Here is a 60,948-nt window from a genome sequence, read left to right as displayed (position 1 = left end):
CCTAAACACGTAATTTCCATATTCTGAAAATGCGAACAAGTATTGGCGTATGAAACCCTACCTTTAACAAGTATTCGAAACAAAACGATACTCATGGCAAATATTACCTGAAATGAACCCCTAAACAAGTACAGGAATGTTTTATTGTTACGGGTCCTTCGGTCGTCGGCTTTACCTTATTTGGTGTAGTACGGCGACCCCACCTTCTACGTCTCGCGCAAATCTGACTCTAAACACGAAGTGTTGGGGCAAAAAGGACATCCTTTGTAAAACATTTTAATTTTGTTTTATCATCCCCGAAAATTAGACCCTAAACACGTAATTTTCCTAGCCAAATAGATACCCTTTTTTCCTTATTTTTTTTGTTTTTGACACCCTTATCACGTTACGTACGTAACGTGCCCTATCGTGAAAAGGACATCCTTTTATGTGTTTTTTTGGTCGCGCATAGTATCCACTCGTCAATGTAATAAAGTGGCCCCCCGGGAATGCTCCACACTAACTTTTTCCTTGATGGCCTGTCCCGTTCACCCAAATCATCAATTTCATATTTTTTGTGGCTCGCAAAGCAAATCTAGTGGCCCTAACACAATAGAAAACATTACAATTTATCAAAAATTTGGTAGCCCAACAGGGCTACCAAGTGTTGGCATTTACAGAATTTTGGTGGCCCGACTCTCATTTTTGGTTGCCCTGGGCCACTGCTACAAATGTCGAGCCCTGGAATGGCAATGAGAATGTCTGATGCAGAAATTAAGGAATAGGAGAAACATGTGGAATGATGGCATAAAAAATGAAAACTGAATAGAAGTAGACCCAGTTGTTGTGTGTCCAGACAATCAATTTTAAACTGCCATTTGCAGTTGGAAAAGCTAACAAGCAATGTTTCATCAGTTTTTAGTGCAAAGTGTAACATGCAACATTGTAGAGAAAAAGATTACAAGTACTGGATTAAAAGGAAGGCTTCAAAGTTTTAAAGTGTCCGGACACCCCAACCCCATCCTACAGAAAGTAAAAAGTAAAATAGACGGATAGATCTAAATGAAACATGAGATAGTTTGAAGGCTTTCTGGTAGTTTGCAAATTTTACGTGGTATTGTGGTAAAGTCTAGCCAATTTTAAAGAGGAGTAGTACATAGGGGTAAACATTACAGAAATTTTTGTTTTTCTATTTCTGTGAAGGAAGAACTTCTGTTTCGAAAGGTATAATAAAATTCTGGCAGTAACATGCAACATGTCACTATTAGTATTTACTGCATTTAAAATGCTTATCAATAAAATGCACAGTGGAAAAATGGAGAGAGTCTGTAATTCTGAATAAGGACATAACTACTGTAGAATAGGCATAATGTTTCTTGGGATTGGGCATGATATTTCTTTGGAATAGTAGTAAGCTTGTTCTACAAGGTTGTTCAAAGTTGCCTGTTCAAAGTATGTGTGGAGAATTATGTTAGTTCTTGGAAGCTTGAACATACAGTATTTCTTACTCTCCTTCATTTTCATAGTCAAAGAAAAATATGTATGAATATTTTATTCTTATTTATTATTAAATTGATTAATCAACATATATTTCTTTAGAAGAAGAAGATTTGAAAGTGCCATGGCATCTGGACCATCAGACGGCCAAATCAGAGACACCATAAGGAAGCGACTGAATGCTGAAAAGATAAAACTATGGCTGCCACCTTACACATTGGAAAATGGACAGAGAGGGGAAATGCCAGGGGTAAGTAGTCAACATTTTTTATTATTATTATTTGTTTGGGTCACCTGTGCCTGGGAGGCGAAAAGCGACCTGAATCACTTTGACCTGCAGGTCTCTCCTCCCGATGTAACTGATTGGGTGGCGTGCAGGTGGACCACTACACCGGGGTTTCCCCCTACTCCTATACGAATAGTGCAGTGGGTTCTTAAAGTGCAAAGGTGGTGACTCTCCTCTACACAGGGCCTCCATTTAACGTCCTATCCGAGGGATGGGATGTTTTCCATTGTAACATAGCCTGCATCTATGAAACATGGGAGAGACGTTTACACACAATGCACTGGCTTCAGTCGTCTGCCCATGGTGGACTCAGACCCACGATCTTTGGTTGGACGAGCTAACAACGCTCTCTGTTTTATTTGCCATACTGGATAAAAATTGAAATGGGACAGGTTATACCATCCAGGCCACACCCATGGTCAGAGGGTTCCATGACATTTGCTCTGGCGACAATTGCTCTGCTGTAAATTGAACACACTAATCGAATGACCAACTTCAACCTGAGATTTAATACTATCACCTATCCTAAACCTAATTGTAAACCTAACGTAAAACCCTATTGCAACCCTATATTTTAGATGATAGCCTATAAAGCTTGGAGCAATTGATGCCGCAGCGAATGTTGAGTCACCGCTCATGAATAGATCTATGATATTTATAAAGGGGGGCACAACAGAAGGTTGATTAAATTTATTTTCCCATCATTTTAACCCCCCCCTGGGAAATAATAAATTTTAGATAAATAAATAAATATATGAATAAATAAATAAATAGATAGATAAATAGATAAATAAATAAATGTTCTATCTGACTGCAAAAAAAGGGGGAAAAGATAGATAGATATAAATAAATAAAACTTGAGGCAAACAGAAGGGGCTCCTATCTGCCCCTGGCTTGAACTGTGCTTGCGACCATCAAATTCTTGTAGCTATTGCTAATAATCTTCAAATAATAGGTCTTACTCTTAACGTGTACATTTTTCTCCCTGGGCAAAAATGGGAGCTTATGAAGCCCACAATCTTTTGTAAGATTAGTAAGAAGATTTTCGAGCTATTCTAAGTTTGAGTCATAATTCTTATTCCAAACAGATATGAATGAATTCGATACCTATAATACAACCTTTCCAAAAGTCAAAGCATTGGTAGATTATGCAAGAAGTATTATTTACCTCTTATTTCTCCTTAGTCAAGAAAAACAAAGACTTCACTTGAACACATTAACTTGTAAATATTCATGATATCCATTATCTTATGCCCAGTAGTAATGATAGGCTCAATTGCTACTCTGTTCCATTATCCTCCATATATAATTTATTTTATTTCTTTATTACAAATCTGAAATCTTTCCTCAAACAAGGACTTTGAAAATATCAAATTCTTTTTTTTCCCTTTAGGACTTTAATTGTTGCTACAAATTTAATCATGTTTAAAATTTCCAAAGGAAATTTTTTTAAAACTCTGAACTAACTCAGAGGACATTTTTGTAGCATATCTTAAATCTTTACTCAATATAAGTTCAGAAATTCTTTTCATTTCTGATGTTTTTTCTAGGACCTTGTTACAAAAATCTCATCGGATTTGAACTTCCCTAATGAAATAGTTTGTGCAACCCTGGAAGAACTCAGACAGCATGCAGTGGACAAGCTTGCAGCTCGTAAGAAGTTCCAAGAAGATGGCATTGCCAATTTGAAGATCAAGTTGACTGGAAGTATCCCTACCAGTGTCAGTAAGACATGTTTCAGTGTAGAGTCAAAGCTTGATATCAGCAGCACGACCCTCAAGCAAATGTAAGTATCTGGACTACCCTGAGGTTTTAGCCTACATATAGGCTGTTTAGGGTGGATATTAGATTATGTTTTTAATTTAGCCCTTGTCAATTGAACTTTTGTGAGCTCTTTACATAAGAACTTGTTGGAAAACTCATGGAATAGAGAATGTGCAAATATTTCATCCTGGCATGACTGAGTGAATATGTTGACCGATGTTTGATATTCTTCAAGCTCTTAAATAGTGTACTCTGTCTTTATAAGCGCCTTATGAATATCTTTAACTATTACTACTGAATATTCTCTATACAGGATAAGTGATCAAACATCTCTTGGTGTGGAGTATATAAAGCTGATCAGCTGCGGTCAAGTTTTAGACGATACCAAAACCCTCCAGGAATTGGGGTTAGGACAGCATTCACAGGTAAAGATATTATACAAATGATGCACGTAAGCATTGTATGCCTTATACAACCCCCCTCCCCCATGTTACTGAGTTGCTCCAAATGCTATATTCGATCTAAATTCTAGATGATTCTTGATGACTCCAGACCTCGCACTATCCTGCACTCTGACGTCAGAGTGCAGGATAGTGCATTTTGGATGCAATAGTGCAATTTGCTGAATATCATGTGATCTGATTTGGACCAATCAGATTACAGAACATTCTTGGGAGTTGTATGGTATCTAATTGACTGTTTAACTACGGCTAAAATCAATTTTATTGAGATGAATTTAATTTCAGAAGATGTGATTGATATAATAATAGTAATATAGGTATATTTACCCAGGGATGCAACTTCAGTTCTGAAAACTGTTTTCCCAGCAGGCCCTGCTATTATTATTAGGCACTCAAAATATTCAAGGAATTTCTTCCTACCGGGTACCCATTCACCTCACTTGGGTTGAGTGCAGCACTGTTTCAAAGTCAGAAGACTAATCCTCTGGGCCACAATGCTCCACTACATTGTTATGTGGAGTTTTAAAAAATTACTTAATCTGTGGATGAGTCATCCAAGGGCCTAGTTCATATCTTTCAGCAATTGATTGGAAGGTTGTTTTTATGATTGATCACATTAGTTCAATCGATCGTAGAAATCAGGCTTGTGATTAATTGCTTGGCTTTGTGCTATGTGACCCAGGTCAGGCACTTAAGAATGACTGTCATTGTATGTAAGAGGAAGTGAATTTTACAATGACCTTGAGCCCCAAATTGTTATAAATGCAGTACATACATTCTCTGTGGCTATCCTGTTACAGTCAGATATAATTTCTCCCCATTGTTTCTAATTTACTCATTTTTGTGAACATAATTATTCTCATGAGGGGTTTCTTTTTGTCTCACCTGCGAAGCAAAGTGAGACTATATGCGCCGCTTTTCCGACGGCGGCGGCGGTGTCAACATCAAATCTTAACCTGAGGTCAAGTTTTTGAAATGACGCCATAACTTATAAAGTATATGGACCTAGTTAATAAAACTTGGCCATAAGGTTAATCAAGTATTACTGAACATCCTATTAGAGTTTCATGTCACATGACCAAGGTCAAAGGTCATTTAGGGTCAATGAACTTAGACCATGTTGGAGGAATCAACATCGAAATCTTAACCTGAGGTTAAGTTTTTGAAATGTCATCATAACTTAAAAATTTATGGACCTAGTTCATGAAACTTGGACATAAGGTTAATCAAGTATCACTGAACATCCTGCATGATTTTCAGGTCTCATGATTAAGGTCAAAGGTCATTTAGGGTCAATGAACTTTTGCCGAATCGGGGGTATCTGTTGAATTACCATCATAACTTTGAAAGTTTATTGGTCTAGTTCATTAAACTTGGACATTAGAGTTATCAAGTATCACTGAACATCCTGTGCGCGTTTCAGGTCACATGACCAAGGTCAAAGGTCAATGAACTTTGGCCGAATTGGGTGTATCTGTTGAATTACCATCATAACTTTGAAAGTTTATGGATCTGATTCATGAAACTTGTACATAAGAGTAATCAAGTATCACTGAACATCCTGTGCGAGTTTCAGGTCACATGATCAAGGTCAGAGGTCATGTAAGGTGGTCAATGAACTTTGGCCATGTTTGGGTTTTTTGTTGAATAACCATTATATCTCTGTAAGTTTATTGGTCTAGTTCATTAAAAGTGGACATAAGAGTAACCATGTATCACTGAACATCTTGTGCGAGTTAGCGTAGTATTCAAAGTCAGCACTGCTGCTATTTTGAACCGCGTGATGCAGGTGAGACGGCCAGAGGCATTCCACTTGTTTTATATAAAATTGACATTTAAAAATTGGAAGAGGTTTCACAAATTAAGCATGATTGTCATTCTTGGCCATCTTGATAATCATTGGAGATTAGGATGGATTCATATTTAAATGATACAATTCAATTCTAACTAAGACACATTTTTTTGCAAATTATCTCAGTTTCGAAGAATTCAGAGGAAAATTAAGTTCAAGGTCTACCCATGAATCCTACATGTAGTTTCAGAATAGGGCTTTTGCTGAAATTTCTTTACTAGAAAAAAAACGAAGAAAGGAAAAATTTTACTGTGTTATGTTCTAAATCATCATCATACAAGTAGTAGAATAAAAGTGAATTGAATATATAGTTGCAATGACATCAAAGCAATAGTACGATTGGCTGCAACTGAACCCATTTGCCCTTTACTCTGAAATAAAGGCCTTCAATTATCCAACATTGTTATATTAGTAATATTACATCTAGTTTTAAACTCAAATATGAAGGTGCTCATACTTTGCATTTTCAGAAAATAAGAAAAAAGGCAATTTGTTACGAAATCAGATTGTGGACCTTTCTTCAGATGCTTGGAGGCCTTAAGCAAGACCCCCAAATGAGATATACAAATAATAATGATCATTATAGTAATGATAATACTACTACTGCTAATAATAATAACAACAACACCAACAACGATCCAGGGTAACAGTTCCGAAAACTTGTCTCCCAGCGGGCCCTGCTTATTATGCTATGAATATGACCATTTGTTCTTGGTAGGTAATGGTGATTTGCTTATCAGAGAGTGAAGTTGAAGCCAGGAAACATGACGAACAGAGACACCGTCTGGAAAGGACCAAGGAAGCAGCTAAGATTCTTGCCACTAGAAACTCAGGTGAACGTTGCAAACTTTGTTGCTCTTTTCAACTCATTATTCAGATTGAATATACTGGATGCAAGCCAGAATTGTAATTATTCAACTTCCCCCAGCAAGCCTTTAAAATTCCATTCCATTTCTTTGTCCATGGTGGACTGTGAATAATTACCCTTGCTTTAGCAGAGCAGCAATAGTTTTAACTGGAAGAAATCTAAGTCCCAATAATAATAACAGTATATTTACCAAGGGTAGCCACTTCAGTTCCAAAAACTGTTTTCCCAGCGGGCCCTGCTATTATATCGAAATATGCTGAAATATTATCAAGAGAGGCTTTCTAAGTAGTTTCTTTCTAAGAAGAAAGAAATCCTTTCAATAATAATGGTAAGTGTTTGTATTGTAATATGAATTATTTCAAATTTGCAATTTAATTATTCTTAGGGGAGTGTTCAATTAATTCCTTTATTTAATACGTGATATTACAAATCTAGACATTGGCTCTGCTTTCAGGATTTTGAATAAATTTGCTAAATTTTGATGTAAGAAATCATTTTCAGATACGGCATTCAAGTATCACCTTCAAAGTCTACATACTGACCCGTTTATTCTTTCTGATTTACAGAAGACCGCATAGGTCAAGAAGATGATCGGTACTTCCTACAGATCGCTGACCACACTGGACGAGCAATAAAGCTGCCCGATGAAGAAAGGCAAGCGCTCTCCGTTGCATTGACCCTGAACGAGAAGGGACGGGCTTGTTTGAAGAGGAAACAACATGGAGAAGCTCTGCTCATTCTCTTAGAAGCTGACCATGCTTTTAGGTAGGACAACCCCTTTGCTTCATTTGTCGTCAGGGGAATTCTTGCAAGCTTTCTTTTTAGCAACCCCCACCATATTGTACATGGATATTCATAAAATTTATTTTATTTTGAACTTATCGATTTGACTTGTGTGAAACTTAAATGCTGAAAATCTTTTATCATTTTCCAACGTTTAGATCATTATCCTAGACCTAAGAAATATATCTGTTCAGAATGATAGTTTTGTTTACATTGTTGACGATGTTCCCATGTGAGATTCACTTTTTGTTTTAATAGAAAACCCATGAACTGGATACTTCTTCCATAAACTAAAATTGTTCCTTTATAGATGATGAATTCTTTAGGGGCCAGGGAAAATATTTCACAGGTGCTCAGGCAATTTTGCCACAGAAATGTTCAAAAGAGCCCTGGAAAATCCCAATTATTTCAATTTTAAAGCTTCTCCGATGTTGCGAATTTAAGCACTAGGTTGTGAAAAGTAGCTCTGAAAATGACAAATTACCAGGGGGGGTTTCCTGATGGGAGCCTGAGAACAATTCCATCTGAACCGATGCCAATGCACTCATTAGTTCAGAAATGATGGTATGATGTTTTATATATGTAGGGTCAAGTCCACACAAAGAATAGGTTTATTTGAATATATAAAGACAAATCAAACAAGTTTAATGAAAATTTCATTGAAATGGGATTTAATATAAAAAGTCTCGCTAATTTACACTAGATAGTGATCACGGGTAGTTTGTATGCAAATGAGGGAACTTATCATGTCGCAAAATCATTATTTATTTGTATTTCATGAAATATGATTTCATTTTTCCTTTAACGAAGTAAAACTTGGACAATTTCTCATGGAAAATGTGAAATCATTATTTTGATTGATCACACTTTAGTAAAAGTCCTCTAATATCTACAAATATTTAAAAATTAATGTTTCATCCAATAAAATGCAAAAGAAATACAGGTAGTGAATTTGTGGCATCATCAGCTCCCCTTTAAAAATATTTTGTTTTGTTGTAGTTAATCACATCTCTTATCTTTGTGCGTTCAGGCAGTGTCGATCAGAGATCCTGCAGGCCGTGGATAACTATGCCGTGTTGTGTTTGGATATCGTCTGGTGTTATCTGACTCTTCAAAATGTTGAACAGCTTCCAGATGCAGGTAATTATAATCCACGAAAGGTGATGGAATCACTGACTTGATTACAGTAGAACAGGCCGGGTCTTACAAAGAGTTATGATCGATTCAATCAATCGTAACTATTGAAATCCATCAGTGTCTTAATTTTTCTACAAGAAATTGTGCAAAATGTCCTTTGTAAACAAAGGAGAACACACCAAACTGTCAAGAAATCAATGAATTTATGTATATACATGTACATTCATATCAAAATTTATTTTAAGCAAACATGCATGTTATATGTTGACTTTGCTGGCCTTCCATAGTTGCGATTGATCAGATTAATCCCAACTCTTTGTAAGACAGGGCCTCCGCAGAATTAAAGTTATCATTATTTAGAGTTATTGCACTTGATGTTCCACTACCTAGCCGGCTAGAATGAAATACCCACATATGGTCAAACCTGTGTCAGTGGACGCCTCTCTATAGCACCAAACTGCCTATAGTGACCACTAAAACTAATTCCCATGGAGGTAAATCATGTTCATATGTACTCATTGATTGCAGTCACCTGTCTATAAAGGTCATATTTTAGAAGCTCCATATTGGCTGTACAACATCTCTTTCCTCTCTGTAACCATTAACTGCTGATGGACATTATTTATGCAGCACCCTGCTGTTGATCTCCGATATAAGCGGAGGAAGAAGAAAGAAGAAGGTGGTCACTATAAACAGGTTTCGCTGTATGATGTAACCACGTGAATTGCAAATATAGTGGAATTTTTTGTTTAAGAGATATTGTTTGGGAAATGGCTGAAACATGTAAAATATTAAACACTGAGTCATGTGCACAGGTGTGGTACAAAGAGCCACCTCTGCAGAACCAATAATAATTTAGGCTTGTGCTGCAATTTCAGTGTTTAGAAATTATATTACTGTAAGTAAATATAAGTGAATTCTGAGTGATAATGTGTAAAGTTTATACTTAAAAGAGGTTTATGTGGTGCAATAGATGGAAGTTTTCTCTGCAGTAAAATATGATATTAATAATTACAGTATTAATAAGTATCATTTAAGGTGCTACATTTTCAAGAAACAGAACAAAAAGAAAACAAAGGAAGTAAAGGACGTAAAATTTTATAATCATAATGATAAAGATATTGAGATAATAGAGAAAATGGAAATTATGACTTTTAATATTCCTGTGTTTTAAGATTCCGTTTACTGCTAAGATGTCTGTTTTATGACTTTTCAAAGCCATATCTTTCATTACATTGTCAATTATTTTGCTATGGTCCGTCAATATTAAACTAGAAATTCTATAGCAAGTTAGTAACTTTCAACCACTTGGGAAAAAGGCACATTCATATCCTATTTCCAATCTTAACTTTGTTTTTGCCTCTACCATACTAGAGTCAAGATTGAAGATGTGCGAGGATTGCTTCAACCGTAGCTATGGTGAAAATATGGAGAGATTGATGGCATTGAAAGGAGATAATAGCAGAGAACTGGCTCTCTATGTGAGGCTCTACCTATTACAGGTAAGCTAAGTGTCGAGGATAAAAATACAGTCAACTCTGCGTGAATCAAAATCACAGTTATCACCAATGTTGAAGGTCTTTGCTAGGTCCCATTCCTTTATTTCCTATTTTTCTGTCTTCTCATAATGTGCCCAGGAAATGAACTCTGGCAGAGCTCTTTATTACATGCCTTTTTGCTTAAGTGTCTGTCGGATTCATGTTGTTAATATATTGATGCATTGTGGAACGTTGTGGCCCAGTGGATAACCCTTCTGACTTTGAAACAGAGGGTCGTGGGTTCGAATCCCAGCCATAGCGTAATTTCCTTCAGCAAGAAATTTATCCACATTGTGCTGCACTCAACTCAGGTGAGGTGAATGGGTACCCGGCAGTATTAATTCCTTGAATGCACTGAGCGCTGAAAGGCAGCTCAAGCTAAAGCCGGGGTAATAATAATACTAAACAATGCGCCTCGGAATAGAATATTTCTAGATAGATGGTGCTATATAAATGCCTATTATTATTATTATTATTCTGACTCTTGCCAGAGGGTTCCGTTTTCAGATCACACTTCAGCACAAATGTCTTTTGGCTTTACATAAGTCTATACACTTGAATCCAATCAATCCAATCCAAAGGTCATTTGATGTACCGCCTTTTCCTTTTCGATGGCAAAGCGCTGCGCACACACTACTCAAAGTTTGGCCCGATAAAACAATCCAACACCTCAGAATGGTCATCATCATCTATAAAAGATGATGATAGGTCTTCCAAAACTTTACAATGGGACTATTTTTTATTTAGATTATGAAATTGGAGTGGGATTGGGTAAAGAATAATTCATTGCTTGAGACTGGAGTATTTGGATGTTTCTTAGATTTAATGATTATGAGAATGTAGTTGTAAGTTCTGAAAGGATGTAAAATCTGAAAGATGTAATATTTGAAAGATTTGAAATGGGAAAGATTAAAAATATAAAAGATGTGAAATCTGTTCAAATAATTTTATTTATATTTATTCATATTTTGGGGGTAACAGTTCTAACAATAAATGAATCAAACAACTCCTCCCAAGAACAAGCAACATTACGACTTAATACCCTTATGCAAAAATTAATGAAACTGATTATGCTGTGCATAACCGGGCATGTACACTTATTTTGATTTTGGTGATTATTTGGATTTTTGAAGATAGAGGCTCCACTATATTCCAATCAAAAGAAAAATATTTTTAACTTTTGTAGATGTAGATTTTTATATTTCAAATCATCAAATTAATTTTTATTACTTTCGTCCTCAGGGCATTGTTGCTGTTCTAAAGAACAACTTACAGCATGGCAAGCATCTTCTTGAAAAAGTAAGTTACAGGTCCTTGGTGTTTCACAAAGATCAATAATGTCTGAAATTGATCTCAACTATGGCAGGCCAACAGTGTCGCTATTTAAAGCATTGGTATATAAAGGGATCTTGGGAGCGTTTCATCAACATTTTTGTTTGAAAATTTGTGAAATCTGATAACTTTCAATGATGTTGATTGGCTAAGAAGCAATGTTACTATGGTAACCAGAGCTACCAAGTCTCACGCATTATGCGTGAGACTCGAGCAATTTGGACTCTTGTTCATCTCCTCAAATCTCTGTCTCACGCAACTATCATAGCCTATCCCCATATACATTGTACACAATGTCTGTGATCTCACTCAGATTCACAGAAAATCTCACGCATAGCTGGTCTTTGAATTTGGCATCTCTGCGGTAACTCGGATGAAATGTCTGACAACTCCTTTCATTAAAAGCCCTGCTGGGGAGCTTTTCATGAAAGGACTTGTCGAACGTTTAATCCGACAACTCCAGTTTTATCTTACCATAGTAGCAGTTCTCAGCCATTCAAATTCAGGGGGAGTTGTCAGATCTGACTGACAACTTGTCGGACGAAAATGTTGATGAAACACTTACCAGGGTAGGTTTAATGAAGTGAGCTGTCCGGTGATAGCTATTGCCAAGTTTGCTCTCAGATAATCAGATGCCAGGATATCAGTAGTTCAAGGTTGTCAATGAAAATCACAAGGAGTCACTATGTAAAGTGCTCCCATGTGCAAATCATGTTTAAAGGAAAATGAAACCCAAAATTTAATACCACATGATATTATTGAAAAATGCAAGATAATCAAAACTTAATCCATTAACACCCGATCGGATATTCCTTGTGTCGAGTATGCCTGGATTGGGGTATAAATGGATTTACTTAGATTATCCTGTATTTATGATATTATGATGTATTAGATTCTTGGTTTCATTTTCCTTTGATATAAACAGAATGTTTATGATCAAAGGAATTTATTTTTTAAAATTACAGTATAATAAGAATTATTGTATGTGTGACATCATCGACTCATTTGCATCACTATTAGTGACAATAGTATACAATCCGCAGTTTTATGAAATATAAAAATGTCATAAAATTTCTTATCAATTCATTTACATTGATTATAGGCAGAGCGGATACTCAATTCCCTTCAAGTGGATGAGACTAAACTAATGCAGCTGATGTCGATGGGTTACGAGATGTCCGAGGCTCGGCTCGGACTAAGAGCAGCGGCAGGAAATGTGTCACATGCCATCACAAAAATCCTTGAACGGAGAGATAGAAGGAAAGAGATAGCAGAGAAGGAGAAGGAAGAACGGAGGCAGAAGAAAGCGCAGAGGAATCTAGGAAAAACTGCCGATGGAAGCTGGTGAGTTGATTTCATGCTTTATTTTTTTTAGTTTTCTGATTTAAAAAAAAAAGTGATGGAGGGCTTAATTGTCCTCAGCCTATGTATTTTGGGGTTTTGTACACACAAAAAAAACTGGGTGATTTTTCTGCTGTTCAGATTATGAATCCCTTTTTTTCAATTTGTAGAAGAAAATGTCACTGACAATTATTCAGGGCTCAAACGAATGGAAACCGACAACTCTACAAAAGGATTGATGTGATTTCTTTTTTTGCCTGTTATTGGGCATTAATTGTGAGGAAAAGTTGTTGCAGAATTGGAAAGTTGTGCTAAATATGCAGGAAATAAAATATGGCAAAGTGTAGTGCACTGCTGCAGATTTTATCAAGTTATGATTGCATGCGAATGATATCTTTATGTGATAGAAGTGAAGCAAATAAAGTAATCTGAAAAGCAGAAAAATCACCCCATTTTTCTCTGTACATACCTGTGGAATAACGTCATGGTCTTGAGGCTGGTGACAACGCACAAAAAGTCTGTTTTTCACAGCCTAATAATTAGAGTTATTCTTGCAGCAAAAATGCCTAAAGCTTGCATTTCTGTGTCAAGTAGTGTATAAGCTTTGGTTTGGTTTATGATTTTTCTTTCACTCGTAGGTCCAGTCTGGGTCTTAACTGAAAATTTAGTATTTCTTTTTTTTTTCAATCTATTCAAATCAACTTTTTGTTGGGGTTAACCCTGGGAGGCTACTGTCACTAAAAGGTGGAAAACGTGCTCGGACATGGACTTTCAAAAAGGACCCTAATCAAGTACTATCCTTTGATCTCCGAGTTCCCTTATTTTTTTTATTTTGTCACTTTCTCACTACCCTAAATAGTGCCTCAATATTTAATTCTTATGATAGGGTTGAAAAATACCCCCCTGATTTTGGCAATTTCGATACCATATTTACTGTTCCCTTTCACATCGCCTGGCCATAAAAAAACAAGCCCTTTTATATGCTTTCATGTATGAGCATATTGTCTACCTTGTAATGGCATGTCTCCCCCCCCCCCCACCTTTTAAATGCCCACACATCTGTTTTTCCTTTCATGCAGTGGTGTTTAGCACAGTGAGTTGGGATTAATATTTGAACATTTGGAAGCCATTATGCAATTATGGACAACTGTTTTTCCAAAAACCTATTTTGATTGTATCTTGCAATGTTCAATATTCATGCTGATAAACTTATCGTTTAAGTCAAAAATTTGCTCTTGAAATTTATGACATTTTTTTGACTGAATTATGCAAAATGTCAAAATGTGTTATATAATTAAGCCTTTTCAGAGTCAATTATATCCTACTGTAGTACGGAAAGATTGACTTAGGCAAAGTTACTTTTCATACTGAAATGAGAATGCCTATGTCATTGATGATGATGTTGTAATGTTTTTTGTCTCATACACCAATATTTTTGCATGTGACTATTCAAAATGGCACGCACCTTATTAATTGCAAAATGTCAGTTGGAAAGTGAATGAATAAAATTAAAAAAAACAAGGATATGACAATCTGTGTCGTCTCTATACTCTGCTTCTATTAAAAATGCTTTAACAAGTGTGTTGGATGCAACTTGGATGATATTTAGTGGTGATTAATGTCGACTTCAAAATGTGGGATGTATGCAATGAAAGGTTGTGTACAAGACAAGGAAGTTGTTGCAGGCATTGACAGGTCTAGTGTCAGTCCATTATTTAAAGAAAACCCCCCACAAAGTAATGTTAGAGATGCCTTTTCACAATATTAACATCCATAAGCACGGCCACCACCACACACATTTCGGTAACATAAGAAAAAATAATTGCCACTTTATCTTTCAATTATTTTATTATGTTAAACAAACAGATGAGAAATGCAAAAATTTTTTCTCTGTCAAATTATACGTCTCGGTGGAACCTCATACATGGACCGTTTATTCAGAATCCTAATTTACAGTGTGCCTGTTAAAAACCAACGTAGTGGTAAAGATGCCTTTTCACAATATTAACAGCCATCAGCACAGCCAACAAACACATTTTAATAACATAAGAAAAAACAGCTGCCACTTTATCTTTCAATCATTTTATTCTGTTAAACAGATGAAAAATGCATTTTTTTTCTGTCAAATTATACGTCTCGATGGAGCCTCATACATGGACTGTTTATTTAGAACCCTATTTAGAAGCATATTGTGCACAAGCTTTCTCTGCCTCAGCACCTTCTCTCTGGAATAATTTGCCGTTAAATTAAGGAATTATACAATCACTGGAGACCTTCAAATCTAAACTGAAATCTTATCTTTTCTAACAGTATTAGTTATTGGCACTTTGACACTCATCCAAACTTTCTCATTCTTTCTTTACTTGTGCACCTCTTAATAGAATATTTCTAGATAGATGGCGCTATATAAATGCCTTATTATTATTAATCCTAATTTATAGTGTGCCTGTTAAGTAATGAAATACCAACTCTGTTAAAGGGGGTACCCCACTATTTGTAGACTGCTTCAAGCAGGAAAATTATAAAATGTTCATTTTTATTTGAATGGTAATTTGGTTACCATCATCGGTGAATCAAAAGTAACTTCAGTGACAACTTCTTGCAACCGTTTGCAAGAAAAACTGTTTGCGACAATGAAAAATGTTCACAAACTCTTGCAACCTTTTAAAAACCTTGGCAAAATGTCTTTAAGATACCCCCTAAAATCCAGTACCTCTTATGTCTCTCTCAAATTATCTTGAACTTGGTCCAACACTCTTGTTTCCCTTCTCACATCATTCCTATTTATACAGGCACTGAACTTAGTTTTTCTCGAGCTGAAATCATATATTAGACTTGGAGTTCCAGTAGTTTTTAGAGCAGGTCCTTTTTTCCATCAGGCACATTTCTATATCAAACAATAAAAATGTACCACAAATATCCAAAGCCAATGGAAGGGTCATCCATTGAATCTCTGCATATTGACGCATCAGTATTTGTGATGAAGGGGTATTTTGTCTTAGTTTGTTGCGTCATACTGAACTTGCAACAAAAGCACACAAGCTTGTGTTAATCTGATTCTTTTTAATTATGTGTTATTTATTACAAAGGCAAGCATGAAGCTTGTAAGCACTCATAACCAAGTTCTCATTCTCTGACAGTTCTCACAGTAATAGAGATTTTTTTATGCTCCTGAGCTAACATCGAAACCAAGGATTTCATTTCAACTTTTGAGAAATGTGATAAAAGAAGAAAAATATGAACATATTTACAGGCAACAAGACAAAAAAAAATGCTTGATTCGATAACTCTTGAATAAGTTCAGATGAATCCATTTGTGCACCAGTTTGCAAATGTCCTATGTTTTTCCTAAGTGAATACAGGACATGTTTTGAATAATTTGTGCATTTAGAGTCATTTAACCCCAGGCAATCATCATTGGATTTAAAGACAGCTCAAATATTCATACCTGAATTAACCACACTGTATAAATTAAAACAACATTATTTTGAAGGGTGGGTTATATTAAACATTAAAACTGTGTTTGGAGTCTGTGGCATGTAGGATAGTAGAGACATCCTACCTACATGTACCACCAATGACAGCCAAGAAATAGGAACAAATTACCGGGGGTACTAAGAAATTTCCAAAAATAGGAACACACGGGTCATAACTCAAAGTGGAAATTTTCTTTTCCCCAAAACAGAAATGTTCCTGTTTAAAAGGAACACTTGGCAAGTATGAAATATGAAAGAGTAATGAATGGTTTGCAAACAGAGCTGAAATTGACAAAATGGTGCGTGAATGGTCGTACATTTGTCACTTCAGAAAATAGAAATAAGGTGCAGAACAAGAGAGTTAATAGACATGCATTATATGAAAGTGAAATAGGCGAGAGGAACTGAGGAAGGAGTTGAAATATCAAGCACAAAACCTGTCTCAAAAAAAAAGAACAATGGGAAGAGGGCTCGGAATGCAGAAGGACAGCAAGACAATGATGCCCTGGAATTAATACATCATTGCAATTACACTGTGGTTGCATTCTTTCCCAAATTTCTGAAGATTGAATTTTCCCCAAGTGAATGTTGAGTAATTTGTTAATGAAGGAATATAAAATTGCAATTCATAAAATTTAAAGGTCAAGTCCACCCCAGAAAAAATGTTGATTTGAATAAATAGAGAAAACTCAAACTAGCAAAACGCTGAAAATTTCAGCATAATAAGAAAGTTTTGACATTTCAATGTTTTGCTTATTTTCACAAAACAGTGATATGCATAATTCAAATGAGAAAGTCGATGATATCCCTTACTCACCTTTTCTTTTTGTTTTTTATTGTTTGAATTATACAATATATATTTCATTTTTTTATAGATTTGACAATAAGTACCAACTTGACTGAATCATGGTATCAAACAATGCTCATTCCACATGTTCAGGGAGGAATTAACCGTTTCACTTGACAATGAGGAGAAAAATAGAATATTCCGTTTCATATAATAAAATACAAAAAATTGAGTGGATAACGTCATCAGTCTCCTCATTTGCATACACACCAGGATGTGCATATAACTGTTTTGTGAAATTAAGCAAAACTTTAAAATGTCATTTTCTTATTTTACATCCGATTTTGATGAAAATTTTAGTGTTATTCTTGTTGGATCTTTCTCTTTTTATTCAAACCAACTTTTTGTTGGGTTGGACTTGTCCTTTCAAAGAAATGATTCCAAGGGTGTAAAATGATTAATAAGATAAAGAATTCAATAGCAACACTTGGCCATTTAATATTTTAAGGAATAATCCCAATAAATACAATTCAAAAGAAATGAATTCAAGAGAAAAGAAATACTATCAATAGCAATGGTGCATTTAAAGTAAATTGATTAAGGAATATATAATTGCATATTTTTTTTGCAATTAATAAATCCAAGAGTAACAGAAATAATAAGATTCAGAATTCAATAGCAGCTCTTAATCATTAAGACATGCAGGCTACCCAATTCAAAAGCATTTCAATTTTTTTCTGATGTATATCACATATATAGTGTACAAAAAGTGTATCACTAGGTAACTGAATGCGAAACAATTTCATTTAAGGTGAACAGTGAAAACATGTTGGAGGCCCGAATACAATGCTTACCAATAAACGCACAGAATTGAAATCTCATCACTAAAGTCCTCTGAGTATTTCAAAATGTAAATCTAGTCAAATAATTCTGTGTTCTTGTGAAGAAAAAGCTGTGCATCAATATGCATGTGATCAAGACGTTTACGGTTCTCGAGAGATCTCATGGTCTCTGCACTCATACACAACGGAGTAGCAGCTATTGGCACACACAGGATACCCTTGGCAAGCTTAGAGAGCCCAGGGAATCGCTTCTCATTTAATCGCCACCAGTTGAGGGCATCTGTTTCTCTGGAAACGGGACGTTCCAACCTGAACAGGTCAATCTCATCCTCTGGCTTGGTAATCTTCTTGTTGAACTCGTCTTCTCCAAGTAGTGCAAAGAATGGCGAGTCTTTCTCATCTTCGGCATGCTCATGCTGGTCTTCTCTGTGGTTGTCTGCCAGTTTCTCCTTTAACCCCTCGATCACTGGGACCCGATCCTCATCGGACAGGAAGCGCAGGTGGTGAAATCTTGGGTCAATAGCTGCAGCTTGCATCATCAAGGAGCTGGGAAGGATTTCATTCAGCTCACACCGTGCTTTCAGCTCCGCACTAAGGATGTTCCTGAAGACTTGCCCATCTTCGGAAATGTCCTCGGCATTTGGAACATCAATGTGCTGAAGCACTCCATGCATGACTGGTAACCAGCAGGAACCGGACTTGTTCTTGTCATCACCCATTACTGCCACTGCTGCTTTCACACCTTGGAGGGCATGGATGATCTCATGGAGTACCTTCCACTGAGACTCTGTCAGGTTTACTTCCAGGTCTACACCAAGAACTTGCCCAATCACATCCTGTAACTCTGCCAGTTGACAGAACATATCTGATATCACTTGCCATCCACTGGAATTGTCACATATGGTCAGAGTGAGAGATGACTTCTTGTTTTTTAGTGCGTCTCTCAGTCGCCTTTGGCAGATTCGATCTGTGGACAGGTGAGTGATGAGCTGCCCAGCATCTTGTATAAGTTTGGTAATAGATGGAATGCCAAGAGCATTCTGGACAGCGATTCCAAGGAGTTCCCCGGCACAAGGTCTGCTCTCCACATTCAGAAAGGCACAAATAGACTTTAATACTTTCAGTCTTTCAGAAGTGTCGGCGACAGACTGCTTACCATCTGTGCCGTACACCATAGCTGGAACATCAGAGATCGTCACACCACAGCTTTGGCACACTTCACTTATTTGCTGAGCCACATCTACATCTGTAGCATTGGCCTTCACCTGAAAATATACAAATAATAATATATACTTCAATTTGTTGTTAAAAAAATATAAAACAGAGACCTTGATTGAAGCACAATTTTTTTTTTTTTTTTTGGGGGGGGGGGAATGCTGAGAGGTACAAGCAGTAACAACTATTTGTGTGAGACTATATAGGATTGGTCAAGTCCAGCTCAACAAATATGTGGTTTGAATAAAAGAGAAAATTTAAACAAGCATAATTGCATAACACTGAAAATTTCTTCAAAATCGATGTAAGATAGCGTTATTTTAAGTTTCGCTTAATTTCACACAAGTGGAATGCCTCTGGCCGTCTCACCTGCATCACACAGTTCAATATAGCATCAGTGCTGACTTTGAAAACTACTCTAACTCGCACAAGATATTCAGTGATACATGGTTACTTTTATGTCCACTTTTTACGAACTAGACCAATAAACTTACAGAGATATGGTTATTCAACAAAAAAACCCAACATGGCCAAAGTTCATTGACCTTACATGACCTTTGACCTTGATCATGTGACTTGAAACTCGCACAGGATGTTCAGTGATACTTGATTACTCTTATGTCCAAGTTTCATGAATCAGATCCATAAACTTTCAGTTATGATGGTAATTCAACAGATACACCCAATTCGGCCAAAGTTCATTGACCTTTGACCTTGGTCATGTCACATGAAATGCGCACAGGATGTTCAGTGATGCTTTATTACTATTATGTCCATGTTTCATGAATCAAATCCAAAAAAGTTATGATGGGAATTCAACAGATACCCCCTATTCGGCCAAAGTTCATTGACCCTAAATGACCTTTGACCTTGGTCATGTGACATAAAACTCACGCAGGATGTTCAGTGATAATTGATTAACCTTATGTCCAAGTTTCATGAACTAGGTCCATATATTTTCTAAGTTATGATGACATTTCAAAATCTTAACCTCAGGTTACGATTTCGATGCTGATTCCTCCAACATGGTCTAAGTTCATTGACCCTAAAATGCCTAAATGACCTTTGACCTTGGTCATGTGACATGAAACTCTGATAGGATGTTCAGTAATACTTGATTAACCTTATGGCCAAGTTTCATAAACTAGGTCCATATACTTTCTAAGTTATGAATGATGTCATTTCAAAAACTTAACCTCAGGTTAAGATTTGATGTTGATGGCGCCTATAGTCTCACTCTGCTATGCAGGTGAGACAAAAACAGATTCACATCCTAGTCAGTATGTAAAATTTAATGAGACGGATGACATCATCCACTCACTATTTTGTATTTCATTACATGGAATAAGAATAACGTGGAATAAGAAATATTCTTATTTTCTCATCACATTCATGTGAAACAAGTCTTATTCCTCCTTGAGCTTGTGGAATTATCAACATTTGTTGGTTCAAACATGTGGGTCCTTAATGTAAAATCTGAAGAACAAAAATGAAATATTTTAATTCAAACAATAAAAGAAATAGCGAGAGATATGGTCGACTCTCCCTTTCACATTTCACTGAGTTGTACTTTTTAAAAAATGTCATAACTTTCTTATTTTACATCCGATTTTGATGAAATTTTCAGAGTAATGCTTCTTTCATCAGACAACTCAAATCAACTTTTTTTTCATCTTGATCTAGCGGTTCTACACAAATACTACCCTTTACTGATAAAGCAGTCGTGATAAACAATTCTTTTTTTTCTAGCGTTGATCCTTTCTTTTGCTTCATTCTATTTTTCTCCGGGGGAGGGATGACAAATATTGGAATGAAAATATTTTTTCGCTTGTCAAACAAATTGCCCCCCAAATAAGTACTTTGACTACTGTGCTCCCCTATTCTAAAATTCTATCTGTCCTTGCCATATCAAGCACCTCCACTGGGGAGCTTGTCTTGTAGGCCCATATAACAATTTTTCACATACATACTTACCTTAACCGTACCAAGGACCCAGCTCTCATTTTTCCACTCTGCACTGATAACATGTGAGGTTACCGTAATGAAGTTCCTGTTGTAGTAGTCGGTCCATAGATCGCAGGTGAGACCTATTTTGAGAGCACTTGATAACCGTTCAGAGAGTTTAGTCCTTCCCACACCTAATCGAGCCAGAAGGCGCTCCTCAATACTAAACTGTGTGGATAAGCAAATGTCAAAGAATTTCAATCAACACTTACTTTAGATTATGTAGAGACTTAATGTGACTTCAGTGATATTCATTGTTAATGAAAAACCAGGGGCCTGTTATATAAAAGAGTTATGTTCGTGACTTCGTGGTAATTTTCTGTATAAATCAAGATTTCTTAACTGTGTGAATAAGCAAATACACTGTACATGTCAAAGAATTTTAAACTATACATAGTACACATTTACTGATGATTATGTTTAGTTGATCTGACTTCAGAATGATGTTCAATTGTTAATGAAAAATCAACCACGGCCCTGTTTTGCCATTATGGTAATGAGTAATTAGCATAGTGTATGTGTATACCTTGACAGCCAATCAAGATTGATGTGGTAACTTAGTTACCACAATAATAGCAAAGTAGCCATTCTGTTTCATGTTTTTAGAAAAGGCTTTAGGTCCATGATGTCCATCCATCCTTAACATAAATAGGAGTAAAATTTTGGAGGGGTACTCATAAATAATTCAAAGTGAAAGTCCATTTTGAAATTTGAATGGTTTAAAAACAGTGAATGGGACTGTATCCAAAATGAGAGAAAGTATTCAAAGAGAAAATTCTGGTTCTTAAAAATCATTTGTTCTTGGCCTAGTGAATTGACATTAAACTTTTATTCAAAATGAATTAAAACTAAAAATGAAAATGTAGACTGTAGAAATCATTTTGTGTTAAAAGTGTTTTATTTGAATCATCAAACACAGAAAGGGATCCATAAAAATTGTCATTTTTGTGTTTACTTTTGATGCATTATTTCATTTGGTGATTTACATCGTTTTACATTGCTTCCATCCATTCTACAAGACTATCCCCCCCTTTTTTTGGCTGTTCCTTCATTACATTTCAAATTCCAAATCATGGTTTTAACACATGTATGAATATCTCTGGCAACAGCATCACATGGGGAGCATTTCAAAATGATGTTAAAAGTTACTGTAAGTGTGACACCTTGCATTTGATTGGCTGCTAACAAATTAGTCAGTGAAACTCACTGAAAAAAAAACTCTCCATGAAAATGCTCCTCAGGTTTATTTCTCCCAAGAGTCCCACTACAATACTATCCCACCGCTGCCACCAGAGTATAATTCCATCAAAATACATCTTCTGGAATCAGTTTATTAGTCAACTTATCCAATCAGAAATAGGGTACATTACAAAACAAGTGGAATGCCTCTGGCAGTCTCACCTGCATCACGCGATTCAATATAGCAGCAGTGCTGATTTTGAAAACTACTATAACTCGCACAAGATGTTCAGTGATACTTGGTTACTTTTATTTCCACGTTTTATGAACTACATGAAGACCTATACACTTACAGAGATATGATGGTAATTCAACAAATTCCCCCAACATGGCCAAAGTTCATTGATCTTACATGACCTTTGACCTTGATCATGTGACCTGAAACTCGCACAGGATGTTCAGTGATACTTGATTACTCTTATGTCCAAGTTTCACGAGTCAGATCCATAAACTTTCAAAGTTATGATGGTAATTCAACAGATACCCTCATTATGGCCAAAGTTCATTGACCTTTGACCTTGGTCATGTGACTTAAAATGCACACAGGATGTTCAGTGATACTTGATTACTCTTATGTCCAAGTTTTATGAACTAGACCAACACACTTTCAAAGTTAATGGTAATTCAACAAATACCCCCAATTTGGCCAAAGTTCATTGACCCTAAATGACTTTGACCTTGGTCATGTGACGTGAAACTCATGCAGGATGTTCAGTGATACTTGATTAACCTATGTATAAGTTTCATGAACTAGGTCCATATATTTTCTAAGTTATGATGACGTTTCAAAAACTTAACCTTAGGTTAAGATTTTGATGTTGATTCCCCCAACATGGACCGTCTAAGTTCATTGACCCTAAATAACCTTTGACCTTTATCATGTGACATGAAACTCAGGCAGTGTGTTCAGTAATACTTGAATAACCTTATGGCCAAGTTTTATGAACTAGGTCCATATACTTTCTAAGTTATGCTGTCATTTCAAAAACTTAACCTCGGGTTAAGATTTGGTGTTGACGCCGCCGCCTCCACCATCGCCGCCACCGTCGGAAAAGCGGCGCCTACAATGTATAGTCTCACTCTGCTATGCAGGTGAGACAAAAAAGGAATTGTGACATAACTAAAATCAAGAAGCAATCATAAACTACCAGACAAAAAATATGGAAATATGAATAGATGATTCTTCAAGTCTGTACTCTTATTCTTAGCCATTGTGTAGTATGAGTAACAATGTTCGACCATGGAGCTATTCTGTAATAGCTCCATGGTAAAACCTTGAGAAACTACATGTTAGGGATACTCATTCTAAAACAGTGATTTTTATTGAAATAGTATAACTTATTAAAGTATTGTTTGACTTTGTGAGCAGCCGATTTAAAAAATTCTCAAACCAAGATGAAACATGTGTACAAGTGCATGTATTAGAACTAATAAACCCTGAAAACAACCATTATTGAGAATAAAAAGCTAAAACTACAAGGCAAACCCCGATTTTGTAATTGGGCATCTTATAGACATCTAAATAGTACACATAAGTGTATGGGATGAAATTAAGATGGTGTTTCTGGTCACTTTATATTTCAATTTTTGAAGCACTTTATAATCATTTACAAACACGATTTTTTTCTGGGCTTCATTTTTGGAACATATCACAGACACAGGTGATAAGTGTGACCTTCTAGCTCAGATTTTTTTAAAGTCAAGCCAATGTTAACCAACCACTTTAATAAGTATATAAAAAAGTAACATTTTTTAGCTTCAGTGAGCAAATAACAATAAATTTTGTGAAGTGCCTTAGAGTAGTTGCAGATTGATATTGAGCTATTTAAAAGCCAATTATTATTGGCTGAGGGCAAATTATTAAAAAAAAAATCACAAAACTGAGAATGTGATGATCCTGTGGATTGACTCAGGAATATACTAAGTTACTGATCAGATGGATTTAGGGATGCATAAAAAATAATTTGGAAAGTAAATTAAACAATAGGAACCTATGGATAAGAATATACCAGCAGAATGATAAGATTTAACTTTAAGCAAAATGTAAAAAAACGATATATTTGAACAAAAATCATTGCAGGTAATTCCAAAAAGTTGGGTTGATGATTAATGATTAATCTCAGTCTGAAATTGGAAGAGGAAAAAAAAAAGAGCACCATCATAAATCTCCACTGTCTCATCTCATGTACTATTAATGTTAATTTTTAAAACTTAAAGAATGTGCAAACAGGCAACAAACATGACAAAGCTGCTTAAATAAAACTTACAACTGTTGGAAATGTGTATCCCCCTTGGAAAGCCTCTATGAGCCCCCTGAATCCAACTCCTTCAATGACATTCACTGGCAATAAATCGTTAATCAGCATTTGAAATATTGCGTTGTTGATGCCCTGGGCACGGAACTTAGAACACCCAAGCTTCTTCAAATTAGAATGCATAGCACTTTTCATCTTTGATTGCTGTAGTCTGATGAGGGCTTTATTCTTTGCAGCTTGACTGAATGCAATGTTCCTTGTTTTTGTGATAGCATCCATGGCATCCGCGCCATTGGCATTAGTCCCGTTTGCTGCGTTGGTAGTGGTACTGGTGTCAGCACCCCCATCGACAACCATCTCGCTGGCTTCACCCGGCTTTGTTTCTGACACTTTTCCTCCCTCTTCATCTTTCACTTTGCTTTGACTATCACTCGAAGAGAATGGGCCCTCTGCAAACTTCTGGATATGGCCGTGTTTTAGACGATGTCGATCTGGAATGGTATCTGGATGATATTGGTCTGCATGCCGATTTAACAGATGGTTCCTCAAATTCGAGGTACCGCTCCGAGACGAGGCGGTTAGATGCAAACCGCATAGTTTGCATTCAATGTACTTCATCCTATTCGTTTTCGAAACGCGGTACTCCATGAAGTCCCACACATCCGAACGGCGACGAATCTGCCTCACCGGCTTGTTTACGTACTCACTCGAGATTGGTTCTTCAGCTTCTTGAATCAGGTTGACTTCCATGATAATTTTATTGCTTTATATACTAGATGAACTTCTTGCCCCAAATATGGAATTGCAGGGTTAAAATCAAGCTTTAAAAAGCCGGATACTAATTAGAGAAAGCGAGTTCACGTTCAGTTTATCAGATAGATATCCGACGCATGACTGAATGATACGGTATACGGTGCGGCGGGAAACTGCATTGTTCGCATCCGGGTTTTCGGGTTGCATTATGCAGATAGACTAGAAACTAGGCGTTTGTATGAATATGTTAGATAAATCTCATTGGATTTCGTCCCGGTGAAAGTACAGACAGGAAGACTGCATTCGTGTAGCCTGGGATATTTCATGAATGAGAACGTGGGGGAACATATTCTGTGACTGTTTCGTGGGGTAGACCAGGTTGGTTACTACTGTAGACTTGGACTAAGGAAGCTCTGGTAGCCTTCTTCAGTTATAATTATTTTTAGTTTGCAAATTAATCGATAGTTAGAGTTTCCTAACGGTGAACATCGATCGCTTTGCGTCCCTACTTTTCATTGGCGGAAAGTTTAGTGAAGTAACCATAGTTAACATGCCACTGTGTTGGTTGACAGGTGAATTACTGACGATTGTTACCGACAGAATTCACTTCAGAGTGCAAGACCACCTCGTATAACCCCACCCCTCCCATTGTTTCAGAGGCCCAAACTCAACGAGATAATAACCAAATACAGTTCTTGGAATTGAATTAACACTACGATAAGATTAATACTAAGTTTTTGATTTACACATCGTTATGGTTGAATCAATTGAGATATATCAAATAAGACCACCCACGTTTAATTTTTTTGTTAATTTTTCCTTTTACATATAAACAGTAAATGAGAACAAAGTTCATACGTTGGAAGACGTCCGTAATATTTTAGTGTTACCTTATGACAGCAGCCCAAATTTGGGGGGGGGGGTGTTACAAGCAAATAAGGACTGTCATGTCTATTTTTTGGGGGGTGGGGTTGGGTAACTAGCAAAGAAGTACTTTCCGTCTTTTTTTTTGGGGGGGGGGAGGGTGATGATTAGCAAAGTAGGTCATTTTTGTCATGGGGGATGACTAGCAAAGAATGGCCTCCTGTCCTTTTTTTTTGGGGGGGGATGGCAAGATGGAATTGGCAAAGAAGTACCTTCCTGTCTAAATATATTTTTCTTTTTGAGGGTTTGTAATTGGCAAGGGGCTTTCTTTTTTTTGGGGGGGGGGGTAGACGAGCGAAGGGGTGACTCACAAAAAAGGACTTTCCTGATCATTTTTTGTTTACAGCAATGAAGTTAAAGGTTACATTTTCGGCTTTCTTGTATTTTTTTTTTTCATTCATTTATTTATATTATTTTTTGGGAGGGGGGGGGCGGCAAACATGTTTTGGCAAGTTTGCATACTTTCATGTTGTCACCATCCCCCCCCCCCCTCTCTCTCTTTCCTATGGTAGTGATATTTCTCACTCCAATCACCTTTAGAACAATCTTTAATCATTTGTTGGAAATTGAATATCAGGTTAAAGAAACATAACAGACATGTTTTCTTTTTTTAATTTGCAACATGTTTATTTGGAAAACATTAATTGAATGACTTACAAAGTGAATTTGATTTGTACAGGTACTTTGATCATAGTTTTTTGATCATTCACATAACTAGAAATGTCAAAATCTATATATTCCCAAGGAGACTAGGCATGTTTTTATATTTTTCCCCAACTCGTTCCTACAACACTGGCTTGCTACCTCAACTTGCAAAGTCATTCCCTCAACTTAAAAACTTGTTTCCTCTGCTAACAAGACAATTGAATGCAAATGAAAAAATATGTAATTTCTGCAATATTTGTAAAGTTCCAGAAACCACTTTTAATATTTTTACCTGTCAAGTGTTAACACTTTTTTTTAATTGTTTCTAAATTTATAGATGCATTGTTCTATGTAAAGATTGTTTCAAACGAAAAGAATTTCTGATAGATCATGAAATAGAAAAAAAGAAATAAATGTTGTTAATCTTACTATGAATTTTTCAGTTTTGTAATTTATAGGAATTAAAAATAAGAAAATGTTTTAGAAACAAAAAACATCAGACTTATGCTCTTTATTTTATGAAAGACCTAAAGGTAGAAATTCGAAGTTATTTAAAAAGAATCTTGATTTAAAACAGATCTCAAAGGTTCTGTTTCATGTCTTGTTATTTTACTTCTGTATATTTTTGTATGTGACTTTTTTATAAAACGAGTGCAAATATTATATGAACAAATAAAAATAAACTTGTTTCCTCTGCTTTTATTATGAACATGTTTATAACTCATGGCAAGGACTTACATGTAGTAAGTTGTGGGAACAGGTTACTGTTATGTTGAGGGTACAAGTTATACTGAGGGAATGATCTAGTAAGTCGAGGGAACTAGTTATGAAATCATCAACATGTCATCACGGGCTCTGCAAAAATCAGCATTAATGGCAATCTATTTATTGATATTGTTCATTTTTAATTCTCTTAGTCATAATGTAAACAGTGTACAATGGTTTGGGTGAAATTAAATTAGACGTACTTTTCTCTCTTTTTTTTTCAGAAACAAATTATGAAAGTAAAATTACGGCACTTGTACAAAGCAAGAATTCCATTACAAAAAAAAGGCGACGGAGATGTTTATCACAAACTGGCTACTGTTTGCATGAGCAAATTCACTGATCATTTATCTATATATTGAAGGCAGCTCAACTGTGTACAACTTAAAATTTAGATTTGGATGGAAAATGCATTTCCCCTTGTACCCTCTCTCTCAAACAAATTAACTAATAAGAAGCACAATTTAAAAAGGATTCCCATAATTAGGGGAGCATTTCATGAAAGGCATTTCATGAAAGGCCTTAAAGGACAATTACCAGAGTAACAAACATCAGTGCTTGTTAGCCAATTACGGGTGGAAAATTGACAGAAGTTTGTTATTTTCCATCCAAGTTCAATTTCATTTTCAACTATTGTGCTCCTTCAATATTACTGTTTCAACTTTTCTGATCTCAGAATTTACAGTCAGATGCAATCGATCTTTACATGAGCAAAATGATATCAAACTATTTTTTCAGGTCTTCAAGACCAGTGCAAGATTGAATTAATTTCTATCCTTTCCTGTGGAACTCTAGAATGTGTTGGCTACTTCAAAAATTAAAAATTGAAATTCTGGAGCTTCACATTTTACAGAGAGGGGGAAGTACTGGTAGTGAGAATAAATTTGAATATCTGCATTCATCAGAGAAAACCCAAATGTCGATTGAACCTGTTATTAATTTGCCCACAATGAAATTGGAAATATATTATACCAGATACATTAATATTCAAACATAAAATATTATTCTTGAGGGATCTACACAGTGAAGCAAGTTTCTTGATATCCCAGAAATATGAAAATGCGAGAATGAGCCGTATAAATGACCTACATGTAACAGAGGCTGTATGGCTGCTCACATTTTAAAGGCATATAGTACTCTCTTTTAGAAAATTTGAACTAATGCACAAAACATTCAAAAGCTCATGCAGCAGCGGCACATTCAAAATAAATATTTCTTTGTACATACTTAAATCAAAATTTTAAAATATGTACATGGATAAAAACACAGTACTCAATGCATGTTGAAGGAATCTTCCTGTAGGCCCAACTAAGACATTTTTCCCTACAAGTGAAAATATATCACTTCTTGGTGGTATTTCTTAAAAGCTGTTTGTAAGACACTGGCGTATGACTGATGACATGTTCTTGTGTGTCAAATCAGATTCTCAGATCAATTTTATTCCTGTTAGCTTCAAGTATAATGTGATCTTTATAGATTAAATTCTTGTTGCTATAGCACAGCGCACACTATGAGATCCGATACAATGCAATTTTTTTAATAAACAGCAGTTTGCATTAAATCAATGTAGAAGTTCCAAGAAGTAAAACTATTTTATTTGAAGTTTGGCATAATGCTAGGAATAATAAAATGATAATTTTGCTTTGCGGCAAGCCCCATTATCCAAATTGGCTTCCAGTCGCAGCCGATGTTGATGTCAATATGATTCAGAACTTAATTTGCTTTTATTCCTTCAGGGAGGCTTGAACTAGACTGAATTTTGATTTCAGTAGTCCTACGACTATTTTTAACTCTGATCACTTAGATACTATTGGTTGGAATGTTCATATCAAATGTTATTAAAATTTCTTTGAAATGGGAATCACAATGGATCGCAGAGTCTGCGCTGTGCTTAACAAGCAGCCGAATCAGAATTATTATAAGTCAAAACATTATAGCAAATTCACTACCATTGCGTTCAAGGAGGGGAAATTTGGAGCCCATTTTGCACAAGAACAGGACATCAATCATATGTAAATTAGTGCATGACTAATAACTTATAAACGGCTCTTTGAAGCGATCCTTGGTATTGGCTTTTGAGATACCAATTGAACTTAAGTTTACCAATGAAACTAGATCATCTAAGATATACTTCACTGAGACTCACTCTGTGAACATCTCAGTCTCTAGATCAAAGAATAGACATTTTTTTTATTTTCCTGACTTTGTTCCTAAAGCAAGGCTTACGTCCTAGCATAGATGTATTTGGCACATAGTTTAACGACACTGAATTATTAAAAATACAGTGTTCGGTGTTTGAGTTTGGCGTTGAGAACTTGAGTCAGGTGCCTGAGCTAAAAATCGACTTTTTGGTTAGATTGATGGTGTAATTGATAGCTCAACAATAACTCCAGAGATGTTTATTCATACAAGCCTGAGTTCAAGTTTGGGATGTATAGATATTGTACATTTTTCCCACACTCAAACAGCAAAATTTATCCAAGGCGAAAGCCTAAATAATAGAGTAGGCGATTGCATTTTTACTTTTATAGGTGCCTAGCAGCAACAAAGTGTAAATATAATCTGATTATGTAGTCATTACTCATGATCCAAGTTGATGACAAACTTTTGATGATAGTAAAAATGTTAAGAATTTGTATGTAAAAAAACACTCGAAAAAGGAAGAAAAAAAGTTTCACATAGCAAAAAATTTAAAAACTACATGTATACAAAAAAGCACATAATCTTTGAAAATTTATACAATTGTCAATATTTACACACAAATTTCAAATGTCTGGGGGATGACTGACAATATAAACAAAAATGTTCAATGTTGAATACAGTACCAGGAATGAAGGCAGAGTTCTGAATTGTCAAGTGCATCACATAGATAACAGTTAATCTCCTTCCATTTGATCTGTGTCTAAGGAGAGTCAATAAGGTTCTTATAGCTGGGTCAGTGACCAGTTGTGATTGAGGAAGATGAGTGGTGCTATAACTTCAGTTTCCAAGACAGCCCTTTTCAAATCCAGCATGGAAGCTCCGGCCATGATGTCACTCATAGGCTGCGCAATGGCAGGCATGCAAAGGAACTGCTTGGCCAGCTTGACAAGGTTTGGAAACCTGCTCCTGTTGACCCTCCACCAGTCCAACGGACAGGAGTCGTGCCTCAGGGCAGGAAAGTCCATGTAGCTATTGATCTCACTGTCGATATCTAGTTTGTCTGGAACACCTTCCTCTTCTCCATTACCAAACAAGCACAAGAACGGGGGATGATTCCTTTGAATCACCTGACTGGTTATTTCCACCTTCTCCATCGGCAACGCCCGGACTGGCCAGCATGACACTTTTGAGCGCGAGTAGGACATCCACCTTGTCCTCTTCGGCGATGAACTTCAGCTTCTTGAAGCGGGGATCGAGCAATGCAGCAAGCATAGGCACGGAAGAGGGCAGGATGGCAGTCAGGTCCCATTTGCTTCTGGTCTCCCGACCTATGGTCTTCAAGAACCTTTCCATGGGTGAATTTGGCCCATGACTAGAATCCTCACAGTGCTGAAGAATACTATGGACTACAGGAAGAAGACATGAAACAGATCCAGTCCTGTCCTTGCTCATGACTGCTAGAGCAGCTCTTAGGATTTGGAGTGAGCTAACAAGTTTCTCAGCTAATCTCCATTGCGGTTCACTGAGAAGCAATTCCTCACTCTTTGGATCAAGACCGCAAACTCTCTCTACAACAGGTCTGAGGGCCATCAGCTGTGGAAGTAGAAAAAGAGGGAGTAGTAATTGATTTCAATTAAAAAAAAATCTTCAGAGTACCGGTTCAAATATGATTTCAGCGCAATAATTTTTTCAAAGAGAATGTTTTGATATGAAAACAATATTCAGGGAGAATAATATTTGAGGAAGATCAATTTAATTTAAATCCACTTTATCCTTGATAATCAAGTTCAAAAATCCTAAAATACATTCATATTTACCATTACAAAGAAAGGACAGCAAAAAGTATACACGTGAAAAATAATAAAATAGTCTTCAAATATGAAAGAAGTAATTTTTTTTCTTAATTTCTTCAAAGGAATCTTTGATTTCAATTGTGGTATTATATTGAAGTGGCCAGTACAAAAATAAAAACAGATAGTGAGAAAATCATAACAATGAAAGACAAAATAGAACCTTATGGATCAAGTAATTTCATTTATCATTGGGAAAGTATTTTGTTTTTTCTGAGGTGTATCAAATTACCTTGAAGAGCATCTCAGATGTGGCAATCCAGCTACCTCTATGATCTTGCACCAGATCAATCATCAGTTTACCAGGATCACTCTCCTTCAGCTCCTGCAGTAGTCTGTTGGCCTCCTCATCAAAGATGAGATAGCTCACCAGTTTACCTGCCCGCTCTATGACGGCCCTCACCTCCGGGACTTTGAACGCTTCCAGGACGCACATCTCAAGCTTCTCTGCTGCACAACCCATCGACTCACAGACCAACGTAGCCCCAACTTCCATGGCAGTTGGCTTCATCATCCCTTGCCGGTTGAGGATTGCCACCAAGTGCTCTGATGGCAAGCCATACTGGAACATTAGATCATTAATGTACAGGCAGATTTCATTGTTGTTAGTTTCAGCACTTGAAACATGCTCTGTGCCTAGGACATAGCTTTTGCGCTCCCACTGATTTGTTAAGTAGTGAATGCGGACCGTTGTATACAGCTCCTGGTCACTGCCGCTCCAAAGGTCATACACAAGAGAAAAGTAGACTACTTCTTCAGCCAGAATTTCTTTCAGTTGTATCTGCATGGATGAATATAATCGGCAAATAAAGCTCTAAATATATGTATAGTAGTCCTTTTGAAGAATTGTGGCACTTAAAAGGACATGTCCACACCAACAAATAGCTGATTTGAATAAAAAGAGAAAAATCAATCAACATAACACTGAAAATTTCATCAAAATCGGATGAAAAATAAGAAAGTTATGATATTTCAAAGTTTCACTGAATTTCACAAAACAGTTGTACATGTATGCACATCGTGGTCGGTATGCAAATGAGACTGATGACGTCATCCACTCACTATTTCTTTTGTATTTTATTATGTGAAATATGAAATATTCTAATTTTCTTCTCATCGTCAAGTGAAACAGCGATTTATTCTGCCCTGAACATGTGGAATTAACATTAATACTATATGGCTCAGTCAAGTTGGTCCTTATTGTCGAATCTGTAAAAAATGAAATATCAATTGTATAATTCAAACAATAAAAAACAAAAGAAATAGTGAGTGAGGGACATCATCGACTGTCTCATTTGCATGCACGTGAATTGTGCATCTCACTGTTTTGTGAAAAATAAGCAAAACTTTAAAATTCCATAACTTTATTTTACATCCGATTTTGATGAAATTTTCAGGATTATGCTAGTTTGATTTTTCTCTATTTATTCAAATCAACATTTTTCTGGGGTGGACTTGACCTTTAAAAGAAATTTAAGTGTAAACACATTTGGTAAGTATTTTCATACATGCCAAGATAAGCTGTATTGTGAAAATAGACTACACTTACAATTTTCAAACAATTTTTTTTTTAATAAAATGATTTTCAATGAAATTCTCAGTGTTATGTTCACTTGTTTTTCTCTCTTTGAATTCAACTTTTTTTGGGGTGGGCTTAATAGACACACTAGATTTTCTTTAGTACCTTATTCTCTTCATACATGACAATTAGGTTGTTCAGCAACTTCTGCTTGCGTGGGATTTTGTGGACGGGTTCAATGGACCTCATGTAGGACCTGAAGCCTTCGGAATAGATGAAACTCAAGGGCTGAAGACTCTGGGCCATCATTTGCAGGAGTTTGGGAGCGATGACCATCTCACCTTCATCCATCTTCTGCTTCTGGATATTGGCCTTGATTGGACTCAGACTGGGCATTGTTAGATGTCCAGATGAAGTTGATGGTGGAGTGTTGGGTATTTCTTCTGGTACTGGTGTCAGTTTCGATGGAGTTTTCTTGAGGTCTTTGATGGCCGAGGTCCTGGATGTCGATGGGAGATCCTTGAGCTTTGGGATTTTTTTCTTTCCGGATCCTGGGGTCCTTCCACCAGGCTTGAATATCTTTGCTGAAGGACCAATAACCTAACATGGATTTTAAAAGATGTAAATAAATTTCTAAGAATTATCAAATAATTGTTTTGACCAAGCAAATACCCCCACCTTTTGAATTACAAGTATCTAAAGATCTAATCTGATAGGGGAAATTCACAAACAGTATAGGCGCTGATCAAGAAATTGAGCTTTGGAATTTTTTTCTTTCCACATCCCGGAGTCCTTCCAGCCAGGCTTGAATATCTTTGCTGAAGGACCAATATTCTAAAATGAATTATAAAACAAAAGATGCAAATAAATTTTTATGAATTATAAAATAATTGTTTTGACCAATCAAAAAACCCACCTTACGAATTACCGGTATCTAAAGATCTAATCTGATTTTGGGGAAATTCACAAACAGTAGAGGCGCTGGTCAGAAGATTGGGGATCATCCCAGTTTTAATACAGCCCTGAGCCTGGGAATTTGCTCAGTTTTCAAAGATTTCTTCTCCACACAAAAAAATCCATGAAAGTTCATTCTCCTGTCAAGAACCGTCACCAATCAAGTGTGGTAGTGAAATGTAAATTCAACATATCATAATTCATAACAAGATTTTTGGAAGACGGCAAGTCGTGAAGAATAGACGGTGAACTGGGCCCTGAGGGAAATTGAGGTCACTGAATCTGTTTTTTAGCACTTTCGATCCCCGTAATTGCCATCTATAGGGGTAAGTGAAAAAAAAGCCTGTCGGCATAAACAAGGACACTTTCCATGCTTTCAATTCATCAAGACACGATTTGTCTTGGTACCGTTTATGCTGAGGATAACCTGACCTTGTTTTCTGGGACAACCAAAATTTTTGGACCAGTGGCAGTGCAGCGCCTCTACTAACAATTTAACAATATTTGACTCCACTTCTAATGTTTTAATTGGGTTACAGCCCTGTAGTACTCCTGTAGGCTGCATCTCTTCCTTGGCTGGGAAATTTTGACCCCCCCCCAAAAAAAAAAAAATATATAATAGGGCCTAACAAAATATTAAAATAAACATAACATTGGTCAGTCATTTTTCTTTTTACTTTTGTGCACGAGAACCTCTTCTCCTCCCCTCCCCTTTTTCTTGCTTTTGTACGGTGAGCAATGTGTGGGTAATTTCATATGTGATTGTGAACATTATGTAAGTAATAACTTAATAAAGATTTGCAATGAGTATTGCATGTGGATGATGTTACTTCAGTGAGCACTAGCAGACTACATTACCTCAAATTCTTCCATGGAATGAGCTGCAGTCAAGTGATAGCGCAAGTTTGTCGTGCCTCCTGTGTAAGCCAATATCTTTTCGCAAAAGCGACACCGTGCTCTGCGAGTTTCTCTGTTTAGCTCCATAAATTGCCATACTGAGGACCGAGGGCTCAGAATTTTCCCACTCCGACCAGCCTGAGGACTGCTCCTTTTCATTTCGAAAGACCTCGATATCAAGGGTTGTTGTAAATATGAGTAAAATGTGATCGATTCCTAATGAAAATCCGACGCAAAGGACAGCTTGAATCATGCAGTAGTCACATACGAACCGTACGGAAAGGGGCCACGCGCTCGACGCTCCTCATCGATTGGGGTCATTTGTTAGACTCTCTTCGCAGTCGTTTGTTCTTTTGTGGTATATGGTGTATGTATAACTTTTCGCACAAAATAATCTCCGTGGTCACAAGCGGCCATCAGTAGTTGACACTGCTATATACTTCATTGTCTTTTTTTTTAATCTGTAAGACGTTTAAAGATGTCTTAATTATGTGTAGTCCTATTGGGGAATTGGAGCAATACCCTACCTCACCCTTCCTAAAATTCACACGACCAAAAACAAAATGAGAGAAAAAAATTGCTCGTCTAATTTCTCATGACCAAAATGACATACAGACCTACATTTTTTTTTTGGGGGGGGGGGGCTTTCATTTCAGCCAGGATCGGACCGGAAAGCACAGTGACAGTACGCCTTCCACTGGATTTTCTTGTATTAGAGAGAGCCCCAGCACAGCGTTTTCAACATTTTTGTCCTACACAAAATAATGTGGGGAGCGTTTCATGAATTTAAAGGATCGACTGTCCTGTTTTATCCGAAAGTTATAGGAACTATTATGCTTCTCAGCCAATCAAAATAAAGGAAAGTATCTGTTGTCGGACCTCACAACTCGTCGATTAGACGAAAAATGTTGATGAAGTGCTCCCCTGACAACTTTTCTTGATTTTGAAATTGAATGACTCGAGAACTTTTATCCTGTCGGATATAAAACACCTAAACATCCCTCATGTATTGTCGGACAAAAACGTCCGACAAATTAATCATTTCATGAAACGATCGCCTAATCCGGGCGCCTAATCCCCAGAATTACTTCTTTCCTCTACCCCCCCCCCCCCTCTCCTTTTTGTGTATGTTTTTTCTTGCTTCCTCTATCTATTTCTCCTGTTTGTTGTTGTTGGCATGTTAGTTCAGCTTTAGGGTCTGATGGGGGGGGGGGGGGTTCAGGGGGAGAATGCTCAATATACATTCATTCTTTCAATATGCGTAGTTTTAACGTCTTTTATTATTTGCTTTAGCTGCATACATTAGTTGTTGAAATGTTATTTTTGCATGATTTCGGATTATGTCTCTGTTCTGACACAATTTGCCTGCTATGTTTATTACACTGTTATTCAATAATTGGTGTATTGCACTGCTGCAATTTTTATTTTGTTTTATATTTCCTTGATTATGTATGTATGAAATTTATTAGAATGAATGATAAAGATCACTACAAAAAATTGCCGGTAAAAGTGCAACAGTGAGGATCAATTCAAGTAAAATATTCATCACTTGAAATTACATTTTATGGTCTTGTATATGCAGGGTGAAGTTAGATTTATACGATCAGATGATAGCGATGGAATTTTCCAAGTCGACCGTTGCGGCGGCGCTGAGACACACCAACAACGATCTCCACGGTGCTCTGAGGATCATCCAGGAACAACCAGAACTACTCTCTTTACCAGACACTGATGTCGTTCCGGGTTGGGATGGACCAATCACAGATGAGATGATTGCGCAGGTTCGTTCCTCTAATTAAGCTCCTCCCTGTGGCGGCGTCATGCTAGTTTGATAGCGGGGGGGGGAGTCTGTCCAGAGACAGGGGCGGGGGCATGATGTTGCACTGGATACTTTATTGGCGTTCTTGGAAAAATTATAGGTGTGTAATCTCCCGGGATTATCAACTTATAGGCCTCTGTGGGTTTTTTTTCATTGATCACTGTCTTGCAAGGGTCGGACCGGCGTCCCTCCCGCCCATGTCTCCACCACTGCGCGCTCAATAACTATTTATTTTTGTGACATGAAAATGCTTCCTTATATTTTTCCTCTCTTTTTTCTTTATATTAGTGTAGTTTTCTTGCTGGTTGAATTGATTTTTCATTTTGGGCTGAAAGTCTTTAAATGTAGAAGATAAATGGATAAATCTGGCAACTTTCCTTGATTTTGATTGGCTGAGAAGTACTGTTACTATGGTAACTGTCGAATGAAACAGGACTTGAAATGCCCGACAAGTTATTTCATGAAACACTCCACTGGTTACCTCTCCACGGCCTTCCATCGATACCCACCCCTCCTTCCCTCCACCCCTGCCCTCCTCTACCCCCCCCCCCCCTCTACTTCGATTTGCGCTCTCTCTCTCTCCCCCCCCCCCCCCCCCCCCCCCCCCCCCCCCTCCCTCCTTCCACTTTCACGAGCTCATCTTTGTATCAAATTGATTATTTAATTTAGCTCACAGAACTTGGCTTTAACATTGATGTTGCTAAGGATGCTCTAAAGCGATACGGAGGGGTAGTCAACAAGGCCGTTGAGAAGCTGTTATCCTCGGGAGGGATCCTGCCTCCACTCCCATCACCATCCTCCACAGCAGGAGCATCAAATTCAGGTACGACCAAAAAGACTTTGGTCAACACGTTAAAGCTTGTGTATAGTTTTGGTAAATCCACCAAAATGCACCTATCACTATTCCAATTCATTGCTAGCTAATATGAATGGATATGCCCTATAACAGTTATGATGTGGAGGATATGAAATGAAAATGTGTTTTACAGGATAAATTTTGCGATTTTACATGGATATTTAACTTGATCGGGTCGATCAAATTAAAATATCTGTGTGTTTTTGTCTTTCAATTAAATCCTATTCCAAATCATGGAATGGGCTGAAACTTTCAAGATATGTTCTTTGTAACTTTTGGATATCTAATCACTAAATTTATAAGATAAGTGCTTGAATGCCCATTTTTAAATTTAAAACAAGCATCGCCGAGAGAGGGCGCTATATATCCAAGATTTGAATATTTGAAATTTTCTCAGAGAAGTGCAGTTGGAAAAATATCTAACGGTCTCTACGCTTCAGTAAGACTGTCATATTAGATGATATTCGATTATCAATCACATTATTGACCCTTTACCAAAGCTATACACAGGCTTTAAGATTAAAACAGGCTCAAGATCATTTCGGTTTCGTCGCACATTTTTTTCTAACTGGGCATCAGTATAACAAACAGAAGATATTGTAAGCATCGTTCCGAAGGATATATTCTGACGTCGGTTCGTTGTTCCGAAATTTGCAAATGGAAATTACCAAGATGTTGGAAAAAAAACACGAGGTATGGAAAATACTAAATGCTCTTCTTATAGGGGTGGCCCCTTTTCTACCCTTTCATTTTTTGAGCATGGCCGTTTTTATTTGGAAAAGAAGTTGTTTTATCATTAAAAAATTTGTAAATAAGTGAGCTATGGTTATAAAAGAAATTGTAACATTTTTTGTTAAAATTATATCTTTGCAATGTCCTAGTGGGTTTGGATTTTTTAAGGGCATGTTCTAGGGAGATAATCCTCAATAGGAGTCTGCAGATGAATGCATCCGATCGTCGATTAATGAAATAGTAATTACCAATATATTTGAATTTTTGGAGATTGATTAATGTCCTGACTGATAAATTCATGATTTGTGTAGTGTTGTGCTGAATCAAAAACTGAATGGAACATAAAAACTCTATAATGAAATTGCATTTCAATTCATTACAGCTGACGAAGTTGAGAAACTCACGGCTGAGCAAAAGCAGGCTATAGAGGACGTCCTACCTGATATACCGGATCACGAAGAGGATTATCTGGACATTACTTTGGAAGAAGAAGCCTCATTTATCGCCGAATACAAAGCAAGAATACATTCTGCACTTTGATGCTGCTAGTATAGAACTCGAAAGACTTTGATATTGAATATATTTTATCTGCACTCTGATATGAACTGTAGTCGCAATATTGAGTTCCTGAAATAGTAATTTCTTTGGAAGCGCTTAGACGTTATATTATAATCTGATGGTGCCGTACAAGAACTGTTTATTATTATTTGTAGTATTATTATTATTGTTGTTAAATTTTGGCAATACATGTACTTTAATTTTTGACTTTCGCACATAAAACAAAAATAGGAAGAATCAAAGTGCCTGAAGAATTAATATGAGATACCTAAAACGGAACATTATTGAAATATGAGGAGGATTTGGGATGTTAAGTCTCACAAAACTATGTACATTTGAGAATTTACTGATAATTATGCCTATATCCATATTTTTTATGGATATTTTGTCACGACTCCTCTGCTTGGGAATTAAAAAAAAAATGTTGGAGAAGATGGTTGGGTGGAAGTGGAATTTCTAAGAGTTCTGACGTTCTTTCTGAGAAGCTAGCTTGCATAGAATCAATACTGAGTTTCTACCTGTGAATGATTGCTGGTAAATGTTTGCAATTTTTATTCTTTTTTTATATTATGATGATTTTTGCAGTCATTATCAAGTTGTATTATGCCCACATGTTCACTCTCAATTATCGTTTTGTCATATTATTTCACACTCATTTATGTCGGTTGTGATTAAATGCCCCTTAAAATAAATTGAGCTTAACCATTAATTGTAGATAATTTGTAACAATTAACCCTGCATGATTTTAAGAAATCACACCTAGGTCAATATTATGCATTATATGAGATATATTTGATATATTTTGATTGTTTAATATATATCTACTGGTCTTTATTCCATATGTAACTATATCCTGTGCCTTCAACTTTCTTGCAATATTCACAAAACTTGAAATGTTTAGGGTTTGATTGTCAGGTTTGTATTCTATATACATGATATAAATTATGGCACAACTGAGAATAAAAGGAAACTTCAGAAACGGAACGGTAAGTTGAAATTAACACATGTTTTCCATGTTATTCGTAAACATCTGTTTATGTCTTTTCTTACTTGTCATTGTTACAACTGCACTGTATCGTCTTTTCATGTATTACAGGGGCATAGATTCATATTGAATTTCAGATTTACAAACCGGGATTTTATAGGATATATTGTAGGTGGACGAGGGACCAATTACCTTGTTAATATTGTAGAAAGTTGTTCGAATTTCCAACGAGGCTTGGGAAAAAAGGGATATCTGACACTCTTAACCCATTGTATGAAAACGCTCTTCTGGGGCCATGGGGACGATTTTTAGTGGGGACAGTGCTGATGTAAATTTAAAAAGCAAAAATAAATAGGAAAAGAAAAGAAACAGTTTAACTACAAATTGAAGGTCATTTTGTAGACAATTTTCCTTTTTTTTTACACACATCTTCCAGAATACCTTGGGGTGCTACCTATGGAGAATAATACTTGCAGCACCCCAAGGACTTTTTTGGGGTGCTTCAGCTCCCCCGCTTCCCAGGACCATACTCTTTTCAGGTTCAGGTGACCCCCAATACGAGGTTCACACTTTGATTTTTTTTCTTCAAATATTGGCATAACTATGCAAATTAAAAATCCGACTTAATTCATCTCACTGAAGTGCCTATATGCCTTAGCTTGTTCAGAGTATTTCATATGTAATAAACTGAAACAGCTTGGGAATACTGCTATTCTTGGGTGATACTCCCATCCCGCCCCCCAAAAAAAAAAAAGATGAAAATTTGAAATATTAAAAGAGAAAGAAAATTATTGAAAAGAAATGATCCTGTGTGCAATTGTTTAGTATCTCTCGTTTAATGAATATAAATCAAACTCGCCTATCTTTTTATTGTATTGGTCTCCTTTAAACCTAGACATCCTAGAACGACTTGGATCATGATGCCCCCTGTTTCGCCCGTTATCCCGAAATGAACACGGAGTACGTGAAATATAATAACCCCTTTTCTATGAAGTCATTTGAACTGAACCTTTGAGACAAAATCTGCAACATATTGGAAACGGTCCGCGGAACATGGGGGCTTCACTAAGCCGCCACTTTTTTTCAAAAAATCGTGAAAAGACCATCTGATTTTTTTTAATGCATAGCCAGCTCCCCCCCCCCCCAAAACCGCTCCACTGCCGCTTGTGAGAGATAAGCATCGCAAAACCATGGGGCATTTTATAAGACAATGTCGTGTCGATTATGGCTATTTTTGTGATAAATCTGCGAAAGAAATATTAATCTGAAATTAAATAGTATGGTGTTTAACAAGCCAAATAATGATTTTTTAACGAATGAATGTCAATAATTAGTCGAAAGTAAATAAATCATTATTGTTTTTGTTTAACAGCTTGTATTATCTAAAGAATATGTGTAAATTTGGCGCGGATGATGGCCAATGATCAGAAAAGCCTCCCACACTTTCAAAGTAATCCAGACTTGATAGGGTAAAAAAGTGACAGTGGTGTCTCAAAGTAAATACCTTATCTTTCCGATTTAATATTAATACATGTACATGTAAAAAGGCCGTATTGATATTGATACAAAACGTCATAGCTACCCTATAAATCAACATTTTAAAGGGTATATGAGGCCGACCTTTTTACCGAGTACAGACGGCAAAACTGTTTGAACCATTTCATAAAGCCAATATAAGAATTATTATAAAACACAAGACTGCAAATTTTGATGACAGATTTCCAATTGTTCTAACGAAGAAGATAAAGTGGTAAAGAAATCAGAGTATATGGAAAAGAAATATCTTTGTATTTTTAAAAGACTATATATCTATCGAACTCGTATTTCATGCCCCTTACCTATTGTCTTTCCGCGGACGCCCCTATACATGTACACCTCGGATTATCAATATGAGCAACATATATCAGGGGGTTGCAAGATGTTAAAATTACATTTTTGTTAGAGTTCTTCGAATCCGTAATAAGCCTATGTAAAAATAAATAGAATCTGTTTGAAAAATTAAGTGAAACTATTTGTTTTAGAACCAAATTCACGTTTGATCAGTGCGTTTTTAGATTGTACTCGAATAAGACCGTCTTAAAGTGAATGCAATAAATGCAAAGTCTTTCTAGTAATAGAATGTATTATCAGGGGTCTGTAATGTTTATTCATGATTTTATTTTTATGTAGGAATCATCTATACAAGTCATATACAAATTAGTTCATTTTCTAAAGGTTATACTGTGTTGCTTATAGCTGTTGGTTTGTGAGGGGGGGGGGGCTAATGTCTTTACTTACTAGAATAATAGGGGTGAAAGTCAGAAGCAAGTTGGGCCAATCAATTGAGGAAGGAACTGATTATTGAATAATTGGTGAAGAACATTTTTCTTATCAGATGTTGTAACAAAACAAGTATTGTATTTACTTAAGTTTTGCGTACTTTTTTAATTGCATAAGTTGGAAAAGTAATATCTTTGCTTTATTAATCATCTCCATGCCGAATAAAAGAAATTTATACTTTGTCCTATATTTTTCCCGCTTTAGTCATGATCGGGTCTTTCAATTCGATGGAAGAGAAACTTGTGTGCGTGTGTGTGTGTGTGTGAGAGAGAGAGAGAGAGGGGGCGGGGTGGGGGAAGAGGGAGATTGAGCGGGCGATAAAAAAAAACACCAACATAACAATTTAAAACCAATAAAGGTAATGAGGCGGGAGCAGAGTAGAGATATATTGCATGCGGATAGCACTACCCTTATGGAACAAACACAGTGTTACCACAGTGTGTTCACATAGTTGACTATGTGTAAACTATGTGTTAACTATGTGGTCACAGTGTTGTCACAGTGTGAGACTTCAGATCACATAGTTGATCACATAATGGCCCACATAGTTGGGTAAGAAACACAGTGTTACCACAGTGTGTTCACATAGTTGACTATGTGTAAACTATGTGTTAACTATGTGGTCACAGTGTGAGACTTCAGATCACATAGTTAATCACATAATTGCCCACATAGTTGGGTAACAAACACAGTGTTACCACAGTGTGTTCACATAGTTGACTATGTGTAAACTATGTGGTCACAGTGTTAGACTGCAGATCACATAGTTAATCACACAATTGCCCACATAGTTGGGTAACAAACACAGTGTTACCACAGTGTGTTCACATAGTTGACTATGTGTAAACTATGTGGTCACAGTGTTAGACTGCAGATCACATAGTTAATCACACAATTGCCCACATAGTTGGGTAACAAACACAGTGTTACCACAGTGTGTTCACATAGTTGACTATGTGTAAACTATGTGGTCACAGTGTGAGACTTCAGATCACATAGTTAATCATAATTGCCCACATAGTTTGGCAACAAACACAGTGTTGCCACAGTGTGTTCACATAGTTGACTATGTGTAAACTATGTGGTCACAGTGTGAGACTCAGATGACATAGTTAATCACATAATTGCCCACATAGTTGGGTAACAAACACAGTGTTACCACAATGTGTTCACATAGTTGACTATGTGTAAACTATGTGGACACAGTGTTAGACTTCAGATCACATAGTTAATCACATAATTGCTCACATAGTTGGGTAACAAACACAGTGTTACCACAGTGTGTTCACATAGTTGACTAACTATAATGTATTCACAGTGTTAGACTTCAGATCACATTGTTAATCACATAATTGCCCACATAGTTGGGTAACAAACACAGTGTTACCACAATAAGTTCTTCAATCGTACCCGAAAAAAAATTAACAAGCAAAAAAGGGTCTTCAAGCTCGTCAGGGGGGGGGGCGGGGAGCAGGGAGGAGTACTAAACTTGAAAAATTGTTTCATGCACTATTCCCAATACAATCTCCATTTAGTTTATAATTTACACTGAAATTTTGCCGGTAATTTGATATTTGATGATTTTTTTATTTTCTTTTAAGATCATCATCGCAATGGATAAACTATCAGTAAAGGCTATAACGTTCAATAGAGTTATAGATCTATACTAGATATCCGGAACTCTTCGGTAAATCTCGGCCTCGGAAATCTATTTTCGGCGAGGCATGCTACATACCGCTAGCGCGCTCGTGTACATGTGCGTTTCAAATTCAAAGCTCACCGACGCCCGTTACAGTTTATCACTTCATCCAATATTTACGCCCGTTAGAATCTGATCTTACTGCACTTTGTCTTAATCTTCTTGAATTGATAAGGATATCAACCATGTGGGTTTTAGAACAACACTGGGTGGAAACAAGGAACGGTTACTTCTAGCGATTTTGTAACAAAAAGATGTTGGTCAACTTGGTGGACCCGAACTTGAGATAAGGGCCTGGTGGAGTCCGGAACCCCGCAGAGAAACGGCCGGAACATTGGCTGGGATGTGGAAGGCCAAGGTGTTAGTGGCCAGTGGTAAATAATACATTATTATATCCTGATTTGTACCTAATATGTAATTATTCTCATGCTCTCCCTTTGTCCAGGGGTAATTGTCGAACCGTGTCCGTATGTATATAGATCTATAGGCTATGTGGTGCTCGACTAGCATGACTAGCTGACGCCAAGGAACTCCTGCCCGCCCGCTACGCGGGCGGGAGTTCCCTGGCCTGGGTTACTATGAATTTAGCTCTACACAGTCGTAGGGTTACTCCCCACTGACGCCTGGGATCACGAGCTATTCACCCACGTACGGTACTGCCACTGGTACAAAACCTGAAACTTTCGCCCCCGAGATTTCTACTTTCCCTCTAATTTCTAAATCTAGCCCTAAAACATGTAAAACATGTAGGCCTACCTGTCATGCGGTTCAACTTATTTTCCAAGTGAAGTAGATTACCGGGTGTAACATTTCTGCGATACTGATTTCATTTTTAAAGAAGAATTCATAAAATAACGAATCACGCAATTTGCGTGCTGTCGCCAAGTGAAAGACAAAGAAATCAAGATGGTGACATAAACACGGCCGTAAGCTCTTTCCATCTTTTCTACTAGCCAGGAGGCTTCTAAAGAGTAAAAAATCATTTACTAATACTAGGCCTATACTAACGAGTCTTGAGGAAGCAATGTCAATGATGATGATTTTTTAGATATGTCATCTACTTCTTCATCATTGACGTCTTGACACTCCATAGTGTCTTAAGCGAAGGACCAAAACAAAGATGGATTTCCCTAGAAAAATCCATCTTTTTAAACCAAAATCACAAGAATTCTATTAATTCTATTCATTCTTACACCTTCCTACGCCTAATGCGTAGGAAGGTGTTAAATATTATTATATAAAAATATAAAATTTAGAGATAGAAATTAGAGATAAAAATTCTTATTCAACAAATATTAAAATTTATTTCGTGATCATAAATAATTTATATATTAATATGAATTATTTATAATCAAAAAATAAATTTTAATATTTGTTTAATAAGAATTTTTATCTCTAAATTGTTCGTTAAGACGGGATTGCTTTCCGGAAGTACGTCATACATAAGCGGTTCAAGGGTCGACGCTATTGTATTGTATTTCCGTTGTTTACATGTGGAAGGGGGGGTCTACGCGGCATCAGTTAGGTAAGAAATCTTCATGTTTTATATTTTTATATAATAATATTTAAAACTTCCTACGCATTAGGCGTAGGAAGGTGTAAGAATGAATAGAATTCTTGTGATTTTGGTTTAAAAAGATGGATTTTCTAGGGAAATCCATCTTTGTTTTAGTCCTTCACTTAAGACACTATGGAGAGAGTGTCAAGACGTCAATGATGAAGAAGTATATGATAAAAAAATCATCATCATTGTGTCCTCAAGACTAATACTAACGTATCTTAGGGTGTGTTTATGCTTCCATTGCGAGGACATAATCAGCGATTTCAAAAACGTCGATTCAAAACGCCGATCGTAAACGTGGTTCTGGGAGTGTTGTTTATGCTTAACTTTTCATAGCAAATCATGATCTTGTAAAGCGAGGTCAAATTGGGCGCGCCTTTTTTTTGGGGGGGGGGTTTCCGATTATTGTTTTTACGTAGAGATAATAAGGAGCAATACGACTGTATTTGTCCGCGGATTTTCATCTCACCGGAAGCATGTACCAAATGACGTCATTTAAACACGTTTACGATCGTGGTTCTGTTTATACTTCCCCAAAGCCTGATTCTGGTCAAACGACGTTTACAAATGCACATTTTTGTGAGTTTACGATTGGCGTTTTGAAACAGCGTTTAACTGAAAGTAAGCATGGACGCAACAGTGTTTTGGACTAATCACGTTTGGAAACGCTGATTCTGGCTTGAAAAGTGGAAGCATAAACACGGCCTTACTCTCACCTACATTGTAGCCAGGCGGCTTCTAGTTCTAGAGAGTAAAAATCAGTTACTAACGTAAGGTTACTCTCATCCGAAGCCAGGTCTTCCTTCTCATTGACCCACACGACGGAAGCCAAAACCTGAAACTTTCACCCCCGAGATTTCTACTTTCCTTAATAGAAAAGATCTAGCCCTAAATCATGTATATTGAAAAAACTTCATTTCCGACATTTCTACGCTCTCGTTATTTTTTAACAAGAATTCATCAAAAAAATGAGAGAAATATTGTGAAAAGACGGAAGAGACTTGCCCGATCTTACTTCCTATTGTTCTTCGCCAACGTTACCCGACGCACGCGTCTATGAGAAGGAAGACCTGGCTTCGTATGAGAGTAACCTTACGTTAGTAAATGATTTTTACTCTCTAGAAGCCGCCTGGCTACTCTCACCCACGTTACTCGACTCAAGCGTCCGTATCGTGGGTGAAGAACAATAGAAAACAAGATGGCGGTGTAAACATCGGGCAAGTCTCTTCTTTCATGATATTTTTGTCATTTTTTTTAATGAATTCTTGTCTAAAAATAAAATCCATAGCATAGAAATGTCGGAAATGAAGTTGTATCCCAGGTACATGATTTAAGGCTAGATCTTTTTAGAGAGAAAGTAGAAATCTCGGGGGCAAAAGTTTCAGGTTTTGGCTGCCTACATGCACATGTATACAATAGAAGCCCTGGCTTCGTGTGAGAATAAGTTATGTTAGTAAATGATTTTTACTCTCTAGAAGCCTCCTGGCTAGACTGGATTAGCATTACATCTGCTAATTAACAAATTTGGGGGCAAATTTAATGATGTGAAAGATTCTTACTAGTTTTTAAATAATAATTATGTTATTTAGATCTACTGAAAAATATGTCTACAACTCAAAACAGTTTGTGTGTACAGAATAAAATTATTTACGTCTATAACTTAAAAACTGGTGTCTGAATTCTGATTTGATAACTTGTCTGTACTCTGTAGTAATAAATCTAATAATGCTAAAACTCCATTTTTACAATGCATTTCATAAATGGCTCTTTGAAATTACTCTGATTATTTATGTCTGTCCTTAATGTGCCTGTCCCTTACAGAAAAAAAGCTGATGTACTAAAGAAAGAGAAGGAGTTCCTAAACACCGCAACCAGAGTAGATGAGGCTATGGATGAGTCTGATGCCACAGATGAGGACATGGAGGATGAGGCTTCAACCTCAAAAAAGAATGTGAGAAAGAGGGTACGTTGAAACTTTACATTCAACTTAAATTTTTAAGACGTGCATGGATCAGGAAATTTTGAAGCCTACTAGCCAGGAAATTTCCAGTGATAAGTGTTTACCTGAAGCAGGCCAGACTTTATTCTGTGATTTGCAAAAAATGACTTCTACATAACTTGATATCGGCCAGTGGTGATTAAAAAATTGCTCTTAAATTTCTACTTGAAAAAAAAATTGATGGAATTGGAAAGTATTGGTGGTACTACTTCAATAAAAGAAAATTCATTAGAAAAACTAAAAATAATGATACACTTATGAATTTTGTCTGGATTCCTAGTCTATATACAGAATTGCATTGGATTTGCACATGACGCGTACCCAGGTGTCGCAAATTTGAACTCAGAAGATATGCGAGACTTAAATGTGAGTGGCGCGGCGCGGTCACCCCAAAAATCGCAGCTGAATGGTCTTGAAAAATGTTGAGCGGGGGGGGGGGCTCAATTAAATTTTTAATTTTTAAAAATTCTAAACATATTCCATATGTGTTCATATTTTATTTCCATTTTTGGTTGCAGGTTGGGAAAGCTAACAGATCTGCTATGGCAGAGCTTCTAAAAGAAAAAGACTGAAGACCAGCGAACCATGAAGGTCAGTTTAAAAGTTTTTATTTACGGCAAGATTCTGTGCCAATTAAATTAAATGAAAAATCATTACCAGAAAACAAAATTCTCATATGTCCAGAAAGAGTATCTTCTCCAGAGCATTGCATTCATGCTTTTGGTGCAAATAGAATTTTACATCACAACAAAGAATACCTCTTAATTATCGAAGGTAAAATATACCACATGAAAATGGTATCTGAAATTATGATGGAGTAGATGCTCTTTCAGGACATACATCTATATGAGATGAGAGTTATGTTTTCCGGACATGCTTTTTCATTAAATTGGTGATTTTTTTAATTGTTAAAGTTTTTTTCTGACTTTCTTGGTATATCATTGTAGGATATTGGCACTCTAAACGGATGAATTTCCATTGCTAGCCCTGGCATATCAACATTCACAAATAACACTGTCTCACACACAGATTTGCGTTATGGTAAATTCTAGTAGAAGGGGCTATGAAATGATGTGTCTGATGATATATCCACCGCAAAAATAAAGAAATCACTTTCAATTTTTGAAAAAATGGCATTTTGGGCAATTCATATCGTCTGTGATGTCATAAAATCATATTTAAAAAAAATCTCTGTTCTTTAATGATATTTATCAAACCTTCACTGATATATTTCTCAATTTTTTTTGCTTCTTATTACAACCAATTATTCATCAGGGTGAACTTCCCCTTTGATAGCTTTTACATTTTCTTGTGTATTTTGCCAAGAATGATTGTCTCTGCGTGAATCTACAAATGAATTCAGAATATCACAATTACTGTAAATAGGAAGATGCCCTGTAATTTCTCATATTACCAAGCTCGTCAATAATTTCAAGGCGGAGGGTTAGGGTGAATCTCCCTGAAAGAGAAACTACATGTACTACATGTAGAATAGCACAGTCTCTCCAAATGGTAATCTAATGTGAAAATAAGTTTGATGTGGAAACAAAAACAAACGAACAGAAAAAGGAGGAAAAGGACACCGACTTTGATTTGAATCTACGTAACCATAGAAAACATTTTAATTTTTTAAGTAAGTGATTGATCTTCACAAATGTCTTGTCACTTTACATTTTACAACGATGCTGCCTGTCACCAGTACAATTTCTTCCAGAACGGCAGACCAAAGAAATTAGAAATTAGAGTCAAAGGCTTAGACAATCAACCAGTTTAAGAACTTAATTTCCTTTAAGTCACTTCCTTGTCATTTCATAAGATATTTTCAATCAAGTAGGACTATAGAAATAAGATTACCGAGCCTGAAATCTTGATTTTCTTGCTTTAACTTATCTGCCCCTAATATTATAATCCTGTTTCATGGGTATGCATGGTTTTTTGTTATGTTTGTGACTCTTAGATACTCCACTGCAGCTGAGTAACCAACAGTCACAAACAGACGGAACTTGACTTGGCTTTAATTAATATTTATAAATGATGTAGAGTCTTTGATAAAAGTTTGAGACTTTGAGCCAGTTTTTGTGTCTTTCATTTTCTTATTTTCAGCACACACAACAAGCTAATTTCCCTGCACTTCCATGGGCCAAGTACGTGCACGCATGGGCCAGAAGCTGAAAGATGTCCGTTCATCTCGAAGACGTGCAGAAAAGCAGGTTTAACTGTGATACCTTTTTTTGTTTGGAAATAAGCCTTAATATTGCCTCATACAAGTCATTATAAAACCCATTTTATTCTGATCATGGGTATATATTACACGAAAATGTCTTTCATGTATTATGACATGTCTGCTAATACAGCCAACTCAGGTTTATATAGTGTGTGCTTTCAAAATTTATCATGATATTCCAACTCCTGCTTTATCACCTTGTGCTATTCATCAAACTCAGATTGATATATTTTTGTATTATACTATGACAAATCATTTTCTTGCCATGTACCTTCCGTTTGATACTGTTTCCAAGTCCAACTAATACAAAGGAATACTTATATGCAGCTATATGGACGCTAGTATATGCACTTCATGCAAGAGATTTGTGGACATTTTTGGCTTTGCTCATTGTTCATATTTCTATATTTGTGTGATAGGCAAAAAGGCATATATGCAAAGTGTTTTATTATTTGAAAAAAAATGTTGGTTACTTCTTCCTGTTTCGAAATTTCACAACTCTCTGTGATGGTAGGGATTTGCTTTACTACATGTGTAGGCGTTGCTTTTCCGACTACGGCGGCGTCGTCGTCAACATTGAAATCTTAACTAAGGTTAAAGAAATGTCGTCATAACTTAGGAAGTATATGGGCCTAGTTCATGAAACTTGGACATAAGTGTAACTAAGTATCACTGACCATCTTGCATGAGTGTCCAGGTTGCATGATCAAGGTCATTTAGGGTCTAATTTTTTTTTATGTCATAACTTTAAAAATATAAGGGCCTATTTTATGAAACTTGTACAAAAGTTGCTGATAATCTTACATTAGTGTCAGCCTGTCAGGTCACATGATCAAAGTCAAAGGTCACAGCACTGAAATCTGAACTGTTAATTTTTTTAAGTGTCATCATCATGATCCTATTTCATGAACTTGAACATAAGGGTAATCAAGTACCACTGACAATGAGTTTCAGGTCACATTGTCAAGGCCAATGGTCATTTATGGTCAATAAAATTTGACCATGTTTGGTTATCAAAATCTTAACCAAAGTTTTTGAGATGTCATCTTAACTTTGGAATTTTATCGACCTAGTTCAGGAAAATTGGACATGAGTATTTAAGTTTCACTTATCATCTTGCATGAGTTTTAGGTCACATGATTAAGGTCAAAGTCACTTAGGGTCAATGAACTGTGACCATGCATGCTCGAGATATTTTTTTAAATGTCATAACTTTGAAAGTTTATGGATCTGGTTCATGAAACTTGGATATAAGGGTAATCAAGTATCATTGATAGTCTTGCACTAGTTTTTAGTCAAATGATTAAGGTCAAATGTCATTTAGCGTCAAAGAACTTTGACTATGTTGGTAATAATTTTGGAAATGTCTTCATAACTTTGAAAGTAAACTTGAACATTAGGGTAATCAAGTATCACTGTTTTTTATTCAAAGTCAGCATTGTTGCTATATTGAATTGCATGACACAGGCGAGACTGTCAGAGGCGTTCCACTTGTTTTTTTTTTCAAGTAACCTTTTCTTTTAAACAGGTATATTTTAGTTCGGTGTTTTCATCACTTGTAACCTTGCAAGTCTTGTTTCGAATGAAGATACTTGCATTTGAAGAAAGAACAACCTCAACAATAAATTTGTCAGAATATAGACTCATAAATGTTAGATACCTTAAAGGGGTACTCCAGGCTGAAAATAATCATATCAAAATAAATATAGTAAAATCCACCGAGCAAACGCTGAAAATCTGATAGCAAATAGCGAAGTTATAGTATTTCAAGCTTAGCATTATTTTGTGAAAATAGTCATATGCAAGTCATCATGAATGTGCAATAGGTTGACTAATGATGTCATGTCATTTTCCTACATGTGTACACAACATGTCTCCCTTGTAACAAAATAAGTTGGCACAATGATTTTCTTACAAACTAAATCAGTTGTCAATCCCATTTTTTATTATATCTGGTGACAAAATTTGACTAAATATAATTTTTTGAAATAAAATACAAAAGATTACGTGGGGATATCATCAGCTTGCTCATTGCATATTCATGAAGACATGCATAGCACTGTTTTGCCCTAGTAATGCAAAAGTTAAAAATGTAATGACTTTGTCATCCTTGTCAGATTTTGATGAAATTTGCAGTATTTTATTTGTCTCCTTTTACTTTATTTGTTAAAATTGTATTATGTCAGCCTGGAGTACCCCGTTAATATGTTTACATTTAAGAAATATTTCATACCAGGCTTGTTTTCCCAAACAATTTCATTCCACAACGTATGTTTACTTGTGAAAATCGAGGAGAAAAATTCATGTTTGTATTCACAGTGCTTGTATTTATGACCCAGTTATTTTCATGTTGCTTTTATTATATTACTGTTTATTAAACTGAACAAAATGAATTTTTTCATTTTTTATTTCTAATTATATTTTCTTGTGTCTTGTAGATTGCTCTCCCTACTCTTCAGATTGGGACCAAAGCACAGTGTCTACCATGATACAACCACCCAAGTACCTATGGCCAGTGACAACAGACAAATTCTCAAATCAAATTTGTTGTGATCAGGAGGATGGAAGTTTTTAGTGTTGATTTTTTTTTTTTTTACAAGTGGGTATGCAAAATGATGAAAGATATATTCTAAAATTTGATTTGAATTGGTGACACTATTATTAGCTTCCACTCCTATTGAGATCAGCACTAATTGGCAATGATGGTATACTTTTGTGGTCAAGATTGCAGGACACTGTGCTTCGTTCCAGTTGGCCTGTGTTGCAGTGGTCTACATGGTATGTGCTGCATGGGTATGTAGTGGACTGCATGTGGTAAACGAGCTAGTGGCACATGCATACCACAGTGTGGTGGACTGTGTAGTCAATGTCCGTGTGGTGGACTGTGGTAGACATCACAGTAAGATGAGCACCTTAGTGTGGGGGACTATGTGGTGTATGTCATAGTGTGGGGGACTATGTGGTGTATGTCATAGTGTGGTGGACTATGTGGTGTATGTCATAGTGTGGTTGACTATGTGGTGAATGCCACAGTGTAAAGGACTATGTGGTTATAAACGTGTGGTACACAGTGTGTTTAATATGTGTTTCGGACTGTGTGGCGACTGCGTGGCAACACTGTGTTACACAGTGTTGTAAACACAGTGTTACCACACGTCCCAAAATAATATATTAAACACATGTGGTACACGCTGTGAACACACTGTGGTACACACTGTGTTACACACTGTGGTACACACTGTGTTTACACACTGTGGTACACACTGTGGTACACACTGTTGTAACTGTGTTTGTTCCATAAGGGTAACCCAACCCTTCCCCTCCCCCCGACTCTATAATACACTTTATTATGATAACTATATTAAATGTATTCTGCCTATACTGGCGGTCAAAAATGGTGAAAGTTATTGGGGGCACTCAAGGATATTGGAATGTGTACCCTTATAAGACCCCATTTCGGGGTTTCAGTTACGCCTTAGAACAGTTCCAAAGCATAACAATCCCCCCCCCCGATTATTTACTCTGTATTAGTAGGTCCATTGTATCATTGGCCAACCCTTCCTCCGTCCCATCAATTAAGCCCCCCCCCCCCATTTCGACGAGTCGGTTCTCGAAGACCCATGCACATTAATGTTAAATTTAACACCTCATTCCCCGCTTATTTCATAGCAACTTCAGCATGGGTATGGTTTCAGACTTTTTAAATCATGAAAATAGGCCTCCAACTTAAAAATTAAGTAGATTTCCATTGTTCGAATTCAATATCTATAAGGGCCTATACATTTTTTTTTTATTTTTTGCATTGACAATAAGGCTTAATCATTCCCCTGTAAATGTATCAATAAAAATATTGCCCCTCAGCTCAGCTTAAAGCCTATGCTGAATTCAATTGAAATGTTTTCCAAAGGCGTATATAGGCTGGGGTGCACGTGTGTCTAGGGAAAGGCCATTGAGCCGCTGAGGCAGAGGACTCGGAGTTAATTCCGACACAAGCAAAACGAAATTTGTACCTCTTCAATATTCCAGCTATTGTTCTGCTTTCAACAGCTGATTATCCCGGGATTTTTCCACCTCCCCAAGATGCATGTGTACCTCCCCCTCCCCCATAAAAATTCAGTTGCACCTCCCCATGCTCAAACCAGACTGTACGCCCTCATAGGCGGATCCAGGGGGACGAGGGGCCCGGGCGCCCCCCACCCCCCTAATAATAATAATAATAATAATAGGCATTTATATAGCGCCATCTATCTAGAAATATTCTATTCCGAGGCGCGTTGTTATTATTATTACCCCGGCTTTAGCTCGAGCTGCCTCTCAGCGCTCATGCATTCAAGGAATTAATCCTGCCGGGTACCCATTCACCTCACCTGGGTCGAGTGCAGCACAATGTGGATAAATTTCTTGCTGAAGGAAATTACGCCATGGCTGGGATTCGAACCCACGACCCTCTGTTTCAAAGTCAGAAGACTAATCCACTGGGCCACAACGCTCCACATTGGCGGAGCATTGGCGGAGCAAAAAATGAAGAAAAAAAGGAGGAAGAAAGAAAAAAAAGAAAAAGCAGGGAAAAGAAATGAGGAAAGAAAGGTAAGAGGAGGGAGACAAGTGAATGAAATAAGGTCAGGGGAAGACTTAAAAATTTAAAAATATATTTCATGTCGATCACTATAATCAAATTTTCGCTCGCGTTTCGAGCTCGAGCATCGATGATATCTTGCTCAATAGGCTGATATGTAGCTTAAAATATCTTAAAGGTCAAGTCCACCTCAGAAAAATGTTGATTTGAATCAATAGAGAAAAATCAGACAAGCACAGTGCTGAAAATTTCATCAAAATCGGATGTAAAATAGGAAAGTTATGACACTTCAAAGTTTCGCTTATTTTCAACAAAATAGTTATAATTATGAACGAGCCAGTTAAATCCAAATGAGAGAGTCGATGATGTCACTCACTCACTATTTCTTTTGTTTTTTATTGTTTGAATTATACATTATGTCAATTTTTAAGAATTTGGCAATTAGGACCTCCTTGCCTGAAGCACAAAATGTTAAAATAATGTAATTCCACGTGTTCAGGGAGGAATGAAACTTCATTTCACATGACAATGACGAGAAAATTAAATATTTCATATTTCATATAATAAAATACAAAAGAAATAGTGAGTGATGTCATCAACTCTCTCATTTGGATGTAACTGGCTCGTTCATATAACTATTTTGTTGAAAATAAGCGAAACTTTAAAATGCCATAACTTTCTTATTTTACATCCGATTTTGATGAAATTTTCAGTGTTATGCTTGTTGAATTTTTCTCTTTTTATTAAAATCAAGTTTTTGTTGGGGTGGACTTGTTCTTTAAGTTTTGACGTCATACAATTCCAGCTCGGACATCGAGCTTTCATTATTTTGTTTGATTTACAAATAGATTTTTAAATGCTTTATAAAATGTCCGTTTTATTGTGTGATTATCATTTGCAGCTTTTTGCGTTGTGCACTCGCATTATTTGATTTTCCAAGTAGGCCTTTGTTTATAAATTCTGTAATAAAATACTTAAAACCCCCCTTTTATGGGTTACACTTCGTAATTCCGAAGCTTCGTAATTCCGAAGGTTCTTTATTCCGAAGGTTCGTAATTCCGAAACACGTAAATTGCCTATACCTCGATGTTCGTTAATCCGAAAACGAAAAAGGGTTCGTTAATCCGAACATTTGTGGCGTTATTCCGACGGTTCGTTATTCCGAAGGTTCGATAATCCGAAAACGAAATAAGGTTCGTTGTTCCGAAGGTTCGATAATCCGAAAACGAAATAAGGTTCGTTGTTCCGAAGGTTCGTTAATCCGAAAACGAAATAAGGTTCGTTGTTCCGAAGGTTCGTTAATCCGAAAACGAAGTAAGGTTCGTTGTTCCGAAGGTTCGTTAATCCGAAAACGAAATAAGGTTCGTTTTTCCGAAGGTTCGTTAATCCGAAAACGAAATAAGGTTCGTTAATCCGAAAACGAAATAAGGTTCGTTAATCCGAAAACAAAATAAGGTTCGTTAATCAGAAAAATGAAAACCGGGAAAGCAGGGGCAGAGGCAAGGGGAGGGCGGGGACACTGTTGCCGTTCAATTGTTATGAAGATGGGAAGGCAAGGGCGGCCGAACGAATTTTCGTTTGGGGGGTAAAGCCAAAAAATGAAACTCATACGTCAAAATGGACATTTTGGTGATATTTTCCCCTTAAGATTATCATCTGCTTGAAGTCATTGTGTGTTTGATAGTGATTAAGTAGAGAAAAACCTTTTTTGAAGTGATTTCTTATCATGGCAAAACGTATATTTAGGCTTTATTTTTCGGGAGAGAGTGTAATGAGCGAGCGGCTTGGTAAAACAAATTTAAAGATGAAGTTGTAAAACGTTTTTTGGGGTCAATTATTCATAAAATGGCATAATTGCGAGGTGTTGCGAGCGTGAATCACAAGCTAAAACTTTAGGGTATTTCAATAAAAAATGAAAATAAGTTTTTGAAAATCCGAGCAGATTTCTGCTGTCATTAAAAAGATGTGCATCTAACTAAAAAATTAACACGAGCGCAAAACGCAGCTTAAACATACTGACCAGAAAAGGAACCTGTTAAAGAAAGCATTTAGTGACTTCTTTAGGATGCATATTTCACCAATCGAATGAGAGTGCGAAGCGCAAGCTGAAAATTTGCAATATTCCAGCCTGAAAACTTAACTTGTATACTTTAAAAAGAGTATTTTATTTCGAAAAACACGAAAAACGGCATATTTATTTTTGAAAAAGGAACTTTCCCATTTTGGAAAATATTCATTTCCCTGTTTTTTATTTCATTTTTTGGGTGCAAGTGCCCCCTGCCTCCCTCCCGGCGGATCCAACTTTCGTCAAATAGGGGGGGGGGCAATATTTTTTTCAGCCACATTTTCCTCGATCGGCTGCTTAAAGTTGATTTTTGATTGTTTCTTTGAAAGGGTAGTCCTAACAGTCAATAATTAGCTTTATACTTATAAAATAAAGTAAATATGTAATAACATAATAAACCCTTTTTAAATAATGTGAGCGCGAGCTATATTTTTTTATATGATGGGCAATATGTTTGTGATCTTCAAAACGAGATGCCTATGTAACTAAATTTAGATAATAACTGCGAGCAAGATCGCAAACAGAAATTTTAAATATATAAGCTCTGACCTGATCTAAAGGGGACATTTAAAGAACTTTTTGCAGTTAGCCATGAAGACGATGCATGTTTCAACCAGTGTCGGCGGAATATATTTCCTGGGGGGGGGGCAAAGCCAAAAAAAGGGCCAATAGGGACAATTTGGTGCAAAAGTATATTTTCACCATGAGATTATCATCTGTGTAAAGAGGTTGTGTGTTTTGTAGTAATTGAATTGAGCAAAAAAAATTAAGTGATCACTGATTGATAAATTATATATTTACGTTTCATTTCTGCGAGCGTAGCGAGCAAGCGGTTTGGGGGGAAGAAATCAAATCTGAAGATGTAAAATTCGCCTTTTTGGTCAATTACTGTTAAAAGGGCATCCTTGTGAGATGTTGCGAGCGAATCACGTGCTCAAACTTTTGGAAATTTCATGTAGGCCTAGAATGATAATAATGATATAGATATTATTTACTCAGGGAAGCCACTTCAGTAAGTTCTGAAAACTGTTCTCCCAGCTATTATTTTTTTAAAGAATGCTTAGAATGTCCAGTTTTCAGGTTGGAAAATCGGAAAATTTTCGCTCACGTTTCTCGCTCGCATCAAGTATTGTTTATTGAGGAACTCATTCTATTCCTGGTTACAAAAAATATAAAATTTCCAGTTTTCAGGTGGAATATCACAAATTTTAAGCTTGTGGTTCGCGCTCTCATTATTTAGTTCGTGAGATATATATTCTATTAGGTAAAAGGTTTTATGCAACGGGCCCCAGGTCAGTATATAAACAAATTACAGCTCGCCCTCGAGTTAATTCTTTAGAAAGATACACATCTTTCTCACGATTAAAAAAACTGCTCAGAATGTTTAAGTTCACGTCTTGTTACATGAAATGTCTACTCGTTTGAGCTTGCGATTCCCGCTTTCAACATCTCACAAGGATCATTATTATAGTATTATTTTTATTTTTATTACCAGCAGAAGCTGTTATTAAAAATGGCATCCCCTCCAATACAAATCCTATTATCTAGAGGTTACTCGCACGCGACCAACACACTTGATCCCCTGCATCTTTAGACCATTTGCTTAGGCAGCAATTGCTCAGATAAAATCGACATTAGCCTATATGCTTGATCAGGGCGCCTATTCTTAATGACATGCTTTTGGCCACGACACATGCATGCATGTATCATCGATCGTCATTGCATAATATCGTGTAATCTTGTAATGACAACACTGTTTTTGTTACCAAAATGAATAATTTTTCATTTTCGGAAATACGAACCTTATTTAATTTTCGGATTAACGAACCTTATTTCGTTTTCGGATTAACGAACCTTCGGAATTACGAACCTTCGGAAATACGAACCTTCGGAATAACGAACCTTCGGAAATACGAACCTTCGGAATAACCGAACCTTCGGAATTACGAAGCTTCGGAATTACGAATGTATGCGCCTTTTATGACAGTTTGTCAAAAATTTCGTCTCGCGATTTGCGCTAGCATTATTGTTGCAAAAGATCAGATATCAACTAATAAATGCTATTCATGATTACAAAAGTGCTTAAAATATTCAGTTTTCAGGCCTAAATGTCAACAGATCTCACTCACTCAAAAGGCTTATTACATTATGAATATGATAATAAAATTTTCATGAATTCCTAATAACTAATTTATCCCTTTTTCAGAAAAGAATATTGCGCTTAGGAAGAGAAATAGGAAGATATCCATCATTTTCACATAGGCTTTGAATATCCAGGTCCTGGGTCAAAACAGTCAATCATTCAGCTCGCATCCACTTCACAATTCCCCTACACAGTGCTTTAGAATAAAATTATAATTATCTAAACTTAAATTACTCTAAAATTATCCAGTTTCAGATCAGAATATCAACAATTTTCTCAGTGCTCGCAACATTAATATAGAAAGACACCAAATTAACCTCGATTTTCAAAACATAAATTGAGTGTCCCATTTTTTGGTCTGAATCAAATTTTTTTCTGCTCGCGCTTCGCACTCGCATCAATTGTTTGGTTTTATACCCCCCCCCCATCTTTCACGACCAAGAAAAAAAATAAAGGAAAGGGATAAGGGTGAAATATAGGCCTATTACTTTCCAAATGTTATGTCAAAATATATCACAAACTTTGATTTTCGCAATAAAAATGTCAAAATTTGTATAGCTCGCTTCGCTCGCTCGCAACTTTTTAATAATTATGCTGTATTGAGCCCCTTCCAAATTTTTGCCTCATTTCGCCACTGGGACAACCCATTACAAAAAATAAACTTTTAGTGGCCGATCCGGGAGAATATGGGTGAAAAAAAATCGCCCCCCCCCCCCTATTGGCGGGAGCTGGATCCGCCCCTGCGCCCTGGCATCAACGGTCAATTTTTCCAACAGGCTCTCGCTCTAAATTTGTATATTGGTCGTTTCCGCACTTATTACCCCCCCCCCCCCTCATATCCGGTACCGATCGCTGACTACCTGGTTGCAGCGGGGTCGCACACATGTCTGGGGCCGGCCGGCCGGGCGCGCTGGCGCAGCTCGCGGACAGATTCTGTTTCCGTTTTATAGTACGCTGCGGCTTTAACCGATCCACATCTATAAATCGGCGGCAAAATCGTGATATAGGCCCCGCTCGAGAAACACTTGTAATCGATTATACTACCTTAAAATCTCGGTTGCTAACTTCAGCTCACTATATATACTCGTGATATAGGCCCCGCTGCTGTGTTGAACGGCTTGGAATGTCCGTGCGCGGGGCCTGTTTCACGAGTATAGTACTATAACCGTTATATAGGCCCCGCACTACGGCACTGCAGACACTCCAACACAGTAGCGGGGCCTATATCACGAGTATATATTAAAGGAAACCAAAACCCAAGAAGAGAGGCAATCTTATTGGAAAGAGTAAAATGAAAGGAACAATTTAAAAAAAGTTTCATCAAAATCGGTTATGAAATAAGCAAGTTATGGGAGTTTGAAAACTCTTGTTGTACTTTCTATGGGCATCCTCAAATTGGCAAACGTGCTTCAAAATGGCTGATTTTGTGGACAACTCTCCATTTGTTTTGTACACAAATTTTCAGATTTTCCTCATTATCTTTCAAGTTGCATCTTGCCTCCTTCTGAGCACAACATATGTCATGGGAAAATATAATCCACACCATATATGTCAAGGTCAGGAGGTGATAATGTGAAATATGTAAAATAAAGGGGAAAATCTGAAAATATGTGTACAAAACAAATGGAGAGTTGTCCACAAAATCAGCCATTTTGAAGCACGTTTGCCAATTTGAGGATCCACATAGAAAGTACAACAAGACTTTTTAATCTTCCATAACTTGCTTATTTCATAACCGATTTTGATGAAACTTTTTGTAAATTGTTCCTCTCATTTTACTCTTTCCAATAAGATCGATTCTCTTCTTGGGTTTTGGTTTCCTTTAAGCTTGCATCCTAAGATAGTCGCGAAACAGGCCCCGTCCAATGCACTTGTCCTAACATTCGCACGTGTGTGGGGCTCGGATGACGGCTATATAGTATACTCGTTATCGAGGCCCCTTACACTGTTATGTAGTGGAAAATAACGTGGTCGTGGGGCTTGTTTCCCCGCGCGGTGGTCGATGAGAATTATGACGGGCGGCGCCTCCTCCCCCCCTCTCTAATTTGTTTTCCAAATAAACAAGGAAATTATATCATGGGCGGTGCCAGTTTAGGGGGGGGCTCCAATTTACTTCTTCAGAAATCTATCTGTCGATTTACTTATGTGTGAATATAGTTTTTCATTATTCATTCATTAACTATTTGTATTGATTAATGTATTCATTAATCATTTAATTTATTTGTGTTTAGTGTTTTTTCTTTTGTGATCTATTTGTATTGATTAATTAATGTATTCATTAATCATTTAATTCATTTGTGTTTAGTG

At 36.6% G+C, this 60,948-nt stretch overlaps 2 protein-coding genes and 1 pseudogene across 2 annotated transcripts; 1 reads left to right on the top strand and 2 right to left on the bottom strand.

Moving 5' to 3' along the window:
• Positions 1 to 1,581: 1,581 nt before the first annotated feature.
• Positions 1,582 to 42,556, top strand: LOC121417666 (NEDD8 ultimate buster 1-like). The gene is made up of 12 exons (XM_041611402.1): positions 1,582 to 1,726; positions 3,313 to 3,548; positions 3,840 to 3,951; positions 6,558 to 6,672; positions 7,274 to 7,472; positions 8,521 to 8,630; positions 10,002 to 10,129; positions 11,408 to 11,464; positions 12,600 to 12,841; positions 36,688 to 36,886; positions 37,594 to 37,747; positions 38,895 to 42,556. Exons 1-12 carry the CDS (start codon positions 1,601 to 1,603, stop codon positions 39,050 to 39,052), a joined length of 1,836 nt encoding a protein of 611 aa, XP_041467336.1. The 5' UTR covers positions 1,582 to 1,600; the 3' UTR covers positions 39,053 to 42,556.
• LOC121417646 (zinc finger BED domain-containing protein 4-like) lies at positions 17,455 to 26,192 on the bottom strand. Its single transcript, XM_041611385.1, has 3 exons — positions 24,669 to 26,192; positions 21,133 to 21,330; positions 17,455 to 19,208 (listed from the first exon to the last, which is right to left on the bottom strand). Exons 1-3 carry the CDS (start codon positions 25,404 to 25,406, stop codon positions 18,018 to 18,020), a joined length of 2,127 nt encoding a protein of 708 aa, XP_041467319.1. The 5' UTR covers positions 25,407 to 26,192; the 3' UTR covers positions 17,455 to 18,017.
• On the bottom strand, positions 27,115 to 35,415 carry LOC121417654 (annotated as a pseudogene).
• Positions 42,557 to 60,948: the final 18,392 nt, after the last annotated feature.

Source organism: Lytechinus variegatus, chromosome 1 (genome assembly GCF_018143015.1).
Source record: "Lytechinus variegatus isolate NC3 chromosome 1, Lvar_3.0, whole genome shotgun sequence".
Taxonomy (NCBI): Eukaryota; Metazoa; Echinodermata; class Echinoidea; order Temnopleuroida; family Toxopneustidae; genus Lytechinus; species Lytechinus variegatus.
This window is presented reverse-complemented; position numbering and strand designations above follow the sequence as displayed.

What these genes read in the sequence shown, in the direction of transcription:
- LOC121417666 (XM_041611402.1), top strand. Translation starts at nt 1,601, where the DNA reads ATGGCATCTGGACCATCAGACGGCCAAATCAGAGACACCATAAGGAAG. An exon ending in GAAGCTGACCATGCTTTTAG is followed by an intron (nt 7,473 to 8,520) that starts GTAGGACAACCC and finishes TTGTGCGTTCAG; the next exon opens with GCAGTGTCGATCAGAGATCC. An exon ending in AAAACTGCCGATGGAAGCTG is followed by an intron (nt 12,842 to 36,687) that starts GTGAGTTGATTT and finishes TTGTATATGCAG; the next exon opens with GGTGAAGTTAGATTTATACG.
- LOC121417646 (XM_041611385.1), bottom strand. Translation starts at nt 25,406, where the DNA reads ATGGAAGTCAACCTGATTCAAGAAGCTGAAGAACCAATCTCGAGTGAG. An exon ending in GATACACATTTCCAACAGTT is followed by an intron (nt 21,331 to 24,668) that starts GTAAGTTTTATT and finishes TTATCCACACAG; the next exon opens with TTTAGTATTGAGGAGCGCCT. An exon ending in GGGTCCTTGGTACGGTTAAG is followed by an intron (nt 19,209 to 21,132) that starts GTAAGTATGTAT and finishes GTATATTTTCAG; the next exon opens with GTGAAGGCCAATGCTACAGA.